Raw genomic sequence first — 69,849 nt, forward strand, 5'->3', positions numbered from 1 at the left:
TTCACAGATCAACAGTCTCAGCAGGAATTTCCAGGCTTCCCTCCTCCAGCTTCCAGGGGGATCCCGAGGCCTTCCCGGGCCAGCTATGTACCCTACACCTCAATCCTCCCGAGTGACTGAGCGGCTCACCCTATCTCTAAGGGAGCGCCCATCGTTCACCTCTGGCCGAGGGTGTCGTTGTGCCGCGTGTACTTATGGACATCCCTGTGCTCAAACAAACTTTACAAACTGTGACTAACGCAGAAGTCCAACAGCAGAAAACCACTCGTGTTCAGATCAGGGAGGCCGTTCATCCCAATCACCCCCCCGCTCCATGTCTAACTGTTATTGCCCACGTGAGCATTGAACTCCCCCAGAAGAACAATGGAGTCTCTGGTCAGAGCACTGCCCAGCACCCTTCCCAAAGACTCCAAGAAGGCCGGGTGCTCTCCCCTGCTGTTTGGGCCGTAGGATGAAATGTCCATGTCCCGAGAGCTAGTTCCTGTGTCCGGGGATCGGGTCGTCATCGACTGCCACCCAATCCACAATGCACCCATCCTCTATGGTCCCCTCAGCAGATGGTGAGTCCGCAGTAGGACCTCTGAAACTCAACCGCCCTCTGGTGGGACAACTGAGTATTACACAACATTTACACCCAGCTACATAAACCTAGCAATATCAAGTAAAACATACAAATATCGATATTGAATGGGTATTTCTCATAAAAAACTGATTTCCTTTCATCAATCAGAGTTCTGAACACCTTTAACTCATGGGCAATCAGCTTCAAATCTTTAATTAACAAACTGCTGGGCCTCCAACCTTCAACCATGAAAGTAATTTGTTTTTTGGGGGGGGGGTTTAGGGATTAGACAGATTAACCTTTGCGTCATACTGACAGGGGTCTAACACTTTTAATTCTGTTTGCAAAAATCCTCAGGAGAAAAGGTTTTACCAGTTCAGCAAAAAAGGATTTACAAACATACCTTCATAATTCAGTATCTCAAATTTATTTATCGCTCATTAAACCCTCTGGCAAAAGTTTTAAAATGTCATCACTGATCAACTGGTAGACCCCCCCCCCCCCACGAGTTAACTATTGTCGCCATAAACTCACTGGCTGTGCCCTGACCAAGTTGAGATGCAATGCCGGATACAAACGCTGTTCAGTGCGGATATATCCAGCCACAATAGCATTATGTTGCTGCCTCCAAGTTATCAAGTTCCACCGCACCAAAATAATCACTACTCAAATGTTTACCGAAGGAGCGGGCCCAGCAAAGTCCGCTTTTCTTTTATTTTTTTGGAAACAAGAGGATGCACGTCATGGGCTGACCCTAAAGATCAAACAAGAATAGTTTTTATTTGGCAAACTGACACTAAAGGCACTTTTATAGGCAATTACTGTGAACCAAGTACAACAGAGAAATGAAGCTCTTATCAAGAGATAGTGAACAAAGAGAAAAGAAAAGCAAGACAAAAAGGCACTGTTAAACAATTCTCATGGATTTTGATGCCTATTAATGAAATAAATGAAGTAATAAACATTTACCCTAACATCACTGAATTCCTGAACTTACAATATACCGGATACTACTAAACATGAGTCTAAAACTCCCCGAAAACACTCGAAAAAGGCACATTCAATTTCAAGAGGTAGCTGTTATAGATTTACTATTTGGCCTCTTAAATACTTCAGAATCTGCAGCATGGATAAAAACAGATATTGATTGAAATTTAATGTTTTTCAGTGCTTGGAAGCCCATTTTCAGTGGTTGATTAGAAAATAAAGATTACAGTAGTTTCAATAGGAACATTTTTAGTGAATCCACTAACTAAATAACGGGGCCGTTCTTCTGAGAAATCTGTGTTTGGACACTACATTGCAGTTGTTGAAGTGCTTTATGTAATGCTGAAAATAACATACTATTTTCATATAATTTAAAGATATTAAGAAGTGGTCATCTTAAAGCAAAAACAACATTCCATTCAAATAACAAAGCAAAAAAGCAAAACAACAATCGGTTTGGTAGCAAAGATAAAGTCAGACAACCGAACAAACTTTCACTGAACCTTGAAATTAACTTAAAAACATATCAGTACTCCCCCACAAAAAAAATATGCCAACACCTTCTGCAGGAAGAAAGGGGAGTGCAGAGAACCCAGCGGCACACACCTTTACTTAAAAAGAAAACTTCCTGTTCCGATTCATAGGTTCAAATCTCCGTCCGTCAGTAAGTCGGAGGCTGGTACTCTCCTGGCTGCTCCTGGCTCTGGGAGAAAGGAGACTGCTGGTAGCCTGCGGGGGTGCTGCTGGCATACTGGCCAGTCGGGTATGGGGTGGTCTGGTCGTTGGCAGGGTCTCTATACTCCTGGTCAAACGCGCTCACGCCTTGGCGATACCGTACAAGTGCAAAGTAGGACAGCAGCGCCTGCGGGGAGAAGTCCGAATTCAGCGAGTGGAGCTTTCACAGGAGCCGAGTTGACTTTGCTACCGAGACTCTCACCCAAGTGATGACCGAGAAGAAGGAAAACGCCAGGACAGCTCGGGCAGCGTCACTATGAACGGCTAATTCTTTTGACGTCTTGGACCACTGGTTGGTCAAGACGCAGAAGCAGACGAACCACAGGAAAGTCCATACCGCTGCGTCGTGTTGAAAAACGCCAAAGGCAGAGAAATTAGGATTACAACACTCATTTCAGTTCAACCTGCATCGTCCTGTTATTGACAGGTCGACAGTGAAACGCGCCTCTCACCTGAGAATACTAAATCTCCCGTGACGATGCATCTTCTCTCCTTGGCACTGCTAATCCTTGGGAAATAGGCATCCAGTATGAAGAAGACAGGACAAGCCAAGAAGGCCAGGATTCCGACTGCAATCCCGTAGCTGCATGCACTGTCCACGCCGTTGAACACGCACACCACCACCTGCGACGTCGGTGGATTAACATACCCTTCTGCGACGATGGTTGCAAACACAACAATGGCGAATAACTGCAGAGAAGGTAGATAGGTTTAATAGGGGGGGGGAAATAATGGGGGAAATGAATCACAGGGAAGGGTGATTCAAGTCACAGGAGAAGAAGAAAATCGCTCCATTAGACTTGAAATAACACAGAAGAGTTTCACAATGCACTGACTTATAAAACCAATTTACAAAATAAATTCCAGTCGTAATATATTTTTTCCAGCGCTGCGCCTGTTCAGGGATCAACAATGAAAACACACAAACCAATCCGATATCTTAAAAAACACAGCTTTGTTTTTGTTTGATTTCATATGTTTGTATTTGCATAGTGCTTCTGAGGACTTCTACCATCTATAAAATCAAGTTTTTGTTTCAAGCAGTCACCAGAGCGGCCTTCATCTAAACTGCTCTGTCATGTCAGGCGCCTGAAAACTGGGCAGAGCTCTAGAGAGCAACAGATGACGCTGCCGCCCCCCCCCCGTGGTATTTTCTTATCTAGTATTGCAAGCGATAAAAAGTGAACAGACTTAAATATCTTTTCTACACGTCAGACCGACACAACCAAGGAAAGTCGTGCCATAACTGGCACAAAGTGTAAAGCTGCTCACTGGTGTGGCGACACATCAAAGGACTAGCTAGCTGTAATTAGCTGGCATCAACCAGTGCTAAAGAAAACACCTTATTTTTTATCTGATGCAACATTAATTCAAGATATAATCCTGATCACGTGCAGCGTTGACACACCAGACAGCTGACGCATTTTTATTGCCCCCCCCCCCCCCCCTCCCCGATAGCTGACATCTGTTAACAGAACATCAAAAACAAAACTGGCTAGCTTTTGATGCTAACGTTTCCGTGTTGCCACTCACCCAACTCAGGCAGCGCAAAATAGTCTGAGGCTGTTTAAGAAAACTCTGGAAGTCAAAATCGCCACCAGCGAACGAGGCACCGTAAGCACCGCCCTGCATGTTGTTGTTGCTTTTCGTTGTTTCACCAAAAACAAACTGTTTCAATCGCTTTAAGATGTGACGGGAAAGCCTCGCTGTCAAGACTCAGGAAAAGTGTCTCTTGTCAGTTTCCTAAAAAGACCGCCCCTGCTGCGCGAGGCGTTCAAGGGACCCTGTAAAACTACGGAAACAGAGACGACAGGAAAAGTACGAACGTTTTCAATCGAAATTATAAAGCGAAAAAAATCTGAAAATACATTTTTAGGCGTTATTTTAGTTAGTTAGCACTTTGGAAAAATAAATAAAAAAAATCCCCAAAACAATATTTGGTGTTTATTGTAAGACACAGGGAATTGTTTTTTTTCTCTCTCATTACCGCCACATGGTGGATACATTAATGATGGCAGGGTTGATGTATACGGAATATGCTCAGTAATGCAAAGTTTTGTATTTAATACTGCTTGGCGCATGCCATTAATGAAGAACCAAATAATAAAACAAAATAACGCAAATAATGCATGTTGCTATAATCTATGTGAATGTATTTAACAAAAACGTACAGTGCCTGAAGTCCACGGACTGATAATCAACAAACCCTCTGATTCGACAAACAAAAACATTGTGCTCATGACGTCATAGGCTCACGGCCAATCCCTTCACAGTGCGCCATTTTCTCCCCCCGAGCGTCATAAACATGGCGGAGGTAGACGCGGAGCCTCGTCTCAGAAAGGTAGCTGCACGCATATTACTGCCTTGATAACGCTCGTTGAAAGCTGCTGTTTAATCCCCGCGTCCCTAAATAGCATTTATTTACTTTAGTAAAGCGACAACGTCTATTGATCCTGCTTCGCTGAATTACATTTGATTTAACATGTTTTCTTCTAGTTGTATTTAGGTCTGCAAGGAGTTTTTGTTGTTGTTCTTTTTTTCCCCTGATTTGTCTGTCAGATAATCTTGGGAGGATATCAATCGATTAACAGTATACGTCACTAAACGGACATGGTGATCATGTTGACGCTATCGTGGACACTTTCCTGGTTTTATAAACAAGTACAGCCGCACTACTAACTACTAATAATCGAAGTGCAACCAAAGCCAGTCTGCTTTCACCACATGATCACAGTTCTAACGTTCACTAATTATGTAATGTATAGAGGTGATCGATGAGTGGATGAGCCGGAACCTTCTGCAACTGTTCACGGAAAACTTAAATAATTTGAGGAAGAAAGCTCAGCTGATTCCATGACACTCAAATGTGCATTATAATATAGCCAAAATAAATATTAAAGGTTAAAAGAAAAACCTTTTAATGTGTGCATTTTAAGCAGGCTAATGTAAGTTAATCTAAATGAAATGTCCTTTAAAAAAAAAAAAGGATTTTCCAGCTGCAATTTATCCAGAATAATCCTTCAAGAGTCCTCAGATGCACCAAGCAGGAGCTCATTTACACTGATCTTCAGATCCAATTCTTTTTTTTATTACTTTATCCAGAAACAGTCAGGTCACGTGGGAAAGTTTTGCTTCGATCAGAAGCAAATTGAATATAAGTCTGAGCTCCTTTGATGCTCAACTGTGGAACAAGCTTGTACTTGAGATCTGCTTAAGCCGTCAGCTGATCTGAGAAAGAAGCAAAGCTCTGGAAAGTGTCGACGCACAATGACGATGTTCTCTGTTCTCCCCCCCTTTAAAGGAAACTGTAAGCAAGCTCTTGTCAAGTTCTTTCAAGGAGGACAAAACCAGATGTGAGTTGTGTGACATTGGTTACCCCCCCAGAGCAGTTTGGGTTTTGTTTGTGATTCTAAACCTACGTGTGTCGCTCTGTTACAGTAAGTGGAGACGCTGTGCTGCTCATGGCAGAAATGCTCAAGATATTTATCCAAGGTAAGGAGTTTTGTTCGATACAAACCCGTATACAGATTGCTCGATGAGGACGCTCTTCTTATTTTTTGCGCTGTTTTTCCAGAGGCTGCTGTGAGATCACTGAAACAAGCCGAGGCTGAGGACTGTGAACAAGTCGATATCGAGCACTTTGAAAAGATCTTACCACAGTTGGTATGTAGTTCAATAAATCAAGACCCATTAACTATGATAATGACGTGCAGGTGTCTTCCAGTATCAGTGCATTTCAGGGAATGACGGTCTCCATTCTTAACTTTTAAGGTTTCTTTCTGAGTCAGCGATTCTTTTTTTTTTTTTTTTTTACTTCTTGCACTTTTAGGCAGATAAAATCAGACACATTAAAATAAAAAGGAATATAATAACAAACAACAACGATCAGCTTAACAACAATAGTCATTAATAATAAGCCATGTTAGTGGCAGAACAATTAAAGAAAGAGAAGATAGACGCAATAAATGATTTAAGTGCAGGGGCCTCGGGGTGGGGGAGGGGGGCTCTCTACTGGTTGTGCACAAATTGCCTGTTGGACAAAGTTCCTCATAGAAGCACAAAGTTGAATTGAAGTGTCTTCCCCCCCCCCCTTCTCTTTTCTGATGCAGCTCTTGGACTTCTAACACCTTTTTTCCACAAGATGGAGCCACAGCATTGCTCGCCTGCCCAGACGTGCCTTGACCTTTCCACTTCTCCTTCAGTGTTGCCGATGTGTTGATCTTCTGTATAATTGCAATTTCATAAATAAATACTTCAACGTGTGATTTACAATACGATTCTTGCTCCGTATTTATTTCGATTTTACTTTGAGCAGAGAGAAGGAACGCTCTCCCCTTGCCCCCCTCGCCACCACCAGTAAGGCCCACCTGTGCTCCTCTTTGCAACAACAGGTGCTTCCAGCGTGCTCCCTGGCGCCCTTCATCAAAGCCTCCTGGAGCAGTTGGAAGCAATTAGAGTAATAAGGGGAGCAGCCAGTCCCTTAGATGATGACAAGTGCCAGGAAAAAAAAGGAGTACCCCCTCCGGCCACTTTGAAGTTCCCTTTTGCTGTCCTGCGATGTTTAGTTAGAGGTCGGGGGGGTGGGGGGGGGGGGAACTCTGGCACAGGGGGAAAGTTGAATGGGAGTGTGTGTGCATGAATGTGTGCGTGAGTTAGCAAAACATAGCCATAGACCACACGCATAGATATTCTGTTTGAAAGGAAACATAACAAAACACATTGGAACATGGTCCAAGAAGAGCAGGGTGTAATTCTGAAGGTAAATAAACAGAAGAGGCAAGTAGTAGAGGTGCTTTCTCTCCTTTCATCACAGCAGAGGGGGGGCTGGGGGGCTGGGCCTCCAAGGGAGAGGGCAATGTGGGCTTTTCTAACCTATGTGTCTGTGATGGTTTTCCACCCGTGGTGGAGTTGACCAAAGTGTCTTCACTGTGAGCCAGCGTAGCTGCACAACGCCTCGTGCTATTTATTTGCGTGACTGTCGGGTGACTCACTGTGTTTACAAACGTTGCTCACATTCAGCTGGAAGCAGCCAAGCCGAGGTTCAAGTCGAGGACTGGCCTTCAAGGACGCAGCACCTGGAATTTGACCGGACACTTTTTAAGTGAAGCTCAGACTAGCTTTGTGCTTCCCAGGAGTGAGAGCCACAGCAGGTCCTCGGGAGAAGATGCGTTTGACTGATGTTCAGTTTAGTAGCGCACGAGAATCAAAACCACACACACACACACACAAATAAGATTTTTGTGATGTAAATAATCTGCTGGGTTAATTCAAGTCACTTTTGCATCTAGTCCAGGTCCATCGAGTCACCAGCTGCTCACACATAAAACAAAGCAAAACGCGACATACATTTTAATTACCACATGTAACAACCAAATGGTCTCGCTAAAACAAAAATCTGATTGCATCCACAGTTAATTCCGCGATACAGAATCAGTAGAAGGTGCCATTTTTTGATTAAACCGCGATAATAAAGTGCCTTTACTGAGATTTGAAAGAGCTGAAATGGATCTTCTCAAGCTAAATCCTTACAGCTGAAAAAACAAAACAATTCCAGTTGGATCCCTCGCAGACATTTCCCACCAATATGACTTGTCTCTGGCAAAATAATGCACTACTGTACAACTTTTCTCCTTACGCATCTTAGTGGAACAAATTACATCTGAAGGCAATATTGTTAAACATACGAAAGCAGTTAGGACAAGAATGGGGAGGGGCGTTGAGAGTAATGAGTTAAAGCTTTTCTTGATCATACATTAAAGGCAAGGGAGTGTCGACAGTCAGTCCAGACGCTTTGGAGAAGCTCCGGAGTGAGAAGCTTTACCATGAGACAGACTGATCTGTCTCCAGCCTTTGTAGACGGCACTCTCTGCACGAGTCTGATAAGGTTGTGGGGTAACAGTAAACTTGGCCTGGGGCGGAGTCGTCTGCGTCCGTCTTGAGAGTTCTTTTGCGGTTATTGTCGGATGGTATCAGATTTCTCTCCATAATTCTCAGCTCACTTGTCTATGACGGTGTTTCTGTTAGAAAATGACACATATTCTCTCCTTTCTCCAACTTTCTGTCATCCCAAAGCTCCTTTTTTCTGAGGCCCCAAACTGGGGTCCCGTCTATGACAGGCTATCATAACACACCCATTTCCCTGGCTGCTGGCCTGTCGAATGAACGTTACAGCATCTAAGCAGGAAAAATGTTGAGAGTACATCAAGTACACTGTTGTTTGCATACTTAAAATCCCTTTTTTATCATTAATATGTACATAAAACACATGTTCTGTTCCATTTACATTTCTAACGCTGGGCTCCTGCTGCAAATTTGTATTGACATTTTTATTTTAAATCTGGATAAACCAATGTGTTGATTTGAAGTCTTGGAAAGACAAACACATTCCAGGCATCCAGACACTTCATTAATTCCATCAAAGAAGCAGATGACAGGAAAACATCTACAGGTGTCATCTGCCATTAGACCCAAATGCTGTTCTACTCATTTTACTTCCATTTCATTTACACTTGTCTCTGGGTACACACATTTGTGTCTGCTCTCAGATGTTTGTGTGCATGCGCTCGCATGCATGCTTGTGTTTGATCTAGGGCTGTGACACATTAGTGCTCAGGAGACAAGAGGCCCTTGTGGCCCCCTCATGGGCATGGAGCTATCTAACCATAGTGGAATGCTGCAAGGGACACAGCGGAGACTCAGTTCCACACGCAACTCACATGCTCAAGAGGTTACAAACACACAAACAGCCCCATGAAAAAAAGCACAGGCGGAACATGTTCGCAGGCATTTTGGTGCCCTTATGTTTCATGCAAAGCCTGCATGTGTTTGCAGAGAATTGAAATACGGAGACAGCATCTCTGGTGACTGTATACATGTATGCCATGCTGGTTTCCTGCAGGCCCCGGGCCTCTCTGAAGGGTCTGGGGGTCCTTGGGCTAATCTCGGTTAAGGAGCCGCGGAACCCATGCCGCGGGCGAATAGGACATACCTGGCAGTTTGAGCCACTTGTGCTCTCTGATGCGATCACTCCTAACTGGTTGTGGCTCTTGGCTGTAGATGGTCTGCTGCTGTGCTCTGGGTATCGGCCAGGGCTTTGGGAGCCACAGGGGGGGCGGAAAGGATTCTTCCGGAACCATTGATGTGGATGATAAGGTCAAAGCCCTTGGCATGCAGGGAAAGGGAGCAAGAGAGACGTACAATTAGAACAGCCCCTGGGCTATTTCTGGAGCCCTTTACTACAACCTTAACAACATTATCTTCCTTTTCCACCCATAGCCCCCTTTTGCTCTCCACCTCCATGCCCCGTGCGGTGGCTTGCACGGTCAGGGCATAGGCAACAACAACCGAGTAATCCCCTTACATAACACTGCACAAACTCAATGAAACAAGATCATTCAATTAATTTGGGGAGATTCTAAAAATAAAAAAGCAGCATGGTCAAATGACGTCTAAAAGGGTTTGTGTGTGGGGGGGCTTGGAAAGACCGGACCGAAGGTCAGCAGAGCAGTCTATTTTTAGGTCCCATCAAAGCAAATGTAAAAATAGTCCAGCACTAACCCTTCCAAAATCCATCAGTCATGCTTAGAGATGCTGCGAACCCGAAGGTCATGCAATCGGAATGATTAAACGTCTGATGTTTGATGATATTCAGAAAGAAGCAAGTAATGACTCAAATCTCTTTAGCTGGTGGCAGGTTGGCACAGGGTGAGTTGGGCCCATGTTAGTTGTTGTTGAACGGCTTCATCAGCACATGTGAGGCATTCAGTGACAGGTTAATCATATTCAAATCAATTATTCCATGCATATCATGCAGAAAAAAAAGAGTGAAAGCAGCAGATCTGTATGTATGTACAGTACATCAGTATTAGATTTGCATCAGACTGTCTCTCTCGTAGAATTCAAACTCCTCAGCGAGTGTAAGCGAGAGTTAAGGGGTCAAGCAAGTCCCTCTAAAGTTCCCAACACAAGTCCAGAGGCCGGCATATTGACGGTCCTCACAGTGGTCAAGGGCGCCGGAACTCTAAATTAGTTAACAGGACAGCTTTCATGTAGACAAGGGCTCATGGCGGCTTGCAGGAGAGGTCAGGATGTAAGGGCAGGAGGTCAGGATGCCGTGTTGGTCTTTGACTTTAACAGCTTCCTGTCGGCTGCGCTGTGTAAATCTGAGCCCTAATCCCTTGTGGTGCGGGTTCAAAGCAAAGAGACTCACGCTCAGGGGCAGGTATGGACTCACTCCACTTGTGCTAGATCACATGTCAGCCATTAATCTGTTAATACTGAGCCTGCTGATGTTGTGGCCAAACCCACAATAAACAAATACTTTTTTTTAGACACTGTAGAGGAACGGATGTTTGAACGGCGATGTCAGAGCGTCACAATGTTTGCAGGTCGGCTCGTTGGTCTATCCACGACGCAGCCAGGTCTCGCAAAATTAGAACTGGCTTGATGTGGACTTTCACACAAACATCTGTGGTTCCCAGAGGATGAATCCTCAGAGCTTCGGAGATGTCTGAGGTTTCCTCTGGCAAGAATTTCTTTTAAATTCTTTCCCCAAAATGAATAAGGTTTTTCTATTTCTTAAGCGGCTTTGGCAAACTGAAACTTAGGTGATACTTGTACTCTATTATAAATGAAATCCTGAAGTGCAACCTTTGAGATCCGTTCACCTCAGAACGGTTTCCCGCAGGAAGCGATCAGATCCTTGACAAGAATGCGCCATTTCAAAATATATAATGAGTTGCACTGATGCTCCAGCTCATTCTCAGCCTTCAGATGTCCGAGTGTGTGCGTGTGTGTTGCGGCTCTGTAGTAGAGGAATAAAGGAAAAACTCCAGGAACCACAGCAGGGTGCCACACTGCAGGTGTTTTTTCCCCCTATAAGAGCAAGACAAATGGCAGAGTGAGACTGAGAGTTTGTGATTGTCTGGCATAAAAGCAGGGTGACCTGGAGGGGTGATTTACCAGCCAGTGTTGACATGAGATTGGAAATAAACCATAGCTGGTGGAAAGATGCTGAGATGGAGGAGCGAGAGGAGGATGGAGTTAATGCACAGTCTCCCATGATACAACTGGGGACAACTGACCCTGAAATATGTCTCAAAATCAAATGGATGGAGTTTATAATAATCCAATAACAGTATGGAAGATGTCAGCAATAATAGAAAATTAGTTATGACCTTTGAAGTCTCTGACCTTTGTCCCATAAATAGTTTATCGGCTTCCTTTTCACTGTTTCAGCAACAACTCCATCTGACATAAAGGAGAGGGCAACACTTGTTTCTAGACATTAAATGCAAAGCACATCCACAAACAGAAAAAGAGCAGATCCACTCACACTAGACTATAATAATAATAATAATAATAATCATTATTATAATAATTATAAAAAGTAAACCCTCTATTACAAAACCACCAATACATTTGAAAAGGCTTCAAAGAGCTGCTGGTGCTCTGATGCTTATGTACATTAAACAAAGCAACGTCATGTTCTAAAACCAAATCCCTCATCCTCTGATGAAACACACTGGAGGAGAGAAAGATGTAACATGCAAAGAATACAGAGACGCTCCTTTGAATTTAACTTCCTGTAAAGAGGCTTTTATGGCGTCTGACAAAGGGACTGTTGGCTAAAGAGTTAATCTCCTTTTCTCTTTTACTTTTATCACCTTTCTTCTTCTTCTATATTATTCATTAAAGAGCAGACTTTAACTTTACCCCCTGCTGGTCAGCGTTCCAGTCAGGCCACTAATTGACCCAGGGGTGTGGGTGTTTGATTTAGCAAAAAAAATAAAAAAATAAAACTAAGCTTCTGTCATATGAAGGAATATGAGAATATCTCAGAGTGGAAGCAAGGCCGTTCACGACATGATCAGATGTCAGTGATGCTGTCGGATGTCACGCTGACACCTGAACGGAACCCCAGGAGGCACATCAATGGGAGGCTAATATCCTGCATCCTGATTCTGTCAAAAGGCAAAAACTATGATATGTCTGAGCGCCCAAATAGAAAAGGCCAGGTGTCTCCACAGGCCTATTCCATTTCCCCCCACCCAGCACTAATCCTGCTGACTAATAGCTCTACCCCAGCCACTGGAACCCAGATCACTCAGCTGTGGAAATGTGTGGGAGTGACTACTTCACTGGTTTACAATTTACTCCCTGACAGGAGAACACGGAGCGAAATTTTACAAAGAAGAAAACAAGCAATTTAGTGTGTAATTTCAGTGTTAACAACGGGGTGTGAGGTGTCCCAGATTAGCAACACTATAATTACATCAACACTTTATTCGTTTGAGCACATAACTATACAGTGAACCCCCTGTCCCCTCCCATTTGACGCCAAAACATTAAATAAAAGCTGAACTACAACAACAGCAGGAGCGACAGTTCGACTGAAATGTGTTTTCAATTAGAGTCTCTAAGGTGAGCTGCCAATTTCAATTTTCTGCACTGGAAAAAAATAATAATTAAAATTCATCAGTGAGGGGAAAGTTGGGCTTTATTGACTACTTTTTTTTCAAAATCTATTCATTATGGGAAGTGTATGAAAAATACAATATGTTGCCTCGCCAACCGACAAAGCCTCACACTGAAGAATAAATGCTGTTGAATATTAAAAGTTTATAATTGAAGAAATGAAACTGCATGATACAAAATAATTGCCAAAAAACATAAGAAACTTTGAGGAAGAAAATCGGTTCTCAAACAACGATGGCTTCTTTCCTTTCATGCGTGTTGAAGTAAATTCTCCGATGAATGAAACACTACGTCAGCAGTAATTCTCACACCACACAGATCTTCATTCACCGCTGAGGTCATGGGAAAATGTTCTTTTTTTGTGAGTGAATATCCTCAGACGGTGGGCTGCCGACCAAAGAGGAAGCACAGAAAGGACAGGGTGTGGCATGCACTCCGCCTTCAGGGTTGCAAATTTTCCTAACGGGGGCTTTATCTCCTTCTTTCATCTCCCTTAGTTGAAGAAATATTGCCACAATAGGAAAAGGAAGGTCAGACACTCTGCAACAACGTAAAACAAACCCCACAGATATCAGTGCAGTTTTATTCTTCGCTGCTCCTCAGGTGCTGAGAGGGGAAGCCGAGCTTGTCCATTCACAGCTGAGTAAACTACTTAAGTCTGTCTGAGACGGCTGCAGACATGACTTTTGAAACGGAGAAACCTCAAGATGTGGTAATGATGGAGACAGAAAAAACACAGCCATGCTCGGTTGCCAAACGTCCTTTTTGTTATTTCACTGTGTGTTTGAAGTCTTGAGAGAGTAAGTGAAATCTTATAGCAAACCTGTGTCTGTGTCAAAGCCGGACATGAAATTCTACAGGAACAAGACTCGGAGAGAAGGACACCGGGAGAAGCACACTACACAGCCTCAGAATACTGTCCTCTCAAAGGAGTCGGGTTTGACCTTGAAGCTGTGGTTCTGATTCCTTTATGCTACCTATAAATACCACCTAATCACCCTCCGATAAAGCTGCCGGGGCAGACATTTGTGTCGCTTCGCCACGATGAAGTCCGCATTGATGGCTCCCAGACTGTTTATACAGTTTCATTCGTCTGTGCTATGACCATTTCCAATTAGAGCCATTTGCGCGGTTTACATAGTGGAGCCCCTCCAGCGTGTGGAGCTCATGCTCTCGTTACCCTCCGCTTCTTCCGTGGCTCCATACGAGCAAATAAATAACAAGTGAAGATGTATGTCCAGAGGACTCCAAAGACGAGTGGGCCCACGGGGGCTGCGGGCTCTAAACAGTCTGATGACTGTATATGTGGAGAGAGTTAAACAAGTGACGCAGAGCGTTTGACTTTGATCTGCTAATTTGAGTGAAAGCACCCTGGCAGCGGAACAGCTGTGATCCGTTTCACCACATTTCCTGAATTTTCCACCTTGCACACAACAAAACTGTCCAAGATGTGAAAATGCAGCAGGTGAGGTTATTTGTTCGACTTTCTTCCCCCCCCCCCCCAGTTACAATGTTTATTGAATCGCAAACAAAATCATGAAAATGTCTCTCACTTGGCCGCAAGACCTTTAAACTGCTAAGTCTGACTGTGTTGCCACATGGGCGTCCCAGACATGCGGTGGACACAGCGCTGAGGGATCATCGCCTTTTATGTCAATACGGTGAACTTTGGAACAGTTTTGTACACATGCAGCAGTTAAAGAGCGACGCGGTCAAACATTAGAGGTGTGGTACGGGCTCTGCTCAACTCATCTCTGGCGTCAGGTGGTTTCCTGGAGGATGTCTTCCACTGGATATGAGATGTGATGTACTGTGGGGTCATCTTCAGTACTGCGCGTATCAAGTATTGTGAAGTATTAGTCAGCCAGTTTAGCACCTGGACTCTTTTATTATGCATGTGATGGATATGTCCACAGACAAGTGGCTTGTGGACGTGTTCCTGAGCTCATGCAGTGATTCACCACAGAATCGTGTCTGACTGTAGGACAGCGTTGTCTGTGGTTTTAAGTTGCGTTTATCCCTTACAAAGATATCTTCAGACAGATTCTCCGAACCTTTTAATGATGTTGTACACTCTATACTGATACAGATACAAGCGGTCGAAATGAGTTTCCTCTGCAGGGTGGCTTGGCGCTCACCTTTAGTGACAGGGTGAGGGGAAGGGAGGAAGTCGGAGTAGAGCCGCTGCTCCTCCTCATCGAGTGGACTCGGCTGAGGTGGCTGGGACATCTATTTCAGATGCCTCCCTGAGAACATGCTGGCCTGGGAACGCCTCGGGATTGCCCTGGAAGAGCTGGAGTGGTAGAAGATGGATAGATGGATAGATGGATGGATGTTATACTGTTTATGACGAAATCCCAAAATTCTTCATTATTTCTTGTTGAGAAACATTATTCTTAAAATGCTGTTCCTAATGCAAGTGTTCCAAATTCCTCATCTATTTTCTTCAACTTTCTTGCTTTGCACATTCCAAATGTGTCTAACATTTACACAGGGTGACATAGTTTATTCAGCTTTCGTCCACTGACAAAAGAAAACTTTGAATTACTGTTGAGCTGTCATTTTTTATCTACAATTCCTTTGAGCCCCTCAAAGGCATTAATACCTGCACCTTGGTGATGCCTTTAATTGCCTTTTAGCATTAAGCTGGCTGAGCAATAAAGCCAAGGCCGTGGGGATGTTGTCAGGTTTAATGAGGTCCACGCTGAAAGAGGGCCGCTGTGTCGGCACCACCAAAGGCTGCTCCCTGAATTCATCTTCAGTGGAGCAGAGTGGTCCTGCAGGGATTTGATGGGCTGAGGGGGCACAGACTGTCTCTCCCCCCACTCTGTTGGGGGGGGGGGGGGCTGCAGTGGCATCAGTATCCCTTGCTGTGCATTGCTAGGGGTGCAGAACGCAGCGTGGACGAGGTTACAACGGAGATATCATAGAGCAAAGTGTCACAGAACAGAGTGGTGCTGAGCGAAATTTGTCTGGCTGGCTATAAAGAGTAAATCATGAGGCTGACAGTGTCATCAATGTTTGGACATGCATGGCCACATATAGACAAATGGAGTCAATGACATGCAGCACAAAGGGGAACAGTCGAAAAAGTAAAAGCAAGGACAACTGTGAACTCCTGGCCCACATTTAAGAGGGGTACAGGGTTCACAGTTTCACATGGAGTCCTCCGCCTCCAAACCCCATTCCAGTTACTTTGATTCTTTATTTACCCCTGCCCCCCTCCAGCCCCGACCGCACCATCCTTAAATCCAGCTGATGGAGGCTCTTTTGTCCAGCGGCACCCGGGCAACAACATCAAAGGGTTGATGGGTGTAAATGCAGAGTCCCCGAAAAACAAAACAAAACAGAAAAATAAAGAAGTCCCGGAGGGGATGGTAGAAAATCACAGCAGTACCCCGGAGAGGGAAGAAGGGGGGGGGGGGGGGCTGCTACATAGTGGAGGGAGGGAGGAAAGAAATACAGAAAGAATGAAAGAAAGAAAAGCTTGCTTGCTCAGTAGCAGTCACCTGCCAGACATTAATCATCATTAACTGAATACAAATAGGTATGGGTTGGCTCATTCTTGGTTTAATGGCGTCAATAAACAAATGAAAAGAAAATGACATTACACTTTGTATGAGACCATTATGACACTTTCTTTGTGCTGGCTCATCAAAGCCCGTTAAGAGCCCGTGAAAGACCTTCCATTGCTGCTCGTGACCACTTCCTCATTCAGCGACGGATGAATCGGAGGCTTGATGGATTGTTGTCATGCTATTGGGCTGAATGCTTTGCTTTGATCTCACTGGATGCCCTTGAAACTTGAACAGCGGCTGATATGCTAACAACCATGCAAGTCTGGTTATCCTTGTTCTGTCCTCCACCTTCTGCCCTGCCAGTCAGAGCTCGGAGGGGAATGGGACGATGGGAATGAGGGGGGGGGGGGGGGGGGGGGGGGTAATGGGAGATAAAAGCCTTTCATCTCTGCGCCCCCACCCTCCCATATGGGAGTCCTGTTGTGGCGACATGCCTTGTCTCATACCCACAAAGTACCCACGCTGACTCTAGAGCCTAGGCACCATGTCTCCAGCCAGCGCCAAGCAAACCCTCTATTCAGGAAAAATGGAGGAAACACAACTACATCGAGCCGACAGCTTGTAATTAAAAGTCCTCAGCCTCAAAGAGCACAACATCTCCATTTTTAATGGTAGGCTTCCATCTGGGGCATTGGTTTAATACTAACTCTGCATCCCATCAGATAGTGATGTGGACAGAGGAGGAAGAGAGACATTAGGACTACAAAGAACACATGTGTCCCATCCGGGATTAGAGGTTCACTCTTCCCTCAGTAGCCTAATTGCTGGATCGGTTGGATCAAAATCACTTCATTGAGATCAAGGCCACTCTCTTCTTGTCTCTTCTCCGCTGCACAGTAATTCAACAAAAGCAGCAACAAACCGGCGGGAGTTCAGAGGACGTGGAGATGATGATGAATGTAGTTCATGTTTAGCGAGCATGTTGTGTGATTTAGGGAGGCCCACATCAAATATTGTGGCTTAAGCAAACCACTGGTTGAAAAACAAGATACTTCTTTCTGTGCTGAGTGGTGTAGACGGGAGATGCTGTTGTTCAGAGGCAGGGCCGGCCCAAAGTCACCCGCCCGTCTGTCTCTTGAGACGAAAAGAGAAATGAGAGGCATCATAGGTTCGCAGATGACTTGGACATTGTTCTGCTTAAATGTCATTTAAACTTGGAGATATAAATATGTCTGGTGAATATAAGTTTAAAACTAGAGAAGCACCCTGAGAGCACAGACCTCTGCCAAGCAGCTCATTCCCCTTCTTAATTGGATTTACACCGTCCAAATGGTGATCTGGATCATCATCAAAAGGTTCTTAATTGTTCTTGGTGTCTTTATACACCGACCATGAAAAGTAAAAGTGAATCGGAATTTATGTGTGTTTTTGACTGATTTTTACATCTGCAAATGTGGTTTTCAGTGTTTGATATTATTCTTTTTTTCTGAACTCATTCTGGATCCGATCGGGATGAAATTTGGCAGTGAGATAGAGCTCCCCCCCACCCTACATGACTGTGTCAAATTCCATAAACATCGGTCAATAAGAAAACCGAGATATTGAGGAACAAAATCTTAAGCTCCATTGACTGCAATGTTAACGAAGTCCAGGATCTCTTCTGGATCATCGCCAAAATGTAGTCATCTGTTCCTGGTAACATTTAATCAGATCCGTCTGTAACTGTTTGAGTTATGCTGCTAAAAGACAAACAAACACACAAGCATAACCTCCTCGGCGGAGGTAATAAATTGCTCTATTGCGGCTGTGGTCAGGCGTCAGGTGAATTAAAATAAGGAGTGTATGAACAGTCGAGCTGCTGTGGGACGACTCACACACTGACACATGCGACCCACTAAAATGCTAAATATTGACACTTGTTCAACATATTAGCTGCAATTTTTTTTCGCCGTGCTACTGATGGCGGTTGAGCTAATTGTATTTTCTTCCACTAATGTAGATTTTTATCCAGCGTTAGCAAGTGGCAGGTTTTAAACCTCAACTCGGGGTGAGAGACATTTAACAGAGATGTGTTGAAGTTATAACATTTCTACAAAGCCTCTTATGTGCTCTGTCATATATTGTTGGGAAACTGGATGGAAAAATATGAATAATTACGACAGAGGTCTCTGGAAAGAAGAACGGCAGTATTGTGGCCACATGCCTGAGCTTGTTTGCTTACGCATGCCTTTTTGACTTTAGGAATCTCATTATTTACACCCCCATGTAACAGTCAAAATTATTAACATGTTGCCGCACTTCACATTTTTTGGATTGGAATAAGAGAAAGTGTGCGTGTCGACCAACATCATTTGGCGTCATTGCAGATTAACAGAGAGACGCACGACCACAACGCTTCCTTTTTCCTATTAATCTCTGTCTCTATGTTACACACACACACACACACACACACACACACACACAGAGAGAGAGAGAGATAGACAGAGAGATAGAGGAAGATGTTTGCTTCTAAAAAAGCCTAATCATGGAAATATCCTCCTTTAGACAATAAACTTTCAACTCCACTTCATCTCTCTCCCTGCCAGTGCCACATCAAACAAATCCTAAGGTCATCAAGGATCGCAGAAAGGATTTGGATAACGATGAGACTTTAATAAAAAAAAAAAGGTTTGGGCTGGAGAAAGAGTGATGGTAAAACAAGCAGAGGGTAGCTGTTGGGAACAGAAGAAAGGATGGGGCTGAGAGAGAGCGAGAGAGAGGTGCAAAGACTAGGTCTTGTAACGGCAGACTCCTGATTACTTTGCTGCACAAATAAACAGACCCTCTGCGTGCTCTCAGGAGTCCAGCTGTGGTGCAGGAGAGGAAAGCTGAGGTTGAGCAATGCGACTGCTGCTATAGCTGTGCTTCCTCACATTTCCATCAATGCAATGACAGGGGGAACGGCCGGGGTAACATTTCATTTTAGAAGCTTGTTGGTGCCATTTCCAGCACTTACACTTACTACGATGAAATGCTGTCAGCGTGTGAATTAATAAGTGCCAATCTGAGAGAGGAGCTTTTTAGGTTGAAGAGAGGGATGATGATGATGATGATGATGATAATGATGATGGTGATGATGATAATGATGGTCAGGGGGGGTCAGATGCCCTTGAGTCACATCTGTAATCGTCTTTCCTTCACCTCCAACCGATTAAACATTCTGGTCCTCTCTTTTCTCTGTGTCCTGCAGCTATCAGGGCCCACATCAAGGCATGTCCGTGCTAAATTAATCCCCCCCCATCCATTAAGGAGCCATCATCAGATAAACAAGACAAACAAGTCCAATTCCTGGCACGACTGATGAAAGGGCAAAATTTTAACCCCGTGGCCAATTTCAAGTACCGGTAGGCAGAAAAATCAAACACAGATGAGGTCACATGGAAATAGGAGAGGCTAATCCACTGTCCCTTTATGGGCACAGAAAACAAAGGGACAGTGGAGAGGGTGGCTCTAAGGAAACTGGGAGGCACACATTCTGGAAGTTATATTCTTGCATCTTAATGCAATTGAGTTATTGCAGCCATAACCTTATGGTGAAAGCCAAATCCCTGCCAGAACTTTCAACCAACAGCAGGTGCACCTGTTCACCACCTCACGTCAAGAAAGACCAGAGGCATTATAGCAACTAACTGAGGATCTGTCGGCAGCTTTCAAAGCTGTCAGTGGAACAAGCTTTTTTTCCCCCTCCAAAGTTCCAATGTCATCTTTCACTTACAAATCGCCCCTTTATTGACTCCAAATTTAAAGGTTAAATGAAACGAGCTGTCTTTTCAAGTATGCACAGACCAATACGCTCAATGTAATTTCTATAGTCCCTGATGTCCTGACAGTGTGCTTTGCAATGACTGTAAGATGGATCTGTTGAAGTTGTGAAACTTGAACCATTAAAAATTTCTTTTTTATAATAATAAAAAGTGTTATTCCTCTTGATTTTGAGTTAGGACAGAGAAATTGCCCTGGTTTGCTCATGTGATCAGTTCATTTGCATTCATAGCAAAATAAAATTCCATGTTTCTTCCTCCAAAGGGGCCATATTCAATTGTGATCAAAAGATTATCCAAGAGTAATCAAATGCCCCCCCGCCCCCGCCCCCCCATCCATGGGACCACCCACAGAGAGTAGAGACACACGAGACTGGCCACATGCTCTGCTTTTCACCAAGACCTCCATGGTATGACTAGTACAGGAAGGAGAGAGAGCGAAGAAAGATGGAAACGTTTGTCCCAGATCTTTTTAAAGATGTGGCCACTTCTTCAGATCTACATTACAGTTTGATCAGATCATGATCTGGATTGCTGTCTTATTTACGTAACAGGAAACGGTATAGCTTAAAGCACGTGGCAGCGTCACGCTGAAACACTGCCAGTGTGATGGTTCCAATCTGTAATATGAGATACAAAACCCACGACGGTCCAGAGACAGAGAAAGATGGAAGACTATGGGATTGACACCTCTGAAGACGCTCAAGTGTGTTGTGTCAAGAGTCGGCAATGTTGTTTCTCCTTATGCCTGTCTGTGGAGATAAATGATAAGGAGTCCTCGGTCCTGGCTAATTAAAGGACCACAAGTCATCCATGGAGATTTAATGGGTTCAAAGAAACCTGGGTGCTGTAATTTAAAAGTACTGATTTCTGTTATTAATTATACATCTTAAGTTCCTTTGAAGAACGCTGTGCACTACTATCCTTCATTGGAAGCCATGATGTCTGGCGCACATACATACACACACCAAAACCTATAAGCAAGCAAAGAGGTTTCAGTTCATTGCTTCCAATGAATCAGAGCTTCCAGGAAAATCAGCGGGCTCCGTCTAAACGTATCGTAGCAAAAAAAAAAAAAAACGGCAGCGTCTGACATCACTGTATTATTGTCATTCAAATAGCCATCTTGGACGCAGAGCAATGGGATTGTGATTGAACTCAGGGAGCTGCCCCGGAGCTGTACTTTGAGGAAGGAACCACGGAACCACAGATAATGCTTAGCAGTCCAATAGTCTCAACTGCTGTCACCAGATTTTCACTTTGTAAAATACTTGGAAAAAGGATCATCTTTCCGGTTTCGTCTCGCACGGACTGCACTGACACCAAACTGTGGATGTTTGAAGAACGTGAGATGTCGCTGGTGATTATAGCAAAGACATTGATGTGAATGTCTAGGATCTGGTCAATAAAGAAGATGAAGGCATTTCCATTTAACACAAGGAACTTGATTCACTTGGGCTGGCAACTGTCTGACAAGATAAATAACGCATTGTCTCATCAAGAGGAGACATGAAGACCCCCCCCACCCCGACAGACAGACATTGTCCTTGTTGTCGGGGTCATCCAGAGACGAACTGGGAAGCACTTATGCCCAGAAAAAGTCATAGTGTCAATAAGACAATAAAAATGAAACCACCTCTGTTCACTGGGTGAAGACTGAGAGGGCCCGAGACAGAAGTTCAAACACTGCAGAGTCTCTTCTTCATCTACTTTCCACTGGTGTCAAGACATTTCAGGGGACAGGGGACAGCCAAATCCCCCTTTCATCCTTTACCACAAACAAACATAGACATATAAAACCATCCATGTTGAAAAGTGGAAATAGTCCTTTTAATTCCAGACAACCCAGTGCGCAGAACTTAATTACAGAATGGGGGCAACCCAGCCCTTTTGAAAATTACACTTACAGTAAGACCTTTGAAGCCAATACATCCTGTATCCTATTTTTTCTTCTTCTTCTTTTGTTCAATGTTTTGTCTCTTTCGTCTTGTAAAGCATACCATTGACTACTGTGGTTTTCTTTCTTCTCTCGTCTGGCTCCGTCTCTGTCAGGCATTCGCTCATCAAAGGCCTATCTTTTGGATGCACAGTAGAGGACAAAAGATTTCAAATCCTAATTAGTGTCTCGATTTTCATCCTGGCTTATTCTAAGATAATATATATATATATATATATATAAAGACTCCACAAATATAACCATGCTACAACTAAAGATAAAGTCTAGTCTTCTCGGGGTGGTGCTGCATTCTAGCGGCCTTTCTGTGTGGCCTTGACATTGACTCGGCTATTAATGGTCATCTGTCAGACAGCGTTTGGTGTGAATGAAGACTGTGAGAAAGAATTTTATAGCATTTTCACCATACTCATGCGGCTACAATCGGTGCCGAGGATTGGCCAGGTGCGTCTTTACAACCCTGTCCCAATTCTCCGCCTGCCAACACAAATAACACAATCATCTATCAGCTATTTAATCAACGCAAACATGTGGAAAATAATCACACGGCTCAACTTCAAACGTGGAGTGTGATCCCATGAGATAATGCCCAGATATGGAAAACAGACGTTTCCATTTTGTTTGACAAGAACTCTGTTAATTCCTTTCTGGTGACCGTTGAGCGTCTGACTCAATTTAAAGATTTTCTCCACATTAGCTCATTAGTATGGGCCCCGTAAAGGTAAATCTTTAGGAGGGAGGCCTGGCCCGTAACGTCTACCTGAAGTCATTTGCAGTAAACTGCAAGAAAGTGAAAGAGGAGTGTTGGGTGGGGGGGGGGGGTCACGTTTCCCCCTCGTTCTTCTTCCAGGCAGTTGCAGGTGATGCTCTGCCAGGTCTAAGCCACGGTGTTGGGTTCAACAATAAATCAGCTTGGTCTCCTAGGATCAAACACTCATCGTTTTTCCCTGCACTTTCATGTGATCTCATAAAAGACCGACTCTGATGGACTGAGCCTGCCTGCCAAGCGAACTAGGCCTCCCATGCTGGCACCTCAGTGTGTGTGTGTGTGGCTGTGCTGGTTTGCTTCTATGATCAGAGCTAGGAGGACAACAAACCATGGCTGAACAACAGAATGAAGGGCATCGCTATCAGGACAAAAGCACAAAGCATCTAAGTAAGCACACAGGTGGAGCTGAGCCAGGTGCATGCACAGTACTATCATACAGAATAATCCTGATCATTACTTGGACAGCGAACAGACCGTTATAATATTTTTTAACAGAACTGTGGGGAAAAAAAGCAAAGAGGCTGCTTTATGTTTAGCATTTGGAAAAACATATCAAAAGACTGTCAAAAATAAATACATTTATATATAGGTGGCAGGAAGAAGCGATGAAGGGTCTTTTTTGAAAGACTATTAAAATATTTGAAACCACCACAACACAATGAAAGACAAACATAAAAGTCAATAGACTGTTGTTTGATCTTCTTAAGTTGTTCGACTCTCTTTCACGCAACTCTGGCCTGTTTGCACTCTGGTCCTCATTATCCTCCTCTGCCCTTGAAATCATTTAGAATCTATAAGGGTCTGCGGTGAGAATGGAGATTTTCTGCCATATAGCCAAATAGCATTGCAGTAGTTACTCTGACGCACAATATTTATCACTCGTATCATCTCCAATTAAATCCCATATACGGTATCTTATTTGAGATCTTGCATTGGTTTGAATGAAATATTTGAAATATTTAACAGATGTTATGTCATCAACTCCTCCTCCGGAGGTTTATGGAGGACTTTGAAATAGTCAGGGTGCTCTGCCACTGGTGCTTTTCACTGAAGGAAGAATTTACATCTTATTTATTGTGTATTTCAGGAAAAATTTCTACAAATAAAATGTAATAATCTTCTCAGCTCTGAATATATGGTGGTCAAACATAAAGAACAGATAGAGCAAAGTCCTTTGGCACCGATCCTGGATGCCTCCATTACCGACTAGCAGGACATAATGAGCTAGAAAATCACTCAGAAAGCGCAGACCTCCGCCAAGCAGCTCATTCGCCTCCTAACTGGATTTACATGGTGATCTGGATCAACATCAGAAGGTTCTAAATTGTTTTCTTCATACGCCAACCATGAAAAGTAAAAGGGAATCAGACTTTTATGTGTATTTTTAACTGATTTTTGAATCCGTAAATTGAGTTTTCAATGTTAAAATTAAATATTTAAAAGATGTCTTATTATAACTGGTAATCTTACTCTGTACATCGATTTCTCATCTTGTTTGTTTTTCTTTCTTGTGTGTGTGTATAGAGCCTCAAAGAGACGAAGTCACTTGTGCCCATGGCGTCTGCTGGAGCTCGTGACAGTGCCTGTTTAACTCTGCTACCAGAGCGCCGTTCCACAAGGCCCCATCACGCAACCCACAGATGTCCCACAAGACAGTCAGGCTTGCTCTGCAACCAAGAAGTAGTAACAATCCCCATACCCCGCCGGCCCCCCGAGCCCACACACACACACTGACATACAGCGTTGGGTTGACTGAGCTGAATCCTCCCCATGACTTTAAATGTGGCTCCAACCGTGGTCAAAAATATGACTCTAATAGAATCTTTATTCAGATATGGGTTTTGTGTGTGCTGGTTTTTAGATATCTGTAAGTGGTATTTCCCAGAAAGTATTTCAAAACGTGACTGTAAATCTGGAATTTTGTAATTGGCCTTGAAAGACGGAGAAAATAATTTACAATCCTGTTGAAAGCTGAAGTTTTGAAATAGTAATTTCGGTTAGACGACATGTATAAAAAGATGCCTTTGATCATCGTCCCATCCAGCTACGTTCTTTGCCCCATACGGGTTCAAGTCAAGGTGGCAGCAGGCTAAAGAAAGGTATTCCAGATTTACCCCGGCAACATTTTCCAGCTCATTCTAGGGCATCACACGATGTTCCCATTTCTAGCAAGTGTTGGGTCTACCCCAGCAGTGGAAAATAAAATTGTACAAATACTTCATAACTGTACTTAACGTTTTTAATGAAATTCTGTAATTTATTTTTCTGACAACATTTAATTTTTTAAATCTTGCATTTTAACAAAAATATATATACTTGTTTTTATCACTGCTTTTATATAGATTATTTTAACATTGTTGCATGATTTCCCGACAGGAGTTCAACCTAAATTGATGGGACAATAACACAGAAAAGATGTGGGTTTCATATAAGCCGGTCATAAAACATGTGAGAAGATGAAAAAGACAAGAAACACACAAGAAACCCACAAGACAGCAGTGTGTTTGTTTGTTTGAGCCCCGCTTTGTCCAGCCTGATGGTTAAAGTCCCCACCACTAAACGATCACTCACGGTCTCACCTCCAATCCCGAGCAAGGACACCCACACACACACGCACACACACACACACACCCACACACACAAACAAACACAAGCACACACACAACTATGGACTGTTTAATTTGCCTTTCCACAAAGTCGGTTATGTTATTGGCTCGGCTTGCTTGTCTGTTCTGTTTGTTAATAGGACTGAACTAAAGAATTACGGTGGCCGGGACGTGCATCTTTATTGAACATTGAGGCGATTACCGGCGATTACCGGTTTCACAAATTTCCTGAGCTACAAAGCAATTCGTGCACAAATATCTAATCCTTGAATTGAAACACAATACAGTCAAGCTATTTGGGCTGAAAAACAAAGCTGTGCCAATTACTTACTTCTTATTCCCTGTATCTCTGAGCTATACAGGATAAAAGCTCCAATGAAGGGATTTTGCTTGTGAATAATCTTCCTTTTTTTTCTTTGATAAAGGACATTTGTCACAAATAGGTTAGGGAGCCTGCCCCAGCTACCATTGGGTGTGAGGTGGCACGCACCCTGGACAAGTCACCAGTTCATCATAGGGCAGACATAAAAAGAACACAAACATCCATCTTCTTGCAGATGCGACGATCGCAATTGTCTCCACAACCATTTTCATTGAAATTCAAAGCTCCATGGAATTCTTAATCATGAATTATTTTTTTCTTAAAGTTAAAATCATACTTCCTCATTCCTAAAAATTCCTAAAAATTCAATAACACATTGCCGAAGCCAACTATGGAATGCACACTTTTCGTGCTTCTACAAAGCGGTCATGTCCACAACATCATGCTCGGTTATGTTTAGTTTTTGTCTTGTGTCTATGTGTTTCTCCCACTTCCTGTTTTATTTTGGCACTCATCTATCCTCCCTCCTTTCAGACCCTGACTTCCTCCCTTTGCGTGATTGTCAATCCCGCCCCGATTGATTCCACCTGTGTTCCCCAACCTGGTGTATAAATTGTTTCTGTCTCCCTTTGCCCTGTGCCAGTTTGTCTTGAGTATTTTGACCGAGCGACTCAGCGCCAACCCAGCCCAGCCCAGCCCAGGCCATGCCATGTTAAGTGAGACAGAAATTCCGTTGTATGTCTGTCCAACGTTTTTGGGGTGTTCATGGACCATCCTTGTTAACTCTGATCGTATAGACAAAGGTAACTCCATTAGCAACCTTTGGCTGTGGCATAAAAAAAAAACTACTGGCTGCCAATTTAGCCTTGAGAGCTTCTAGAGCAGTGGCCGTAACATTTGAGTAACAATAGACAAATAAAAACACTTTTTTCAAGAGAAAACAGTGACTTGATTTGTTGGAGGTAGAGGTGAAATACATTTTGCCATCTTTACATCAACAGTTGCTTTCGAGCCCTGCCTGAGGCGGACTCGGGCTCTGACTTCAAAGCCTGCTAAGGAAATATATAAATACGAGACCATTAGCCTGCTTGTTTTCTTTAGTTAGCATTTCAAACACACCACGGAGTGTATCGTGTTTTCGGTGTCCTCTCTTTTACTTGAATGTTGATGCTGTTTTTCTGATGGCTCCTGGGGTAAACTGTAATGCCACAGCTGGAAGGTCATACGGGGCCCTTATAAAATGGTTGCACAAACACACTGGAGTCAGGCGCAGAACGCAGCCACCTTTGGCCTGCGCGGACGTCCCTGCCAGCTTCCCACTAGGATCTAATTTGCATTTGGCCCTCAGGGCAGTGGAACCTCAACCATAGGCTTCAATGTCAGCAATGGAACATACACAAGGACAGAGGTGAGAGAACTGTAAAATTACATGAAAAAGTACACATATACATATATGAAATATATCATTATATAGGACTTACCATTCCTATGTATGGTGGGGGTGGGGGGGAGTAGAGTGAAAGCCATTTCTATTTGACACACTAAGAAGTTTAGAAACAGAGCCACTTGACACAGTGAACTTGGGATTCAAGGGTGATGCTTTATGTAGACAGATTACCACTTCATTAAACAAACCAAGGCCTCAAAGAGTAACAGGCCCTTGGACACGCAAACCGCAGAGCGAGCGAGCAACCCGGGTCCTCTAGCCACATGAGACAGCAGCAGGCTGTCTGTCCCAGAGGTTATTACAACTCCAAACATTTATTGGAAGGAAATCAAAAAGTGTGTGTCTTTTTTGTCTTTCATTCTTACTCCTGCCCACAAAATTACATTTGAGCAATAAAAATGTTTATGTGTTAGGCGTATAAATGCTTGGGAATAGCACTTTGCAGCTATTTTTGAACCTACTCAGAGCTGAAATAACACCATAAAAAAAGACACGTGAATCAGTAAAAATAATGCTCAGAAGGAAAATAAAGCCGTCCTCTGTTTCAAGTAGCTATTACAAAAAAACGCACAAACAGTTGTCAGGAGAACAATTCCAAGTTAGTCTGGGTGGCGCGAGTGGGACTGGAATAGTCTGCGTATGGATTTGTAAAGCACTGAGCTTCAGCAGACTTCAGCAGCATGAAGGCATGCCTGACAAAATCCAGTGAGGGAAGATGCGACATTATGGTTTGGACAGCTGACTCGACGTATCATCACGTATTCATCGGTAAAGGCAGCAGCTGCTTTAAGTCTAAGCCGGAGAGAGTTGTGGGAAAAACAACATTTTGGGTTGTAAATGTTTTACCAGGTAAGTTAATTGAGAACTAATTCTCATTTAAAATAAAGACATGCATGATTTTGGAGGCGGGAGGAAGCCGGAGAACCCAAAACCCACGCAGACACCATGCAAACTACTTACTGGAAGGCCCCAATTTGGATTTTAACCTGTGACCTTCTTGCTGTGAGGCAACAGTGCTATGACTGTGACACCGTGCTGCTCTAAATATGCATTAGCTAAAGCTATGCTAAGCTAAGATACCCAACCAATGACAGATTTCCTAAAATGTCAAAAATGCATTGAGGCCAAGGTTGAAATACACTCTAGAAATTCAAATCTTTTGGAAATGTTTGCTCTGAAGCAGTTTTTATTTCGGTCCAAGCAGTTTGGACACTAATGACAGATTTCATGAGATTCAATCACAGACAACCCCCCCCCCCCCAAAAAAAAACAGATCAGCAGTGACATAGTGACAAGACTGCGGAGGAAAAACAGACCCATTCTCACATCAAAGGGCCAAGTGGATGCTTTTAAAAATCACACCGGCAATAAACTACAACAGAAGTTCATCACTTTTCCACAACATGAAAGGGATTTTCAAAGTTACATCCCCTCAAGTAGTTCTGTCTGCCCCGACTCTACCCCTAAACAAAGTTCCTATCAGAGGAGGGCTGGAGCACGGTGCTGAGGCTGTTTAGATGGGAGCCATTACCATGGGAGCGGTCAAATTATTTACATTTCAAAGACAGAGGATAATACACTGATATTTGATGCAAGGAAAGAACAGAGCACTGGACAATATCACTTTTTTCTTCTCTTTGAACAAAGGCCTTTTGTATTTTTTAATCTTCACTTTTTGTACACCAAGAGTTAAATGCGATACATTCATCAAAGTACTCATACACACAATGACAATAGGAAGAACAGTACCAATCAGACAAAAAAGACAGGAAGACCTGAAATACTGGCCAAGCTTCTATTAAACACCAAGCAGGTCGAGGAGGTGTCAGTCGATAGCTGTGACATAAGGTGGATCAGAATCCTGAGCAGTTGCAGCTCCCTCCTGAGGTGGCTGTTGGAAACAACAGAGACTGTGATTCATCTTAAAATGTCTATTAATTTCAAGATTCAGGCTCAGCTGTTGATGAGGAAGTTAAAGACAAACGTGTTCAGACACTATTCTGTCTGTTGTAGAACTGTGTGAGTGTGTGTGTTTATGGATTAAAGAGTTAACGTTCTTTAATCCTGATCAGCCATTATATTGTAAATAAGAAGTGCTGTTATTTTGTACAAATTTTAGTTTACTTTTTGGATTTTTAATGTTGACATGCAAACTTATCACTGAACAATTTTGCATTTTCCAAATCTCATACTACCTGCTGCAAATCATTCCATTCCTTGATACAAAGTGAATCCTGCTCAGGGGGGGGGGGGTAAATGAGTAGCAATAATGCCAGAGACCAACAGTCTGAGCAACTGTCATTCTTTTTTTTGCATTCATTTTTACCCAAACGCATTCCACTGCTTCCTTTTGATTCCGTTTCTTCATATGTGGCACTCAAGAGAAATTAGAGGTAAAGATGACAAAGGCATTCTGCAAATTACAAGGCTTTATGTTTACTATTCTGAGCTTGCACACAACATTCTGTCCAGCAGCATGCTAGTTGCTTTTTGGCTTTTATTTTTCTTCAAAACAAAAAAGGAAAAAAAAAAAATACCACAGCCGACTGCAAATACAGAATGAAAAAAGAAGGGCCATAATTACAGTGGAGGATGAAGAGAGAGTGAGTCCCCATCAGGAACTCTCATCTACTCATCTTCATTTGTCCCTCACATGAGAAACGCTGGTCTTATTTCGTGCAAAATGTCAACATTCATTCCTGTAATGAGTGTATATGCCAGTGTCAGACACGCTGAAGACTTGAGTCCACTCACGCATGATGATAATAGCTTTACAACGCCAGTCTCAAGAGAGTGAATCAGCTAAGAGTGGGTTTGGATCAAGAGCCAAATGCAGCGTCAATATTGACAATTGCTTGCATTTTTATGCATGTGAGAATTAATATTATCCATGAATTTTTGTGATTTCTTTTTTTTTTTAAGTCTGCCATCTGGACACAGATGAAAATGGGCTGTCACATTTACTAAATACTTACTTCAAAGATAAAAGAACATCTGCAGACAAAGCGGCATCTGCAGGATTGAAAAAAATCCACTGCATCACAAAGCAGCCACCCATCATTGATGTGCGTGTTGAAATGATGAGCACAACATTCCCATTTTCTGCTCTTCTTTGGTTCCCGTTTTGTAAATTTATTTCAACAAGTAGCTCCCGCTAGGAAGGTAAGTATTCGGAGCTTTTTTTTGTCTCTATTTGTTCAACAATGTTTCACTTTAGATGCTATTGAGCTTGGACTGGCTTGCAGCCTTTGCTCAGACAAAACTCAAGTACAATCAGATGACGCTGACTTATGTGCAAGTTCAGATGAGAAAAGATTAAGCTATTAAGTGTGGCTTAATGGGCAAATTGGAAATGCAAAAAAGTTTATTCATTAAGGGACATTAATATTATGGGGAAATGTTACGGGGCACACTGTGGAATTATGACACTAAACAAAATGATATTCCACATTTCCATCCTTCAGCCCCTTTGTCAGCCCACTACTGTGTCTCATCTTTTTAGAGAGGCATTTTGTGTGTGTAGTTTACATGTTTAAATGCTGATCATGCATCTTCCCTCTTTTACATGCAGAATGGCAGCTTGTGATATGTAAGCATGCACGAGAGCACTCTTTATGCCGCAGTTGATTTATTTGGTCCGAAGAAAGAAAAGAAATGCATAGAGAATGGTCTTTGTTGCTGCTGCTGTTGTCATTGTGTGGAAAGAGCTTTCGTGCTAAGCTAAAAGCATTATGTTTAATGGACAGAAATGTGAAAGTTATCCATTTTCCTGTTTGGTTTCTAACACATGCTTTCTTCAATCATCACTGGGAGGAAGACTTCAGATGCAGGTTTGATTAGCAGTGTCCTGAAACTCTTTTTCAGGGTTTGTGAGGTTTGAATATCATTATGTCACAGCCTTGATCCGGAAGTTGAACCCATTTCAGTGACCTCTGCCATATGGTGGCTTGTCCGTTTATGTGTGCGAGAGCAGACCCATGCACACACACACATGCTAAGATGCCTGACCGTCCATTGCATTTCCCCTCAGGCTAAACCTCCTGCTCTCAAGTGGATATCAAAGGACTGCATTTACAGTTATCTCTGCTTGGCTGCACCACGGAAGTAATCACTGCAGGTCAGGGGTCGGCGCTCTGGCCCAGGACAGAAACACAACTGACTGACATCGACTTCAAAGGGAAGTGATCCTCTGACAGACTGTTGTTTTAGCCGGGAACTCTGGATATCATAATCAGGAGGGTGGAAATGGACACTAAGGAGAGAAAGAAGGGAGACCTATGTCTCAGAGAAGTAGAAGAGAGAGAAAGATTACCTCTGAATAATTAGAGCCAACAAGATCAAAGAAGTTTGGTCTGCTTAACATCTCTAACGCAGCATCAACAACAACAACAACAACAACCCAAAAAAAGGCATAATTTTATTCCATCGTGTTGTTATTCCTCCGGTCTGGGAAACTTAAAACCATGTCAAACATAATGGAAAACATTTGCGGTCTTCTTGTTATTAACCAAGAACAGCTTTGAAGTCTTTATTTGTTTTAGAAGAAGAGAGGGAAGGGGCAATATAGCATGCAAGCGATCATTAGGGGTGAGCACTCGAAAAATAAGAGGAATGAATGATTTGAAGGCAAACCATGCTTGTCCATTCTACATAATCAATTACGCATCATTATCAGCCCTTTCAAGAGGGCTGAGCTCAAAGATCAGAGGAAGCGATCAAAGTGACAGCATTTTGTTTGGGGCCTAACCTCGGCTCCTGAATCCTGCTCTCCTGCTAGCGCACTGATGCTGCGGCGGAGCGCTGAAGAAACGATGCAGTGTTTTTGACCACATGTAAATAATGTTGTAAAAAAGATTAACTGATATCATGCTTTGCGCTATCTGTCATATTTATATGCAATCTGTGCTTTGTTATTCCTCGGCATTGCAAAAATGTAAATGCTAGAGGAATGTTGCAAATTGGAAATTCAAGAAATCTGGAAAACTGTCTTCAATAACAGTCTGTCAGGAGAACAAAAAAATAACTGCTCTGTTATTCCGGATTTTCCATTTAAATGTTGATTTTCCCCATGCAAGGAAAACTTGCAAATACTTTCAACCACTCTGGTAGCAATTTGGCTATTTTTACCATAACAATTAAAATTGCTATTAAGCAAATGAAGAAGGAAATTGACATTTTTCTGGCGACTCATCAACGATGTACCCCACCTCTCACCCATAGTCAGCTGGGACAGGCCCCAGCGCAGCCCTTGACCTGTATTTGATGAAGATGAAGAATGAATGAAAATTGTTATTTTCAAGTGACTCTACAATAATGAGATACACGGCTACAGGAAGACCGTTACTCTAAAGGTCTGTGAAGTTGGAAAATAAATTGGCTTTTGGGTGAGTTCATTTTGACTCATAGCTGCGTAAGAAGGTCCAAAGCAGCATTCCTTCTATCAAAGGCATGAACCACACAAACCATCTTTGAGTCAATGTGTTCAACGGGACACTTCAAATGCACAGCAACAGCATGAAAAGGAGCCTCTTCAGCTTGGTGGGTGTGAAAACAGGTGGGTGGGGGGGGGCGCAAGAGGGAGTCTTTCATGGACATCCTGTGAAGAGGGAAGGGCAACGGGTGGAGCAGCACCACACGGAGCATAAGACGTCAGCATTTCATGGTGGTCAGCCAGCGGGTGCAGGAGGTCAGAGAAACGGTGAACTACTCTGCACCAGGCCGCTCCATCCAGGTCTTATCACTGCATCCTTGTTGGCTTCCAGTTTCCTCGCAGATGGGGGGGGGGCGTCAACACATCGACTGATGCTTAGGTGGTCGCTGGTCTCCGGCTTCCTCATTACTAACTCACAGATTATTTTCTATTTAGTGGCCTTAGTTTACTCTGAGCTGGAATGGTGCATTATGGGACAGATCTATTTCCACCATTCTTTATAAAGCTTTAACAGGAACTCAAAATTCCTTTTGCGTTTTAATACCGTGTGTCTAAGGTCACGTTTAAAGCACTCAAGAGAGAAGATATTTGATATGAAGACCAATGACTGGTCTAGTTTTTCTGTAACAATTTATGCTAATATGCGTTCATTCACAAACTTTCTAACAACAACGTTTATGAAAAAATCAAGGCCATTTGAACGGCCTTTAAACTGACGTCACATGCGCCACACTCTCCAGGACAAAAGGGCAGAACGACAATATTATGGCGTCCGCTGAGTTCCTACCCCAAGATAAAACATTTCAGTGAGAGTGGGCTTAACCTACATCTACAACAGCTGGTGCCGGGGCGCCCTGTGGAGAACAGAAGGAACGTTTAAAGATCTTGACCTACTGGAACAATAAAACGCAATCATCAAACGCTCTCCTGAGACGGACTGCTGACCCACAGACCCGAGTGTCTGCTTGAGATGATTCATATTAAACTGTATGCATGTGTCTCTGCATATGTTTAATGTGTGCCATGGATGCAGGAAGGAGTGCATAAAAAAAGAACTGATGCTTTTTCATGCGCCTCATTGACAACACATTGAGGTTGCAATGTTATGATTCTATAACTTGTCCCGGCTGATAATGCAATGTTGATGTTGATGCAATGTATTATGACCACGTTGCATCATATCCATTGGTGCACCGAGTTAGCTGCAGCCTTAACCCACTTATACCGACCCAAAATTCGGCAGCACCCTGGAGGTAGACTGGCCCCTCTCCAGCCACCAGTTCACTCGCCATGTTTTTTTGTCTGGACCGGGACTTGACCTGGTGACCCTCCAGTTCCCAACCGACAGAGCCACTGCCACCCTGTTCAGGGCGACATTCCATTTCTCAAGGAATTTTAAATTATAATTTTTTTTATTACATTAGCATTAAACAATATAAGTTTTGTTCTTCAAACATGTAGCAAAACATTACCCTTCTTCACCAGTTCACCAAAATTGCCTCTTTAAGGCATCGCAAGTTAAAGAACAATCAAATTTCACTATTTCGTGGCAGAGACAAGGTACGTTCACACCAACGATCATTGACAGTTCATATTTTGTGAGTGGAGTCAATCTTCTCACCTTACGCTCAGCAAAAACGTAAATTAGCGTGGCCTTCTTTATTGGATATTAAGGTAATGGCAGAATTGATCACAGATTAATATTATGGTGGCATTGGCTAGATGACTAGAAACATCTCTTGACACGTGATGCTAGACAGAGACCTTGTAGTGACTGTACTGAGAAAAAGATCAGAGGGGTTGAAGGGTAAAGAGACTCCAAGGTCAAGGCGAGACCTCCCTCCCTTTGATGGCAAAGGGAGGGAGCGCTGCTATTTACCATCTCTGGAAATACACCAGGTGGCAGTTTTTAGTGCGATGTAAAATAGAAGCTCTGAACATTAAAGTAGATCAGAAACGGCGATGGTGGTGAACATCGCGATGCACATTTCTGATCTCTTGTTTTCCAAACTAATTTCTGTTCCCAAAACCCGAGCAAGTATGGATTGGAAACACGACAAAGGCTGTTGCAGGGTAGAGATGCCAACTGCTTCCTCTTGCTTATCATCTCGGCCCCTTGTCACAGTCCACATGTTAATCTTTACAAGGCATTCAAGGAATTGGCGTTGACAGCCTTGATTTGAGGTCAGGAAGGGGTCAGGGGTCAAGCACTTCCTGCTGACATGAAAGCACATCCAAAGCGCACCTTTCTCTTGGTATCTGTCATCCACCCCCCCGACCATCTGCACCTACATAATCTGAGGCTCATCGGGCCCAAACAAAAGCCATGTGTTAATTACCTTTGAAGGTGTAATGACTTCAGGGCCACAGCCGATCTTCATCTGGTTTCAAAGTGAGGGCTGGAGAGCAGGTTACGCTTCAGACACATCCTCTCCCCTATACCTGCCTGCCATGTACGCTTTCATTTCGAAGGGGATGGCCTTTCCTTTTGGTTTCCCCAAATCAAACCCCGTCCTGCATCAAACCCGGAGGAACGCCACCACTTCGCGCTCGCCATTGCAGGACTCTTAAATAAATAACGGAGAAAGTTCTGACACGTGGGAATTAGGCCGACACCTGTCCACCAGATGTGAACGCATTCATTTAGTTGGAATTTCATCTGATGTTTTGCCTGACTTGTATTTGTAGTCGTCATTTTATGGCTATTACTAAGACGGTAGCATTGGCTAAACTTTTCCTTTATTTAGAGGCTCCCTTTTTATTTGCAGACCTACGGCGACGAGAGGAATGCGGACTTGCTCATCGTTTACCTATATATAGTTCAAAATTATTGCCTTACTCACTCTGTTTTGGGGAGCATCCAGCACCCCCCCCCCCAATTCTGGTGAACAATTAACAGATCAGAACCAGATGGGCGTGGCAGGTGCTCACAACAATCTGTTCATTAGTCATCACAAAAAATGAGATTTTTTTATGCATTCTTGATGAGTAAAGCCTGAGTAACACTTTCTTCTTCCCACAAATGACCACCTTCCTGCCACAGGAGAAAGGGAAGCGGGTGCCGCATAGTCCCAAATGGATATCTTACCTTGTTCTGAATAAATGTTTCCACTGGCCGACCACGGGTCACCTCAAAAACTAAGAGGGGATCTTTGTGGGAAGACAACCCAGATTTCTATGGCTTAGAGGGGGGAGATTTGCAGGACACAGTACTGCACCTCGGTTAAACTGCCTTCGCAGTCCGTGTTTCTAATTAGATCACATGATTATAATTATACACAGTGCTGTTTGTAAGAGGATATGCGCTGTATGCGTCTGAATACATCAAAGAGCATTGCAGACTTAGAAGCCACATGAATTATGTACTGTCTATCCCACTTCAGCCTGTTGAAGATATGGAGTCATTCTCTACATCCTCTGCTCAGAATAAACAAACACTCTAATCCTTTGAAAAAAAAAAAAAATCTTTTTTAATATCTCTCATTTTCCAGTCGGAGATTGTCGGTGGCACCGCAGACACCTCTTGATCCTCGAGGCCTCTGCAGAAGGCTGTATGATGTGGGGAAGGAGCGCTGGTCCTGCGCTGGCCCAACAGGTAAAGGCGGATGGCGTTCCTGTGAGGCCAACGGCACGCAGGGAAGAGTGCCGCAAAGCTGCCAGCCAAGAGAAGCTGGTTATAAATATCCAGCTCGCACGCTTCCTCCGAAAGCAAACACTTCATGTTTGGCCTTGTAATTTATTTATCATTGCTCTCAACCACAAGGGAAAATAAAGGCAGGGGAAATTTTCAATTGAAAGATTGCACTGTGTTATAATTATTCTTATGAATGCGAATTCACGAACATAATTAGCATAATTAAGCACACTGTCTTCAAGAATCTTCACAGGAAGCAAACATAACTTGTTTTCATTCATTTGCAGAGCATCATTTGACAAGATCTAAAGTTAATTCCTCAAAACAGTAGATGTTAGTCTAATGTTAGCTTTGAATTCAGAACACTGAATGTATGCCACATGGGCTTTATGTGTGTGTGTGTGTGTCAGATGAGACTTCTATTTCAAGACTAAAGGGTGTAAAAGCAGGGATGATGATTTCAGATTCCTGGGAGAAAATTCCCAGGCCTGGAAGAGTCCATGGAAAGTAATCAAGTGATGTCATTGTGATGAAAGGCATCTTGTCAAACAGTTGGCAAGTATGGGTGCTCTTTGGCGAGGGCGACAAGCCCACTGTACACCAAAATATGACATCAAAGCAGGTACCAAGCCAGACCAAGAAGCTGGCACGGCTCATTGTCTTCTCTGATTACAGTAGCCTCATCTCCTTGCATGGAGGATAAAAGAAAAGGGTTGCTTGGCGTTTAAAGAGCGTCTGGGAAATAATGAGACAGACACTCCGTGCTGATGGAATCCCAGCGGTTTATCTCAGTTTGAGGGAACCAGTACCAAGAATTACGACAGAAAACCTGATTCACATTGCAGTGCGGCCACCTTCGCAGCGTCATACGTGTTATTCTTTATGACATCCAAGCAAAACAAAAATATGTAAAACAATTTTTAATAATAAGAGTAATCCTCCACTGTTCCTGTGTATCTTCTTTGAGGTCTCCTACCGCAAAAAACTGTTTCAAACGCAGCTCTCACGTAATTGAATAATGACCGTGTTTGACTGCAGGGTTGTGGATTTAAAAAATATATTTTCCCAAAAGAGACTAGACCCAGGTTAAAGGACAGAAAATGAATAATGTGTTGTGGCTCCACTGGCATAACCTGTAATAAAGGCTTTGCCCATGTCCTTTGGCAAATCTGTGGCATAAATAAACACTTCTGAGACAAAAGAGTCAGATTCTCCTTCTGTCTAGGTGGAAATGGGAATATGTCCGGGGGGGTGGGGGGTGGGGGGGGCTGGTAATAATAGCAGGTTTTCAAATGGTAATTGGTCTCCTCTGTCTACCTGGCAGTGGACATGACACAGGGTGATTCAAGCATTAGGTATGAATGGAAAACTCCTGGAAGGAAGGCTGTAAACTCCTGCACTGGTATCTCAAAGCCGGATCCACCTCCTGTACAGCAAAACATGCAGCCAGACACGGGGGGGGGGGGGGGGGGGGGGGGGTATGTACGTGCCTCCAGCCTGATGGCTGAGTCGTCGTGTTCCCAGGTATGAAAGGTGTGACTAAACTGTTTACGGGCATGAGCAGCTATTTTGTGAATATCATTCCGATGAACAGTTGACCTGCCAGTTGAACTTTCTGATTACCCTTTCGGTGCCAGAGAGACCCCTAATAAGAGTCGTCCTATCTTGAAAGAGTTCATTTTATCAAACAGGGCATCATCTGCAACTAATAGACTTGCCTCTTCTTACGAAATGAGAGCCTGCTCGACAGATGTCTCGTGCCTCTCGTTCTCTCCCACTCCCCATTTGCATCCACATCTTAGATGACACTTCTTGATTTGAGCCGAGATCAAGGTTGTTTACGGATTCTCTGGATAATATCGGGAACATGTGGGTCGAGGGACATGAAAGGAACTCGGCAAGTGTGTTAACACTTCAAACCTCTGTACATGTTTGTTTTGGGTTTAAACAATAGCTTCAACATGAAATTAAGGGGGGGGGGGGGGGGGGGCTGCTTCCGGAGGCTTCTCTCAAGGTGACACAGAACAGAAGCTAAAGCTTAAGGTGTTTTTTTTTTCCAGTCGTGGGTAGCCTGGGCTGTCAAAGCTTAAAACATTACAGTCAAATTAGATTCATGTACAATATTTCAACAGCAGAGAGAAATATTACCAAAATATACACAAAGCCTGAGCTTTCAACACCTTATCCATTCATTTGTATCACCTGAGTCCGTATTCCATGTAGTTCCACTTCCCCTTTCCGTCCTGGCTCTTTTTTGATAGCTTTGCACAATTAAAAACCTTGTGGATATAATACTAAATGTCTCAGGCTTTGTCATGACCTTCATGGGAGCTTAGCATTGCGATTGAGTCCCACAATATCAAGGCCCTTATGCTGGTGCTGTGAAGTTTGCACGCGCTGTGTCGGAGAGGGTGGCAAATAAAATAAAATAAAAAAACTTCTCTATGATATATAAAAGTTTTATAGATGGCGATCCCTCCTTTGTTCTTCCAATGAGGACCTCCACCTGTTTCTGATGATGTGAGCCAAAGCCTGTCCCTTTCATGAGGCTGATCCCTCCTGATCTCTTTGATGTAACCTGACCTAACAGTTCCAAATAGCAGGATTTGATGATCATGAATGGAACCCTTGACAACAGCATGTGCAAATCAAAACTAACAGGCACGGGGCGGGGGGAGATGGACGATGGGGATGCGTGAGCAGAGCTGGCATGCTGCGCAGACAGTGAGCGCTCACAAAGCTATGATGTGTCTAAATGCCATGAAGCAACGGTCACATGATCGGTGCTGCCAGCGCAGACTTAAGCAGTAAAACCTGTGGATCTGTGAGGGCACATGCAACTGATCGGAGATGAAAGACAGGCTTTAACTTTCACAGGAGGCCTGGAGTGGAGGTGGGGGGGGGGCTGCAGGGGCTACGGTGGGGCACTTATGAGGGACAGCCATCAGAACAGCTGGGTCATTTTCAAGTGACCTAAATCTAGGATTAATCCGTTTGGACTTGCACGGTTAAATTTGTGTCTATGCCGCACACAGACGACGGGAGGCAAAGGAAGAGGGAGAGAGAATTCCCAGTGAGAGCCAGAAAGGCTTAGTGACCGGAGTTCAAACAAGGTGTACAGTAGAGAACAAACCACCGTGCACCAACAGTAGCGAGGCACACCAGCACTCCCAGCTCTGTCTCATCCTGTTAGGTGAATTTTAACAGAACATTCCGATAACTTGATGTTTCGGCATCAGCAGCTCATGCATGGGTCAGAGGACGTCTTGAAGCATTGCTGAGGCATCTCTTCACAGCGGTGTGTGTGTGTCAGAGGCCGCCGTCCATCTGAGAGTGATTTAAGGGTTACATTTTTGGGGATGACGTGTGATAAAACAAGGCGGTGCGGGTCAATGTGGCGAGGCTTGGTCTGTGACGGAGCCTCTCCTCCTGGGCCCTACCACATGTTTCAATCTATATGAGCATTTGTTTGAAGTTCCCAATGAATACCATCAGCCCTGCTGGTGACTTCAAATCCATCTTACCTGGTTCAGATGAACATCCTTCAGCCAAACTGACTCACCACAGAGAAAAATATTGCTTTTTCTTTTTTACAGTTGTGTTCTGGGCACATGTCAGCCTCCTGTCGAAAACATCCAAATGTGTTCATTCTGGTTAGAATACAAATATGGTGAATTATTATTATAATGATTCTACATCACTGGGGGAAAACTGGGAAATCTTGAATTGATCATGTGTGCACTAATTTGACAAGTCACAGTGCCAATAAAGGTGAAAGGTGCCAAACTGATGACAGCTTCTTTCAATGTTCTCATAAAATCGATATATCTGAAATATAAAATTCCCATTAACTTGGCCTTGAGTCACAAGAGTGTGTTGCTTTCACTTAAACAATTAGCCTATTAAAAAGGTGAACATATAAAGGTGTCTATTTTTGTATTGCAAAAACTGACAGCTATTCTTGAATGTCCAACACCTGAGCGATGAATTCCAACGTGAATCTGTTTGACACAGCAAGAAGAGCTTCATCAAAGGCAAAACACCAGCGTGGAGCGTTAGCTTGACGATTAATCACTTTGCGTTTGCAGGCTACACTTAGACTTAAATGTGTCCTTAAATGAGAGGTTGTTTGAGGGAAGCCTATACCTCGACCGTAACAAAGCATGCCTGTGTTAAAAAGCTGCTTTCCCATCAGGATGCTCTGCTTGACTTGAAATATACAGTAGACCAAGAAAGAGACTGAGGAGGGAAGGAGGGAGGCGAGACTCGGGGGGGGGGGGGGGGGGGGGAGAAAGAGTGATGGTTACTTTGATCTCTGGAGGCCCTGTCTGGATTTTCTTTTCTTTTTTTTTAAGTGTCCAAGTCTGCTTTTTAAAACCTAAAGAAAACAGAAGGAACTCAACAGAATGGTGGGTGAATCTCAAAAAGAGCTATTCTTTTTTTTTTTTTTAGGTTTCATCATTTTATGTGGCATAAACATAAATTAACTCTTTTCTTCTGCTGCTTCGAATAATAGCAATTATTATTCAGATGATAATAATAATAATAATTTTCCCGTATCTACAGGCACATTCACTTTAGGTTCAAACTATTTCAAATATAATATTAGTTGTTTTTTTTCCTACTAGAGTTTCAGACAAGTGTAACAAGATGCGTATTCTCACTTCATAAATTTGTGGTGGAATGGGAAATGGGCATTTCAAGGCCAATAAAAGCCACCACATCAAATAAAACTCCGTGGATCAAAAGAACCAAGGAATGGACATTTCTCCCCCCCCCCCCCCCTCTATAAATTAAGGCGGGGAGTGGGAGGTGCGGTGTTTTTCTGCCACGCTTGATCATTGCCCCGAGTCCTGCCCCCGCGTACGCGATTGGCTGGACGGACACGCACGGGGGGAAAGTTTGAATAAAATACAAGCGCATGGCACGGATGTTGTCGTTCGAGCTTGTGCGCTTGGACCAGCAGCGCTTCAGTTGCGGCCTCTATTGATTATTGGTATACATTCATACAAATGCAAAGAATTCAGGCGGACGACTGTGATACACATTTAAGGGCCTTTAATATAGTTGGCGTCTGTGCGTTTCTGGGAGCGAGTGACAACTGAGGTTGGCGTTTCTTGCGTAATTGTAATTGTAATTCCTCCGCTCCGTCAGCCTTTTAGCGTTTCCCACGGCGAGGCGTCGCGTTCGGAGGAAAGGACATCTAACGAGCGGATAGCATGACAGCGATCAGAATGGTTCCATCACTGCTGCTGCTGGCGCTGATGCAGTCCGGCGCTCTTTGCGCGCGGAGGTACCGCGGCGGCCGCAACTCGCAGTCGCGACGCGCACCAAATCCTCCGGCGCACAGAGGGGAGCGGGGAGACACCACGGAGAGCTTCCCTCTGGATTTCACCGCAGTGGAGGAGAACATGGATAACTTCATGACGCAAGTGAAGAACCTCGCGCAGTCCCTCTACCCATGCTCAGCGCAGAAGCTCGATCACGACATGAAGCTGAACTTTTTGGAGAATTCATCCGCCACCTGCAACGACGGCAGTGCAGCGGGGTATGTATACCAACCGAGAACAGGCTGCACGTGTACAGTGCGATATGTTGGGATTCATGATCGGATCGCTGTACCAGGAGAGGAGTAGCGCATCCCGAAGCAGGCACGAACTGTGCGCGCTCAGCCCGGCCCGTCAACCTGCTGCCCTGCATGTGTAGCCCACGTGTGTAGCCAGAAGGCAGGTGGAGAGAGCGCGCAAAATACCATAGTTTCTGGTTTGGAGCAAATGCATTGCATCACATATTTCGATCCCATTAGACATGTTTAAAATGCAGGAAAAGTGATATTTCTAAAAGAGAAGCGCTGCGCCGGCGCGCAATGACGTTCTGGATCAGTTGGGCAGCTGCTTTGAGTCAACGAGGCGTGACATTTGCCACATGCGGGCTGCATTTCAAATTCTTTGTGTCAAATTAGAATGCAGATTTTTTTTTAATTTCGTGTTGGAAGTGTCGATGCCAGTTTTCAGCCCCCTTCCCATAGCCGGCAGGCGCACCACTGAATTTACACCGTTTATCATGCATATGATCTCTCCAGCAAAATAAGACTTACAATCACTCCTCGTGTAGTTTGTAGTTTGTTTCTGGCATGATTACCTGCGGTTCATTATCAGATAAACGACGGATCTCTATATTTGTTTGCAATGATCCAATGACGATCAGGAGAAATAAATTTAGGAGCGATCAAGTCTGTCAACATAAATATGATAATCTATTAAAATAATTTTAATATCTATCTCTTCTATTCTACAATGCGTAGACTATAGACTGTTGCCATTTAGAGTTATTTTGGCTGCAGAGGGGGTCAAATTGTGCGAACAGATTTGTGTAGAATAAGTTGCAGCAGGTGGGGATAAATCAAAAGAGGCAGCTGTGACTAGATGCCCTAAAAACGCATGGCTGGACCAGTGGGGTTGATGGTCGTCTATACCATTAGCAATATGTTTTCCTATACATGTCTCTTTATGGATTTTCTATCCCGTCTAATTCCTGTTAAACCCTAAAGTGCTGTCTGTTCGTGCCGTAAGGCTCTTAGCTGCTCAGAGACGCAGCATGATGGGGACATGTTGTTGGCAGATGGCCGTGTTCACTGCTGACAGAGACTGTTGTCGTTTGAGATGCTAATCCATGAGTTTCTAATTTTCCCAAAGAGGTGTTGCTACACTTCCAGATTAACAGAGATGCGATGTGCACGGTTCGTGCACCCGGCCCTGGCTGTGGCTCGCAGTAATGACACAAAGTCATGAACTGCAGCCAAAGTGTGATTCACTCACTGTCTATAGCAAACAGATCAGAGCTTCAGAAAAGTCTGCTTTCTTTAAACTCCCTGAAATACTTTTGGCAATCTGTTTTAGTTTTATAGTTAAGGGGATAGATAGTGATTGATTAATTGATTAATTGATCGCTTCATCACAGAAGCACATTTGGAGCACTTTGCTTCAGTAGCTTAAACATGGGAGACATTTCATTATTAGACTTATCTGTGATTTATTTTTTTCTTAATGCAATAGAAAATTACTTTCCTGTTGCGAAATAATATCAATGCATCTGACAAGAGGAGGAGAATCATGATAGCATTGCCCTCTTCTGGGCTGACATCATACAGCACACATCAAGAAAGCATTCACTTTTGTTTATTTCCTATAGTCCAGGCTGCATCAGGGGCTTTACCTTGGCTATAAGTGGGTTCTGTGTGTGCCACAGAAAGTCTTCTTTCTTCATAGCCCTGCCGTGTCATTCCTGTGCCTGATTTGACTGTGTTTGGTGAAGACACCGCTGAAGAACCATGACCTCAGACTCAAGAGACTATGACGCCACATTAAACTTAGACAAATACCCTCTACTGTCATTTACAGTGCAAAAACAGGATAGGGGACAAGATGTTTATCTCATTTACTCAACACACAACCTGATTGTTCTCTGCCACGCACTGACTGAATTTATCTTGCTGGAATTTCATTTTTTTTTGCTGTTTTCTGTTACCTTTTAGAGATCAGTTATCAACAAAGAAACAGGTCGCTCCTTGTTCAAATGAAAGTGATGGTGCCATATGAGTTCATATTTCACGCTTGGATGCCATCATGTAATGATGGAAGTATTTACCTCATCCTCCTGAAGAACATCATATCAAAACTGTGGAGTGTCGTTGAATGTTTTGTGTTGTTGTTCAGGTATAAAATAAGCCCCGAAGGATTTAGAATCACATTCTTCTATCCTATAGTAGTTTCTTTGTTTTATCTGCATGCAAGTTGTTTAATTTATATTCATTGGTCTCTTGTAGGTACTATCTGAAAGAATCTCGAGGCAGCAGACGGTGGTTGATATTCTTAGAAGGTCAGTATTAACGCCTGATTTAGCTCTTTGTTTTTTTCTCCACTTTCTTACACAAATTAAAAATCATAGATAACTTCAATTTGTGTTAATGCCATCAATCTATGTTCCAGGTGGCTGGTACTGCTTCAACAAAGAGAACTGTGACAGTCGCTATGAGACCATGAGGAGACTGATGAGCTCATCCAAATGGCCCAAAACTAAAACAGGTCTGCGCTTCTTTATAATTGAAAAATAAGACTACTCCATTTGTAGTTTAAAAAACAACAACAACAGCATCCAAAGTGAATCCAATGCAATGTATCCATAACTAAGAGAATCTGATGTATATCTGTGCTGTTATTGCAATCCAATAACTTGCTGTAATGTAGCTGCAGTGTAGGGTTACCTGGCGCCCGCTGCTGTAGGAAGTGAGACGCCTCCCTCTCTCACTGCAGTGTAATAACTGTAATCCACATAGTAATGATAATGATGAGGAAGAGGAGGATGTGTCTGGGAGTGCCGGCTCGGCTAATGATACACGTTGCGCTGTTTCTGCAGGCACGGGGATCCTGTCTCCTCTGCCGGAGGAAAACCCTCACTGGTGGAATGCCAACATGGTGTAAGTGAAATAGTATTTTCACGTTAATCTGCACCTCAGTTTGTATTATACTTGCAACTTTAACTTTTGGCTGTTGGCTGTGCAGGTTCATTCCATACTGTTCGAGTGACGTGTGGAGCGGCGCTACAGCCAAAACAGAGCAGAGTAAGACACAAGTGAATCATCATAACGTAAAAAAAGAAAAAACTGCAGCCACCTTTTAGGTAATGTGTTATTCTACAGTTCTGTTGTTCTTGCATTGTGCGTAGGTGGGTATGCCTTCATGGGCTCATTGATTATTAAAGAGGTGGTGAAGGACCTGCTGAACAAAGGTCTGACCAATGCCAAAGTTCTTCTGCTTGCAGGAAGCAGGTATGCTCACAGTTGAGTTTTCAAATTAAATATCAACATTTCACTTTCCTGCACGTACATTGAGCAAATGTCATGCTTCTGGATATACAGCGCGGGTGGTACTGGGGTCCTCCTGAACGTGGACCATGTGGCAGAGCTGCTGGCAGGACTGGGACACACTGGGATTCAAGTGCGTGGCTTGTCTGATTCCGGCTGGTTCCTGGACAACAAGCAGTACCACTGCACAGACTGCGTAGACACTGTTAGCTGTGCCCCTACTGAGACCATTAAACGGGGCATTAAGTATGGGAGTCAATGAATTTTATAAGATATTTTTGGAGAGGGACCTCAGAGGTGCTAAAAATCAGTCCTTCTCAACTGCCCCATTAGGTACTGGGGAGGAGTCGTGCCGGAGAGGTGCAGGCAAACCCATGAAGGAGAGGAGTGGAACTGTTTCTTTGGATATAGAGTCTTCCCCTCAATAAAAAGTGAGTCTGAGATCTCGTAATCTTCTATGTAAAATGTGCACTCTTAATACATACAGTGTCAAAACATGTGTGTGATGCTCTAATCTCCAATCCGTTCTTCCTATGCAGGTCCTGTGTTTGTGGTCCAGTGGCTTTTTGATGAGGCCCAGTTGACAGTGGACAACATCCAGCTTACAGGCCAGCCTGTGCAAGAGGGCCAGTGGCGTTACATCCAAAACCTGGGCATTGAACTGAGGAACACACTCAAAGATGTTCCGTAAGGCCAAATCTCTGTTTTACAGACCGGCAATTGAAGCAGGATTGTATTGTGAACTCAGCTTGATTTTGATTTTATGTCTTTTTTTTTAGAGCCATGTTTGCTCCAGCGTGCCTATCCCACGAAATTATAACCAGAACGTGAGTATATTATGCAGTTTGTCATTAAAGTCTTGTCTGCCTAGTTGTGAGTTGACAGCGCCCTCGTGTGTTGTGTTGTAGTTACTGGACCGACGTGCAGGTTAAAGGGACTTCCTTGCCCCGAGCGCTGCACTGCTGGGACAGAAGTCTCCATGACAACAGAAACAACAAGGCTCCACCCAAAGGCTGCCCTGTGCATCTGATTGACAGCTGCCCCTGGCCACACTGCAATCCCACCTGCCCCACCGTCCGAGACCAATTCACAGGGCAAGAGATGAACGTCATTCAGTTCCTCATGCACATGGGATTTGACGTGCAGAAGATGGCACAGCAGCAGGGCATGGATCCCGGCAAACTACTGGGCATGCTCAGCAGCGGTAGCTAAAGTGAGACAGTCCATGCACACACAGTCTCCAAGCTAAGCCTGAGCAGGGCTGGCTGGTCGCCCTGGCCAGTGTCCAATGCCTGATACCTCCAAAGTACCTATTCACCTTCACAACCCATTCTACCTGTTTCTGATTTCCCACCATCCCTTTCCTTACAACAGTGGTGACAGGTAGCGGTGCAAAAGATCCCCACAATAAGCCACCTCTCTTTGCTACTACATTTAAATTATCCTTTGTTCCGTAATAGAAAAAAAAAATAATAATAATGAATGTAATCCAATTTTAAGGATGATCATTGATGTTTTGTTGTATGATTTTCATATAGATTTTATTAAGTCATGACAAGGATGTTATAGTTCTCACTGCAGACTATATACATTTGTTCAAACAACAAAAGCTGACATTTTTATAGCGAGGAAAGCACTGGATCAGTAAAGAAATTTTATATTTATCTCTAAAGCAATTGTAATTAGTGACACCAGTACACCTCGAATCAAGCCGTGGTATGACACCAGATTAGATCAATGCACTCAGGCCACTGAAACGAAAGCTTCCATCATAAATATTAGATGTCATTAAATAGTCAAAAAGAGCAAAATATGTCTATTTTAATTACTGGCTGTTATCGTTGTGGGTTCATATAAAATCCCATAACAATAATTCCAGCCTGACATTCGTGAGATTTTGTATATTTTCAGTTTTGACATCTTACCTGCTGCCTGAACCGAACTGTGGTGTTTATGTGATCCCGCAAACACTTTAAGGTCAATCTATTTAAGGCCTCTTCATCCACTACAGTGCCATTGTATCTAGTGTATACCTCTTTCTCACAAGAGGAGAGTTTAAAGGGTACAGATTCCTGTTCAATAACCTCAGTAACTCAGCAATCCTCTGATCAATGCAATGAACATTTTAAGGGAGATTGTGTGATGTATATTATTTTTTATAGGTTCCTTTAAGTGTTCACTAATGTAATTCCCTTCTTATATTTCATAATAGAGATCAGGTTTTAATATAATGACCATGTTTGTATGTAATGATGTCTTTATAAATTATGTTTTAAAGGACCTCTATTTCACATCACATCAGAGAAGGAAAGTTATTACTAATTGTAATTTTGTTCTGTAACATATTTTTAACAGAAGAAAAAGAAACTCAAGCTACAATGGTAATTTTACATATTTATTTTGTATGTAAATCATATTTATAAGTGCTATTTTCACAGAGAAGTGATTCTTTGTAAATTGTAAATACATTTCTGTTTTTTTTCTCTCGTTGCGTACTTTCCATGCTTTTTGTATAAGAGCTAAAAGAAAACACTGCATTACATATATTACCTGGTAAATATTGCTGTACAGTTTTGTTATTATCATTACATTCATTAATTCATTCATCTTCTGAACCGCTTTGTCCGTTACCGAGTCGCAGGTCGTGCGAAAGGCGGGGTACACCCTGGACAAGCCGCCAGTTCATCGCAGGCCCACACATAGACAGACAATCATTCACGCACACACTCAAACCTATGGACAGCTTAGTGTAACCAATTCCCCTATTTTTTTTAGTGGTGGGAGGAAGCCGGGGAGACACAGAGACGGGGGGGGGAGAACATGCAAAATCCTCACAGAACGGCTCCAAGTCGGATTCGAACCTGTGACCTTGTTGCTGTGAGGCAACAGCTAGGGAGTACCCCGCCTTTTGCCCATAGTCAGCTGGGATAGACTCCAAGCAGACCCGTGACCCAAAAGGCAGATAAGCAGCTGAAGACGACATAATTGTGATCTTCTTGTCTACAAGGAAATGGATGGATGGTTATTAATAATAGTTGTATTATGATAGGTATCATTTCTATTTGCACGACTCCCATCCTCTTTACAGCCACAGCGTCTTTCAAACGGAGGTAGGTCGACAGCTCCCTACCTATTTATATATGAGACATTGTGTGCAACACACAGACAGTGAAGGATTTACCGAACGCCTCATATTTTAGCAGCTTTTGTTAAACTTCAATTCATATAGCCAATCCCTTAAAATAGTAAAATATTTCCATTGAGAAATACAGTAGTTCTTTTAAATAGATGGCCCATTACTTAAATTCAATTGAATTACATTATTGTCTGTTTTTTCATAACCAAACAACAACAACACAATCATACAATAATTGTGGCTAGAGCTAATTACCTTTAATAAGTGTAAAAACGTGTTCTGTGTTTTCAAAAAAGGTTGGCTTTTGTGCAGTCCAGAACATCCAAAATTAATTTTGATCTTAACTAAGAATAAGCAAGAGGTGCACAAGTATTGATGATAATTCTGGAAACAGATAAGAAGACATACCTCTCCACGTGAAACAGGTAAATAATGTTTTATAATAAATATAAAAAAAGATGCACAATGTTTGAGTTATGTTCTGGAAACTCTTCTTTGAAATCCAAAAGACAATTCAAACAAAAATTGTCTAAGTAGTCAAAGGCACTACTTCAGTACAGTACTTCAGTGCAGTACTTCAGTACAGATCTTGTGTAGAGATAGTTTTGTGGAAGCATATGTAGTAATTTTGTGTTGAAGGTCTGGAAATGAAGTTCAGTGTCTCCCTTAATTCCATACAAACCTGTAGCCAATTGGTTTTTACCATAAATACTTCCACATACGTCCATAAAATCCTTTGAAAATTGCAGCAGCACTTTTTTTAATGCTAAACTGTCCACATTTGTCAAACTAAAAAAAATGTTGCATTTTCATTTTGACTAGAAGTTTTGAAGTTTTAGAGGCGACAAATCACATTTGTGTTCTCCTGGAATATAGGTTAAAACAGTTCTGCAATGATTTGGAATTGCATTACATTGAAAAATCACTTTCAATAGAGATATCATCTTTTATATTGGACAAATTTTTCTTTCTCCATAAAACCTGCCACTTATATTACCCGCAATGAAACTCAATTTCTAACAGCTGTAGGAGATTAGCTAATGCTAATGCTACTCCAGACTCATTTTCCTTCCAAACTAACTCGTGTGACTGTGACATCACCTGAGGCAACCAAACAGATTTGATGCAGCGCCCTCTGGAGCCACAGGAGAAAGAACTTGAAAAAAAGAATGTGATTTTTTTAATATCACAGGTATTTTCAGTACCGACTAATCAATTTCCCCATCCATGTGGCAGGCTTGACTTGAATCTGTCATCACTGATGCATAATCATCCCTCTGGATCTGCATGTTATTTCTGTCTCTGATGGGAGTCGTCAAGACTCCCTCCCTGTCATTAAACAGCACATAAGTGCCAGTTTCTTTTTGAGGGAGCTCTGACTCAGGCTCTCTGGGTGCTCTCTAGAAATACGACCCCCATGCTGTCTGCCACATGTAGCTTCCCACCCCTCTGCGGAATATATGCCCTCTATTTATAGAGCAGGCCAGGCCTGTAACCCTGGGCCCTGCACAAACGCTCATTTCAACAGCCAACCCTAGCAATCCAGTGGGCGCTCTCTGTACACACACTGGAGTGAGAGAGTGTGCGTTTGAGATGAAGAGGGAGACCAAATCCAAGAGGCAACAGGAGACGGCCGCAGCAAGGCAAAGAGCAAGAGGCAGAGCCAACAGCCTGAATGATTTTTAAGGGCGCTTAAGGGCCTACAGTGAAGAAATGACAAGGATTGAGTCAGGGAGCGATGGATCTTGACTGACAGGATACCAAATTAGCCCACCTGTTCAGCAAAACGAGGGCTCTTGAAGGAAGTTCATTCTCGGGATAGGACTTGTGGAGGACCTCACTTCACTTTGAGCCGTCAATCAGCTGATCGAAGACAGAGAGCAAGAGAAAAACAAGATTGTTGAGGACATACACGACTGCTCAAAGTAAGCTCACGATGAAATTGCTTGTTTCTCAAGAAAAATATAAAAAGGGCTAATAGCAGTTTCATGTTATTTTGACAAAGTAGCCTCTTTAATACATTGACTACAGACACGTCCAGTCAAGTAGAGGCATTACTTTAAAAACAACATTTAAAAAAATCTCCAATCAAGAAGATATATTTCAAGATCTAAAAAGCCGTGGCACCGAACGAGTGTTTATATGTAACTCGCCCTTAAACGCACCACTGTAATTACAAAGCAGGCTTAGGGGAAAAAATTACAGAGGTTTGAAGTTAAGGGCTTTCTATAAAAGGAAACCAAGGAAAGGGTGAGGTTTGCGGTGAGAGAAGGACATCAGGACTGAGAACAGGACGTCAAGAAGCTCCCTGAAAAATACAGACAACATAAAACATGGATCCCCATGGAGAACACTACCTCAACAAAGAAGCTGTACTGTCACCTTTGGGTGCAGCTCGGATATGCCAGATGCTCCTTGGTTGCACCATAATGGCCCTTGTGTCCCACAGCGCCGGCTACAGCGCTACATATGGAACATTCTGCATGTTTGTGTGGTGCTTCTGCTTTGCCGTCACACTGGTTGTGTTCACCTTGGACATCACGCGGCTGCACAAGTGCATGCCCTTATCCTGGGACAACTTCACCGTGGCCTTTGCCATGCTGGCAACGCTCATGTACATCACTGCCTCTGTGGTGTACCCTGTTTACTTCCTCCAAACAGAGTGCCCCGATGAGGATTGCGAAGTCCAAATGTACCGTATCGCTGTGACCGTCTGCTCCAGCGTTTGCTGCTTCCCTTACGGCGCAGAGGTGTTCCTGACTCGAGCCAAGCCGGGGGCTGTGGTGGGGTATATGGCCACAGTGTCCGGCCTACTCAAGGTGGTCCAGGGTTTTGTGGCCTGCATTATTTTTGGGGCCCTGGCAAACGACAGTGAGTACAACATCTACATTGCCACGCAGTATTGTGTGGTTGTGTACAGCCTGTGCTTCTCTGTCACTGTGATAGTGGTCGTACTGACAGTTTCAGGGAGGACATCTGCCCTTCGGTTCCCCTTTGACCGCTTTGTGGTTGTCTACACCTTCTTTGCTGTGATCCTCTACCTCAGCACTGCATTGATCTGGCCAATCTTCAGCTTTGACAAAAAGTATGGAACCGCGACTCGTCCCGAGGACTGTCCACGTGGAGAGTGTCCCTGGGACAGCAAGTTGGTGGTCACAGTATTCACCAATGTCAACTTGGTCCTTTATTTTGTCGATCTTGTCTACTCCCAGAGGATTCGATTTGTCAACCGCTCTGTTGCCTAAAAATAAACACCTGAAGCCACAATCAACATGCCCTTTACAGACCAGCCTCAATGAAGTACTTGCCATGGAAACATATAGGATGTGTAACTTTTTTTATTATCAGTATTGTTTGATTGAATACATTTTGTAGGCAGCAGGTGTACGGTGTAAATCCAATTAGGAGGGGAATGCTTTTCTAGCTTGCATTAAAATGCTATAAACACTAAATTTGGTCGAAAATATTATATCTCATTGAGATGCACTGAAGCTTTTGGTTGATGCTCTTTCACAGACATTTTGCTGCTTCCAATATATAACAACAATGAACATATAAGGCTTTTTTCCTTTTATACTGAATATCGAAAATATCTGAGTCATGAAATTTTGAAGGTGAAATTTTACAGGAATGATGGTATTAAATGAGTTATTTTGATAAGCACAATCTTCTTTTGGTATGTTTTTGACATGTTCCATGTTAAATAAAAATATTTTAAAAAATAATGTTTTGTCATTTTTTTATATAACTGTATTCCTTGCTATGTATGAGTTTGAATTTCTATGTAAAACTTTACTCATGAACTTTAGGGAGTGGGATCAGCACTTATTGCACAGGAAATCAAAAATATAATCTGTGTAACTAACAGTGGTAAACTTTGAAACAAAAGTCTTTTTGCTTTCCAACAGCTGGAGGAGAGTGTGCCTTCAGTAAAATGAAGCTAATGAAAGACTACCTGTGGTCCACCATTTCGCAGGGCAGGCTAACAATTTAGACATTTGAGAGGGAGCTTGTTCAAAGACTCTATTTCGGTGACATTATTAATGACTCTGCAATCAAGAACACACTTTGATTTTGTAGAGTGTAGTCCTGATAGTGAATTGTTAATTTGATGACTTTAAAGAAGAGAAAAGGCTGAAATATGGACTGCTAAACTAAAGCGAGAATTAGATTCGGAGGGCATTATATTACCCAGCAGATGATTGCAGTCTTTATGAATAGTCAGCTGTTTGTGATCAGTAAAATTTGTGTTCAATTTAATTGAAATTGGTTGTGAAGTTCTTGTAATGTTTTTATATACTTCAGTTTTTGTCATTAAGAGTAATTTTCACATTTCTGTTGAGTGGCTATTTGATTTGAATTACCGGTAATGGGGATGACGTGAAGGATTTTTCGCCGTGTGTTGGGGGGGGAGGACTCATAGATAATTGATTAATAATGATGATGAAATATTGCATCACTGAATACAATTAGGTATCACGTTTTTGATGTTATTTTCATGATGTCCCTTTATTTTGGCTTAATTTAAATTATCATTAAATTATAAGGCATTTTTTCCACAATGCATAAAACAAAATAATAGTGTGCCTTATAATTTATTGAGAAGGAAATGGGGATGCAATGTTTCACATTGATAGAGAAATCAATAAAACAGTTTTTAATTTTGATTTATGAATGTAATACTTGGTTAAAATAATAATAAGGACATTTCTGAAATCGAACTCATGATTTCAGAAATGAGAACCAAAAAGGTATTTTCCCATTTCAGAGAAAAATCAGGGTAAATAAGGTCTACAATATATTTGGTCAGTTTACTCCAAAGTAACTTTGTATGCGGCTCTGATTAACTTTCCAGGGCAAAATATATTTCCTGATGCAAATAATAATAATAATAATAATAATAATAATAATAATAATAATAATATAATAATAAAAAAGCAACTTCCTGGTGCAACAGGATTTCCGGGTTTCAGGAACCCGCCCTAAACCTATTACGTATTTCACTTTGATTGCTCGGTTTAGAGAAACGCTTTTTGCGCTGCGTATAAACGCGCAAGCACATTGGCTTCCTCGCTTGTCAATCAAATGACCCTCGGCAGACACCGTAGGCAACCGGGACACGTTGACGGCGTTGCGGGCGGTTCTCGAGTTAGGAGGTAAAACATGTTCTCTGCGTTTATATCTTCTTGTGCAGCTGCGGCAAAACGCTCAGAAACGTTGTTTGCTTCGGGTTTTCTGTAACTTTAGAACCTCTGTCAGGGTTTAACACACTTAACATGTTTAGTTTAGTTTACTGTAAGACGTCAACAGATCAAGGTAAACTAGTGAGTGCTGATGTTCAGAGGAAGTGTTGCAATCTGGGGATCACGAATCCGTATTTTATAGATTAAAATCTATATTTAGAGTCACTGTGTGCTATTGGCACAGCTGCCAGTATGTATCTGAGATTAACGCACATGCGAATGACAAAAATATGTTTTTCTGAGAGACCGATCTGGATCCGCCTTTATTGGAAAATTATATTGTTTGTAACGAATACACTGCTGATGCTATGTCAGCAGTGTATTCCCCTAATATTAAATTTATTTTATTTTATTTTCCACGAGACAGATGCCAGTAAAGCAGCAGCATCCTGTCAGCATCATAGTGATGATGCCCTGGGTGCAGTAACATAACAGATAGACACAGCCTATCTGGGGGGCATCCCTGGAGTAATGAAGCCACGGGGCACGTGTGTGTGTGTGTGTGTGTGTGTGTGTGTGTGTGTAGCTACGCTTTTTATTGCCTGTCTTTGATTATGGATAAACTGTTGTGTGATTTTCTACTATGGACACACAGGTAGAATGAGTGTCGGTTTCATCGGAGCAGGCCAACTGGCCCATGCCCTCGTGAGAGGCTTCACAGCTGCCGGTGAGTTTGGAATATCTTATCGTGGAGGCAAGATTTGTGTTTGACTTTTGATGTTGATGCATGTTAACTGCAATCAGGCTCAGCTTCTAATTTCCCTGTTCAAGGTGTGATTGCCACTCAGAGAATTACAGCCAGTTCCCCAGACACAGATCTTCCGACTGTACACGGACTGCGGGTGGGTAAATGATCAGGAATATCCATACTTATTATCTTCAACGATTTTTTTTGTTTGTTGCTATACAAGGTTTATCATATTGCTTTGCTTGTGTGTATTGCGTTCCCGTGTATCCATCTGGATACAGAAGCACTAAAATGTGTCATTTTCACAGAAATTGGGAGTCAATCTCACCACCAGCAACAAAGAGACGGTGACCAGAAGCGATGTCCTCTTCCTGGCGGTGAAACCACACATCATTCCCTTCGTACTGGATGAGATTGGACCGGATATTGAAGACCGTCACCTCATTGTGTCCTGTGCTGCTGGTGTCACCATCAGCTCTATAGAGAAGGCGAGTCGGTGTCATTCATTCATTCATTCATTCATTTTCTTGAAGACAAGACTGTCATTGTCTCGTCTACAGCCGCTTATCTGAAATACGGGTCACGGACGTTGCTTGCAGCCTAGCCCAGATCACTATGTGTGAGAGAGTACACCCTGGACGAGTCGCCAGTTCATCGCAGGACCGCACATAGACAAAACCACGCTTGCGCCTATTGGCAATTTTGGTAGCTGGAGAAACCTATGCAGACACAGGGAGGACCCCGGACAGCGCTATCGACTGCGCCACCGCGCTTCCAGTCATTGTCATAGCTGTGTTTATATTAATGGGGCTATTTTAGGACATTGAACACAACAAATATTTCTTTGCCCCTCGTATTGACATTATTTCAGGCAGAGAGCTTGACGCAACCACAAATGATTTGGATATGGTGTGCAGCAGGTGGATGAATTAATTGCTTGTCTATTAATCTACAGGAACCGACATGACCCCTTTAATTTTATGCATTTAGAGATAATCTGAAACGAGTTGTAGTACCTGGTATTTATTAATAATCATGTTTTTTCTCATTAGTCGGCCGTAGAAGGCGGCAGCGCGGCTTTGCTTCTACGTATACTTGCGCTGTGAACTCTATACCCTCAGGCAAAGCAGTCACATGTTGAAGCAGGACACTGGTTCGCTGCTTCAGGCAAACTTTTCTTTCCTGTCATTTCTGGACAGTTGATTCAGTACGTTGCTTTTGCTTGCAGAAGCTCCAGCAGTATCGCACTACCCCAAAGGTGATGCGTTGCATGACCAACACTCCTGTGGTGGTGCGTGAAGGGGCCACCGTCTACGCCACCGGCACCCATGCAGAAGTAGAGGATGGAAAGCTTTTGGAGCAGCTTATGTCCAGTGTCGGGTTCTGCACTGAGGTGGAAGAGGACTTAATCGATGCTGTCACTGGCCTCAGTGGGAGTGGCCCAGCTTATGTGAGTCTTTGTTATGATGCCGAGTGTGTTTAGGAGTTTTTACCTTTTTTATTGTAGCAAAGGTTGTGAATTCCAATTGTACTTGTGACCTTGCAGGCGTTTACAGCTGTAGATGCCCTTGCTGATGGTGGGGTGAAAATGGGCCTGCCCAGGAGACTGGCTGTACGCCTTGGAGCCCAAGCCCTGCTGGTATTACCTTTTTATCTACGTACAGCACTTAGAGGTGCCTTTTTATTTTACCTGCACATTTACCAGCTTCAGTCTGTCTTGGTTAGTTTAAGACAAACTAAATATACATTTTCATTAGCAAAGAAACTACTTGGCTCTGATAGTACTGTTTTTTGCCTAATGTTGATTTTGCCTTGTGTTTCCATAAAAGGGGGCTGCTCGCATGCTGTTGGACTCGGACATCCACCCCGGGCAGCTCAAAGACAACGTCTGCTCACCAGGGGGCGCTACAATCCATGCCCTTCATGTAATGGAGAGCGGTGGCTTCCGCAGCCTCCTCATTAACGCTGTAGAAGCATCCTGTGTTCGGACTAGGTGAGTTTATGAGACAACCAATCATATATCCTTCACGCAAAATACGCTAGTTTATTGTCAAAATAGGTCCTTAGAAGTTTATAATCCAAACAGTAGATGGCGCTGTATTCAAACAGAACGGGGGCCGATGGTTTATACTTCAATGGTTACTAATTACCGACTATTATGATTGTACTGTATTATAAATTGCAATACTGTGCTACATATAATTGTGGTTTGCTTTTAAAAGGGAACTTCAGTTTTTGGCAGACCAAGAGAAGATCTCCCCTGCTGCCATCAAGAAAACCACCCTGGACCAAGTGTTGCAGCAGCCAGGAGTGACTCCCGAAGCTGTTGGCGTTAAGCCTCATGCAATCAGCATGTTCATCAACAGTAAACCAAGGCGCAAGAAGTGATCAATGTTTAGGATGTGTTATTGGACAGCACGTTTCACTGTTACCTGCATCACCAGTCTAGATGAGATTATATGCTGTAACCGAGAGCGCGCTCAGGATACGAACCTCCACCGAGGTGGCTCAGTTTCCCCATCGCGTTATTGCATCTTAAAGTAATAAGGTCACGAACATTTGACCCTCATTGCATGACTTATTGACCATCAGAGCCTACCGCTAGAATATTAATCACATTATTATTTGCAGTTTCATAAATATTCAATAAACGCGTTCGCAAGCTTCAATGAGAGCGAATCAAAGTACTTTTGAAAGATGTCAAATTTGACGCCTAAATGCATCAGGGCAGTTTAGGATAAAGTTATAATAATTATATTACAATGATTAGAATTTGTTACCTCACAGCATCAACTTTTCCACAAAGCCTCGTTTGAACAGCGATATACTTTTTCACGTGCCTGGAAACATCTGCCGATGCTTAAATGGTTCTTTAAATGACATTTGCTGGCTAGAGATGTCACACCTGAGCACAAGATCCTCTTTCACAATGTTCAAAACAGTGAAGATGAATTGACACCCATACTTAAACCCACATCAAAAAGTAGTTGCCTCTTCCTTGGGCCAATCTGTAGTGCAGACCGCCGTTCGATCAATCCCACTAACAGTCAAAATCATGCCAACAAACAAAAGCTTTACCTCAGTAACCAAATAAATGAATGAGTGTCCATAAGCTTTGTTGGCGGGCGTAACAACTGCTGTTCAAACATAAAATAAGCTTTATGTAAAAAGCTAAATCATTGTTTGTAATAAAATATCTTAAGTATATTGATATTTTGTATTTGTAGTTGATTGCATCCCCATTTCCTGTGTTTCCTGTCACTTCTCCTTATGTTGAACTTTTCTTTTTTTTTCTGGGGGGGGGGGGGGGGGGGATAGATGCTGCAAAGAACGGCATCTGTGACAGAAATGTCAACATAACGGGGATTAAATGTAAAAAAGCCAGAAAGTGGGAGAAGATGTGCCACAATTATACTCCCAGTCTCCCCATCCCCAGTCAAGAACTGCAGGATTATTCCAAAAACTTACTGCACACAAAGAAAAACACAAAAGAACAATGGACTGAGAATCCCCTTGAACTTTTTTTTTGGTGCATGTGCGCATTTGATTTGTTAAACCTGTATTATACCGGTAATGTGAAAGCTTTCATCTTATTCTGTCATGTTTTTTTGTTTCCAAAATGAAGTTTCATTGCATTATGAAACCAAATTATAGCGTGATAGCTTTTAACGTTATAACAAGGAAAAACAATGATTTTTAAAATTAAAATGTCTTGCCGTAGTGTGAAAAATACGATTTTATAATGAATAGAATTGCAGCATCATAATGCCCTGGATGATATTTCTGCTATTGGCATAATAGCTGCTGCAAGAAAGAGCTCTTAGCTGATATACATTATAATAATTACCGGTAGATTATCTGTGATTGATAGATTGATATATGTCTGAGTTTAACGTAGCTTGCAATGTTATTTTTCTATCAAGGGCAAAAAAAATAAAAAATCAGATCACTGTTGGCAGTGAGTTGTTTATGTCTGCGCCATGGTATTATCGTTCAATTATTATTTCCAACTTTAACAACAACAACAACAAATGTTTTTGTGTGCAAAATAAATGTAAGGATGCTTAAAACAAACCTTGCTGTGAAAACGCTTTTAATATTAGACAAACAGCACTTGTTTCCAATATTATCTGCAGTATTAGCAGATTTAGGGTTTAAATATTTGCGAGCAAAGAAAAACCCTTCATGAATGAAGCCACGTGACAAATCACGATGACGTCAGTCTCCGATACGAGAGAACCAAATCAACAAGAAGGGAATTTCTCAGCGCGGTCGCACTTCTGACAGCGAAGCCGACATTCCAGCGTCTCCGACGTTTACGCGTTACTTTGGCGGTGAAACAAGAGTAGATTAACACCGACAACTTCAGACAAGGTGGGTCCGGAAAGCAAACGGAGTTATGTTGCGCTGACTGCGCATGCATTCGGAGCGTTACCGCGTTACCGCGTTACCGCGTTCAGCCGTTCGGCGTGGCCGCTGTTGGCGCAGCGCTTCTCGCTGCTTTGTCAACTCCATGCGCTTCTTGCTGCTCAAACCTGCTGCTTCATCACCTCGTTGCGAGGAGGACGAGGAGGACGAGGAGGAGGAGGAGGAGGAAGAGCAGCGAGCCGAGCCGACGCGGCTTCCAGAGAGAGCAGGTTGGCTTTTCAATCTTGTGTCTGATGATGGAACGGAGGCGACATGTGGATCATGTCGCTGCTTTTATTTGTGTGTGTCTCATTTGTCGGTTACTGAAATGGTGTTTCTCCTGAAGTGACAATTCATTTAACCGCTGGTTGAATTGTAACAATGGCAGAGAGAGAGAGAGAGAGAGAGAGAGAGACACGCCGTCCTCTCGCCTTTCGACAACAACAGGACCGGCGGGCTGAGTCTTATTGATCGCGCTGAATCATCACAATTGTGCATTTTAATTTAGACGTTCTCGGAATATGGCACCGCCGGGACAAAGGTCTCCTCTGCTCGGGTGGATGAGGGGCGATGGTGTTCATCACCTCGCCGCCTCGCAAGTAGAATCGATGAATCGAAATGGTGCTGATCTATCGCGGATGAATCAACCCGCCTGGTCGACGTTCGGCTGAGAACGCGCGTTTTGTCGGCGCGCTGTCACGGCGCGCATCAACAAACAGGCTGCGGGCGCGTTTAGACTAAAGTGCTTCAGTGTCAGATCCATTAAAAAAAAAAAAAAAAATGCATGGTTAGCAATAAATGATGACCCTGCTTGTTTCTAATGGAGCCTGTTTAAATTGGGTCATGTGTAATTATGGTATACGGTGCAGGAAGTTTATAATAGCTCCTATGCAGGTAGTCATTGTTATTTAATTGCATGATAAACACCAAAAGAGTTGACATTCTTTAATGCTGCGTGCAGCACTTTGTTTCTTTTAGATTTCATCTTACATGATGAAATGTGCTGCCTGTTAGAGTGCAGGGCTTATTATGGAGGGCAGGGAATGAATTATCCATGGAGAAATCTCTCAGCAATTTTAAAAGTCACCTTGGAAACTGTTGCGCATCTATAGGCAGGGCTAAACGGCTAGAAGTTGCTCAGATATTTAACTTATTTCATCATCTCTGTTCATGCAAGGGGGGGGGGGGGGGGGGGCATTGAAGTGTGTTTAGCAGACAGGCCGGCTCTGCTTTGCAATAAAGTGTAATGCCCATCTCTGCAGGTATAACCAGAACAGACGGGGGGCCCGTATTCAGAGAGCCTGATGAGGCAGGGAGGTGGAGGTGTTGGAGGATATGTGATGATCAGCCCCCCCCCCCCCCCCCCACACACACACACACCTCAGCATGACCAACACAGGGTGCCTTGGGGAGTAGTCATGTCTATTCAGGACATTTAATAGCCTCGAGAAAGGAACACAAACATGGGATTTGTCCACAAAAGTGCTGTTTAAGCTGCACAGGGAAATAAGAATGCCTGGAAGGAAAGGAGAAAAAAAAAGATCAATATAGTTTTTTTTTACCCCCCCTCTCCGATTTGCAGTCGGGAGGGGAATGCTGGTGATGAAACCTCTTGCAAGTGTGGTGCGGATTATGATTGCTTAGCGTTGCGATATGCCCGCTCCACTTCTCAAAGTGTTACTTTCATCTATTCTAGACGGAGTAGCAGAGCGGTGTTTGATGAATTTCTGCTTGGAACGTGAGTTAGACTCGGCACGTTCATTGCCGCTCTTTGTGTGTTCATAATTTCGATTAGCCAATATCAGAGAGAACACGGCCAGCATTAACATGGGGCCGCCGCCACGCACTACCAGCTGTTTTTTTCATGTAACCTACTTTTATGTCGGCCGATTAATGTTTGAGGCGCGTCAGTGTTGGACTGTTGCTAAAAACAAGGGATTTACCGAAGTTTGTATCACAATGAAACCAGTGAATGACAGGAAAGACACCTACAGTGTCCGTGCATATCGGACAGTGTGGCGTGGTGACCTCCTGGTTCCTGTGCAGGATTTTTAAGAGGTTCAAGATAGACATCATAATAAGATAAGCAGGGTTCTGTGTAACTCGCATTAGAAAGCAGCTCGGGCACAGATTTCAGGTCTATACGTGTAGTAAATACTTAAAATGTACAAAAGAGAAAAATAAAGAAAAACTCCCTGATAATCTCTATTAATGTGCAAAACATTTAGTTATTTATTTCTAGTTGTTTACTATATCTGTATGTATTTGTTCATTTATTAGTGTAATTTTGACTGTTAGATAATTTAACAGGTTTTTTTTTCTATCTCTACATTCTTTGATTTGTGTTTGATATGTAATAAGCCATGACTCTAATCTTTAGTTATATATATATATAATGTGCACATTGCAAATGGTCAGTTGAAGGAATGTTGAGTTATTATTGGTTGGTGCTGTTATTGTTTTTTTTAAGTGTTTGGCTTCCATCGAACGTCATTGTGTAGACAGACGGCATCACTCACTGGAGCTGAGCACTGGCAGTGCTATTAATAGAAATTAGCATCTTTGTTTCAGGTGATAACTGACTTCACTTGAATCCGAACACCTGACAAAGAAAGTAAGACAAAAAAAAAACAGAGTTTGTCTGATAGCTTTATCACGGGGTTCATGCCAATCGAAGAGGGGGGGGGGAATTATTCCGGTACGGTGTTGCATTCAGTGGCGTTAAATGAGTTGAACGACTGTAATTTTTAGTCTTTTGTTTTTGCATATGCAATAGATGTTAGGCCAAATGCAGTATGCATTTAGAAATGTATGCAACCAGCGTAGTAATCCTCCTGGATATGTGGCTGATGTGTGGGTTGCCTGCAACCCTTACTTCCTCTGCCAGTGCAAAGGCCAAAGTATCAAGAGCTATTCTCTTCCTGTTTAATCAAGTCCTCCAGGCAGAAGCTGTGGAAGGCCAACGGAGTGAAGCCTCTCATCCTGTCTTTCTGCGTGTACTAAGGGAGCAGCTGTAAGCGTGAAGCGCTCAGAAATATATTCTGTACGTATAGGAAATATTTTGTGAGAGCAAAATAGTCTAGCTGGAGTCCCTGTTAAATAAGCTTCATATTATCAGTGACTTCAGAAAATGCAGAATCCCTCGAGGGCAGTGATTCATGCTTTCACTTAAAACCACATGAGCTGGATGCAGATTCCAGACATGAAATGAATGGTATAGCCTACAACGTTTCCACTGCCAGCATTTATTTTGGTACGTCTTGTGGTGTCTAGTTCTATGTTATGGTAAATCATCAGTGTGTAAATCCATGTATGTATCAAAGAAATATGTTTTATTAAATGTGGAACACTGCATGCGCACCAGGAAACTAAACTACAGAATATCTGCAGATATTTTGGCTTTCTCTGCTTTCCTTTACGGGTTGTTTGCCCCACGCCTTCAAGTATGATAAATGTCTCGGGGATTAAAAAAAATAACAAAAAATATTTTCACTATCATAAAGAAGAGAATCACGACATGTTTGATTAGCTCACACCATCCAGAGAGACGAGTCTAATTTAAAATGTCAATCCGTCTCTTCCCTCTCGCCTGGTCAGGAATATTTACTCTCCTGAAGTCAATTAGCTCTCAATTTACAGGACAGTTTTTCTATATGTTAATGCCGATGAGAATAAACACTAAAATTATAATGTCATGTTAATGTTTTGCTGGCCATTCATCATTTGGAGTTTCACCCACAGGCTGTGAAATGTCATCTAAATGAAGGCATCACAATATTTGTTTTACGGGAATATCCGGGGAGACGGTTGTTACTTTTGATTTATTATTATTTTACATGAAATGGAGCTCTTTATCCATCATTGGTTAGACTGCAGTATGTAAAAATCACGAAGAGAGTGGCCCAGGTTTAGGTGCTAATCGGTAAAGTGGCAGACCAATCACGTCTCTTCAGTCTTCAGCAGATCGGTATTTATGGTCTTTGATATATCTTGTTTTCAGGGCACTGATTTAATCCAGTGTGTGCCAGTTAAATATTCTTTATTCTTATTATATTAGGGCAAAGGCACAGACTGCTGGAAAAAAACCCAAAAACCTTTTAACCTTCAATTATAGGCAGGCAGAAGATTTTGGCTAAGTCCCTTTTCTGCATTTCGCCGCACCTCCAGTGGTCAGAAGTATTGACTTAGTATTTCCCCTCTACTACAAGCGTATCACATTTCCCTCTGAGAGCTGCTGAATGATTTTCCCTCTCCCTCCTTTTTGTCACTCTTATTTCACGCTCTGAATACTTAGTAGTTAATAGCCCCCCCCCCCCACTCTTCCCGTTGTACTTTCCTCTCCCACCGACACACCACAGTCTCTTCTCCGTGTCCAAGTTCTACGTCAGTCTTCCGGTAACTCTTCCAGAGCTATTAGAGGAGTCAGATTTATTTATTTTTATTATTATTTTTGCTGTTAAATGTTGCCGAACACATGCAAGCGTGCTTGATGCTCCTAATTGGCTTCACTCAGCTGAAGGGAGGGAAGATTAGATCTGAATATCGAGGCTATTTTTTCTGGTCTGGCATGCTGAACTGAGAATTGGCTGTTTCTGGTGGCGATGCTGGCCAACCTCAGACGCGTCTCCACCCGACGACAAATGAGCACAAAGTGTAAATGAACGAGGCAAAAGCACGAGAGCATCTCTTTAGATTTTTCAATATCTTTGGGGTCGCAATTGTACTTTTTCCCTCCTGAAAACCGTCTGTGACGACGGAGCGAGAGGCTCATAAATAATTGATCGGGGAGTCTGTAAAGATGATCACAGTGACTTGACATTCAGCTCTCTTCTTTTATGTTCTATTAATTATCTAATCGTTTTCAGAAACAATGGATTGAGAATAATGCCGGCCGGCGCCCGAGGTCCATTTTGGCCGCAGCTCCCGTGTCTTCATCAGTCGTCTGGTCATGGCAGGACATCTCAAATCTATGAGCAAAATTAGCCACACTTTCTGTCTCTCTTTCGGCGAGCGATGCATTAATGTTCACAGAACTGGGGTAGCCGTTGTCGGATGCTGCCTGTGCTTTCCTGAAAAGAGTCTTTCATCAGCATGCTCCTCCAATGTTTCGTTTTATTCGCTTCGTTAGCACGCTGCCAGCGCCGAGTGCCTGGATGCCTCTTCCCAAGAATTGGCCACGACAGGTTGAATTTCTATGCGCTTGTGTGGTTTTGGTAATCCGTCTCGCTGTGTGGTAGATGTGCGTGTGATTATTTAGGTGATGTCGTGTTGGTGCCCTGTTTAGTCCTCCCCAGCCATGTTTAGTATTCAGAGAGCAGGTCCTGTTGTAATCTGGATTCTGAGGCAGGTTGCTGGGTTGTTGTTTGCTCTCATGGCCTTGATAATCTTGTTACACTGCTGTCAAGTGGAGCTGGCTCTCCCTGCAGTCCTGAACCACCATGCATGCCACCTCCAGTACCAGAAATCTACCCCCCCCCCCCCCCCCCCCCACACACACACACACACACGCACGCACCAGCCCACCGCCATTTTGAGGCAGCCTTTGATGGAAGAGCATTGGATGTATCCTTGAAGAATCACCTCCTGAGCATCTTTATTCAGCCCCCCCCCCCACCCCACCTTAGGCAGCAAACGACAGTGATAAATATTCATCAGCAGACGCAAAGCATGGATGCTATAGCCCCCCCCCCCCCCCTCAACAAACGGTGTCCATCCTTGGCAGCCCCTCTCTAGAGATCCTGTGCAGGGGAGGGGGGGGGGGGGGGAGCATGAAAGCATGACATGGGCTCAAGGCCCGACCCATCATTTCACATCAGCATTTCTGCCACCAGTGCGTTCCCTTCCAGTCTCAGCCGAAGCCAACGCCAGCTTCGCCGGCTGCCCTCTGTGGACGGAGATGAACAAAGACGTCTTTTGATTGGTGGCTCGCTCGCTCGCGTCCTCTTAGTTCATCTTCACAACTTCCTAATTGGCAGCTTGGTTTTGGTCCTTGCTGAGATCAGTATATATATATGTTCTTCTCAAGCTGCTCCAAATGTGTCGAGCCTGCATTTTTCACAAGGCTTTTTTTTTTCTCTCTCTCTCTCTCTCTCTTCTTATGTCACCCTCTTTTTACCTCTCTTTCTCCGGCGGTCTCTCTCTCTCTCAGCATCCCCTCCTTCCATTTCTCTGGGTGACCACACTCAGCGATTTCTGTTTTCCTGTGGGTGTGATGTCTCTCCTCCACAAGCAATCAGCTCTGATTTGTCAGCGTTCTTCCAGGCGATTCATATAAATTCAGCAAGCGCCTACAAAAGACGTCCATGTCCCCGTTGCTTGCTCTCCCATACCCCTACAAGCCCGTGTGCTCCGAGCGGAAAGCGTTTCACCTCCTGCTCCTTTCGCTCGGCGCGAACAAAGGCCTGTCATTAATAGTCGGCGATAAACGCGTTTGCACGGGGATACGTCTGTGTCTCTGTCGTCCTCGTGTGCAACAGTTCTGGGGGTAAACCTCGCAAATATAGAGGTAGTCTTTCGAAAGTCTTTGCAGCGATCCCCCAGTCAGTTCCTTTTTGAGTGTGTTTATCTATTTCTTTTCCCTCCCAGTGTTCTTTGCTCGGGCGAGCCTCTTTGTCTCAGAGGTATGACATGCCTGGTAGCGGAGGGGAGCAGCTGTGCATCGGACCCTGTCAGTGTTTGAGCTGCCATTCCCCGTCATCGCTAGCCGTCTGTCGGCAGCAGCCTGTGCTGCAGGGGTTGCAGCCCGGGTCTAATCCGTACACAGTGTCATATGGCGAGCTTCCAGCCATGCCTGCTATTTTACCCTGCACAGCTGTGTGACCATTTAAATACGCCTCTATCAATCTGGACGATGTTCCATCACTCTGCATTTTCAAGATTCCAACTCTTTATTGAACAATATTGGGTCTAGGCTGCTGGAAAATTATCAGCTTGTATTAAAATTTGGAAGAAACAGTCTTTTTCTTTTTTTTTTATGCTCTCATCCCAGTCGCTATTAGTGGAGTAGTTTCCTGTCTATTTGTCCATTATCTGTGCATCATCAGGCAGACCATTATCCCATTATGTTTTGCATCTGTGGTCCAAATGCTTACTGGAAATGAGTCACCACAAAAAAGTAGGTGTTACTATCAGTCAGCTATTCATAGCCGGCGCAATAGGAATGAAAGTATCACATTTAAAATGTCTTCCACAGAAAGGAAATGGCCTTTTTTTTTTAACGTAGCATCTGCACCACGTTTTACGAGGAGCTCCCCGAGGAGCCCCCGAAGACTTTTTGAAGTAAAAGCATCTAGAATGCGCGTCACAACTCTGATGGTGTCGCATTCAGGTCATTTTTAACAAGTGTCTGTCTCTCCCTGTTTGGCTCAGGTGATCGGGCCACCTCGTAGCACCCTTTCGTTGCCATGGAAATATCCTGGCCAGCTTTGTGCACTTCACAACTATGTCTCATCCCCCCCCCCCCCCTTCCCTTCCCTCTCTGAGCATCTCTGCACACATCAGACGTGATTACCAGCTTAGTGGGCGTGTAAGCTGTAAACACATACACACATTTGACTGTAGTTCTTTTTTTTTGTGATTTTTTGTGTTTTCAGTTCTGATGCTTAAAACTTGTAAGAGCCCACATGCATTTTTTTTTTTATGTGCTCAGCACAAAGGCCGCTGGGCAGTGTAAATCAGCTTACAGAGGCAATGTGCTGGCTGGGCTCACCGTGGTGGGTGCCTATGTCGCTGACACAGCATTTAGCATGTGCACCCAGAGTCACTGTGTGTGTGTGTGTGTGTGTGTGTCCAATGCTTATCCTGAGACGGAGCTCACTTGGCGAAAGGCACCGAGCCCTCTGCCTGTCCTGACACCAGTAGATCAGGTTTCCTTCCTTCACAGCGTCTCTGGATGACATGACACCGACTACCGCCCCGTTCCTCCGAGTTAGGAGCTGAAGTTCTGCCGTAGTTACAGAATATCCCTCTTCCAGTGATTTATTGGATTATATCTGCACACCAGCCAAATCTAGAGAGGCGTGACCGTCTAGACTGGGAGCGCTGAGGGAGCAGACAAAGGCCTGTCCTCTATCCCTCCTGTGAATGTGATTTAGCAGAGGTTGTACGTACAGCAGAAAGACTTTCAAGCTTTTTCTAGTCCGTCCACGTCCTCTGCCGCTTCTGCTCTAAGAGGCTCCAATTAATGAAAGTGACTTGATGATGTTTTCCAAGAAAATCATTTTGAATTGCAACCAGCCAACTAAATGTCATCCTCCTTGTGACTCGCCGAGCCACAGTTTGAATGCAATGTAGGATTTCAAGGGAGGGGCCGGATGTTGGAGAGGAGATGCATCCATCCCATCACAGTGACGGGTGCAGGGAATAGTCCAGGTGCACGACATGGCATCAATTATAAGGAAGTGCTTAGTCCTTGACCCACTTTGCGCCTCCATGTATGCCGTCGCGTCTTTGCCAGAAGATGGCACAGAAGAACCCATTCTCTAAGCCTGTGTCTGGTTGCGTTGTTCTAAATACTGACATCACATTTTCAATCCACAGAGAAGCCCAGCAGCGCAGCTGGCATGACGACCACAAACAAGGGAAACAAGGCCTTGAAGGTAATTGGCAAGTACGACTCAAACAATGATTATTACTATTCTTTTTTTTTTTTTTTTTTTATCCTATTGATCAGCAATAACTGATCCCCATTCTCAGGTGAAGCGGGAGCCGGGAGAAAATGGCACCAGCCTGACGGATGACGAGCTGGTGACGATGACGGTTCGGGAGCTGAACCAGCATCTCCGAGGCCTGACGAAGGAGGAGATCCTCCAGCTGAAGCAGCGGCGGCGCACCCTGAAGAACCGCGGCTACGCCGCCAGCTGCCGCGTGAAGCGCGTCACCCAGAAAGAGGAGCTGGAGAAGCAGAAGGCTCTGCTGCAACAGGAAGTGGACAAGCTCGCCACAGAGAATGCCAGCATGAAGGTAGAGCTGGACGCCCTCCGTTCAAAGTACGAGGCTCTACAGAGCTTCGCCAGGACTGTGGCCCGCAGCCCCGTCACCTCAGCCAGAGGACCTATGGCCTCCGTCATTGGGCCCCTCATCCCCGGTAAAGTAGGGGCCACCAGCGTCATCACCATCGTCAAATCTAAAACGGCGGCCAGGTCGTAGTAGCTGAACAGAGCGAGAGGAAGATTCCCCAAGACTAAATAGCAGTCAGTGCATTGTAACACGGCGCCGGAATGGCTGTGCAAGTTCTCCGTTTTTAAACTTCTTCACTAACACAAGCATGAAGTTGGACTCTGCAGTCTGCACCTGTCTAAAGATCCGTCGTGCTTTACGGCGACGCAGCCGCGGGTCCGTCTTCATGTGTTGTGACGTCTCGGCCATCTTTTAAACGGCAGATTGTGGTTGCAAATGTTCAAAAAGTACCGAGTTGACATCAAATTCCGGCTGTTGGTAAATTATTGTGAGAAGGTTCAGCATGCGATGGGCGTATTTCAAACTAAGCATTTGTCGTCTCCCAACCCGTAAATCAACAAAATTCCTTTTCCGTTCCAGCATAAGCTGAAATAGGAGCCAGCATAGAGTATTTCTCCCCCCATGCGTCCCTTTGCTTGTTATTATGCACTGACTTAAATCGAAATGAACAGTCACAAACTTGTGGATGCTACAGATGTCTTCGGAAACAAGCTTTGTAAACCCGAAACTAGTAAATTGGTCGAATTTGGGATTTTGTCGATCCAACTGTCAGGAACATAAGCACGAAATAATGCTCCAAAATCTAGCGTTGATTTCTGTTTATGGGCCTGTGGCAGGCTTTAATCAACTTGTCGTTATCAATATGACTGGTAGATGCAATAATTTATGTATGCACTGAAAATACAAAGACATCTCGCATATTTGTGGTTAAATGGAGATGTTTAAAAACGTTCCGCAGTTCTTAGTGATGTTGTTGGAGAGAGGAGTGCCATTCCAGTATGTCAAGATTCTTCTACAAGATCCGAAAACCTGAATGTTATGACAGTAATAGCCTCGTGTGTTGTTTTTTTTGTTGTTTGTTTGTTTGGGGGGAGTAAAATCCACAAACATTTCGAAACCTAATTTTTGCTCGTGCAAATGATGTGTTCGAGTTGTTTTGTTCAAATTATATATATATATTGCATTTTGTTTTGTAATTAGTTGTTGACAGGACAGTCAGATATTTCCAAATGAAAATCTTTAAACAAGCTTTACTGTTTTAAATTGTTAAGGTGTAGAAATATTTGTCTAATGTTGAGTTCTTTGGTTTTTGTTACTCGCTAGATGACCTTCCATTGTTTCTAGAAATACAGATACAGAAAACGTAAAGAAAAAAAAAAAATCCTGTGATCTCTTTTTTGCAAATGTACCAAAAGTGGCTTACTTATTAAAGTCTGATAGCTTTTTTTTCTAGTGACTAGGCGCGTACTGTGGGGTAGCGCGTGATGTGATGTGTAAGTGGCAGTGTCGTTCACTGTATAGATGTCAATGCTGTGCTATTTAAAACAAATCTGTAGAGCTAAACTAGGTGGCGTAAACAAGGTCGGTTGTCTTTGTGCGTATCGGCATCTGTGATATCCTCCACTTCCTTGGTGTTAGTCGCGAATCATGTTCTCATTCGGAGTTTACGACATCTTGAGCCATGTTGAAATAGGATTGGGTGAAATGACATCGGTGGAGTTTAACCCTGAATACTTTACCCGGCACGGTACAGTGGTCCTGTCTTTGTGGAATATCATGTCCTCTGAGTACGTCCTCTGTGTGAGCGGCTTGATTGAAAGGAGGAGGAAGATTTCATCATCAAATTCTTTCCACAAAGCAGGAAATGAGATTTGAAAATATATATATATATAATTTCATAATATTTGCTTTTTGACACGACTAAATTACTTATAATGATGCTAATTTTATAATTTTCTTTTAGATTGTGTTTTTTTTTCTCAACGTTATAATGAAAATAGTGTTTTTGTAGAACTTAAAAAGCATCCTACAGACGGTGTAAATTTACCCACCGAACTTCGGGAATTTTTCGATTAAAAGCGGGAGGGTTTGTATGCACTTAAGCTCTCGCTTGTTTTGCTCAGGACAAAACAGGTCACTCTAAAAATGAACAAACTGTTCTAGATAAGAAGAATAGCGACAGCGATGGCAGCTCGGTTCACTCCCCCACCCCACCCCCCTTCTTTATAATAAGCATGTCATAAAGGGCTTCAATCCACAAAGAGACGCGGCACGAACACACAGAATTACAATCAACAGCCGCTGCCAGCAGCG

At 43.3% G+C, this 69,849-nt stretch overlaps 6 protein-coding genes across 7 annotated transcripts; 5 read left to right on the top strand and 1 right to left on the bottom strand.

Annotated features, from left to right (window-relative positions):
• Nucleotides 1-1,235: 1,235 nt before the first annotated feature.
• On the bottom strand, nt 1,236-4,086 carry LOC137905370 (synaptogyrin-2-like). The gene is made up of 4 exons (XM_068749600.1): nt 3,818-4,086; nt 2,737-2,974; nt 2,487-2,623; nt 1,236-2,411 (listed from the first exon to the last, which is right to left on the bottom strand). Exons 1-4 carry the CDS (start codon nt 3,914-3,916, stop codon nt 2,211-2,213), a joined length of 675 nt encoding a protein of 224 aa, XP_068605701.1. The 5' UTR covers nt 3,917-4,086; the 3' UTR covers nt 1,236-2,210.
• Nucleotides 4,087-4,585: 499 nt separating this feature from the next.
• On the top strand, nt 4,586-6,558 carry cenpx (centromere protein X). Of its 2 annotated transcripts, none has more exons than XM_068749604.1 (5): nt 4,586-4,625; nt 5,586-5,637; nt 5,723-5,776; nt 5,859-5,947; nt 6,394-6,558. In XM_068749604.1, exons 1-5 carry the CDS (start codon nt 4,590-4,592, stop codon nt 6,406-6,408), a joined length of 246 nt encoding a protein of 81 aa, XP_068605705.1. In that variant the 5' UTR covers nt 4,586-4,589; the 3' UTR covers nt 6,409-6,558. The 2 variants fall into 2 exon arrangements, with proteins under 2 accessions (XP_068605705.1, XP_068605702.1); XM_068749601.1 differs by lacking the exon at nt 4,586-4,625 and adding an exon at nt 4,880-4,945.
• Nucleotides 6,559-41,460: 34,902 nt separating this feature from the next.
• Nucleotides 41,461-46,316, top strand: notum1a (notum, palmitoleoyl-protein carboxylesterase a). Its single transcript, XM_068750147.1, has 11 exons — nt 41,461-41,789; nt 44,067-44,119; nt 44,230-44,325; nt 44,657-44,717; nt 44,803-44,861; nt 44,966-45,068; nt 45,159-45,350; nt 45,438-45,535; nt 45,644-45,791; nt 45,884-45,931; nt 46,013-46,316. Exons 1-11 carry the CDS (start codon nt 41,461-41,463, stop codon nt 46,314-46,316), a joined length of 1,491 nt encoding a protein of 496 aa, XP_068606248.1.
• A 4,257-nt stretch (nt 46,317-50,573) lies between these two features.
• LOC137905941 (myeloid-associated differentiation marker-like protein 2) lies at nt 50,574-51,923 on the top strand. Its single transcript, XM_068750225.1, has one exon. The coding sequence runs from the start codon at nt 50,574-50,576 to the stop codon at nt 51,483-51,485; it is 912 nt and encodes a 303-aa protein (XP_068606326.1). The 3' UTR covers nt 51,486-51,923.
• A 2,159-nt stretch (nt 51,924-54,082) lies between these two features.
• On the top strand, nt 54,083-58,115 carry LOC137905506 (pyrroline-5-carboxylate reductase 1, mitochondrial-like). The gene is made up of 7 exons (XM_068749751.1): nt 54,083-54,150; nt 54,255-54,325; nt 54,480-54,659; nt 55,400-55,621; nt 55,718-55,810; nt 56,001-56,164; nt 56,394-58,115. Exons 1-7 carry the CDS (start codon nt 54,084-54,086, stop codon nt 56,557-56,559), a joined length of 963 nt encoding a protein of 320 aa, XP_068605852.1. The 5' UTR covers nt 54,083; the 3' UTR covers nt 56,560-58,115.
• Nucleotides 58,116-67,139: 9,024 nt separating this feature from the next.
• On the top strand, nt 67,140-67,725 carry LOC137905825 (transcription factor MafG). The gene is made up of 2 exons (XM_068750089.1): nt 67,140-67,175; nt 67,273-67,725. Exons 1-2 carry the CDS (start codon nt 67,140-67,142, stop codon nt 67,723-67,725), a joined length of 489 nt encoding a protein of 162 aa, XP_068606190.1.
• The last annotated feature ends 2,124 nt before the right edge of the window (nt 67,726-69,849 follow it).

This window comes from Brachionichthys hirsutus, chromosome 16 (genome assembly GCF_040956055.1).
Source record: "Brachionichthys hirsutus isolate HB-005 chromosome 16, CSIRO-AGI_Bhir_v1, whole genome shotgun sequence".
Taxonomy (NCBI): Eukaryota; Metazoa; Chordata; class Actinopteri; order Lophiiformes; family Brachionichthyidae; genus Brachionichthys; species Brachionichthys hirsutus.

Excerpts from the sequence above, each read along its gene's own strand:
- notum1a (XM_068750147.1), top strand. The coding sequence starts at position 41,461 with ATGACAGCGATCAGAATGGTTCCATCACTGCTGCTGCTGGCGCTGATG. Across the intron at positions 44,120-44,229 it reads GTGGTTGATATTCTTAGAAG|GTGGCTGGTACTGCTTCAAC; the intron begins GTCAGTATTAAC and ends TCTATGTTCCAG. Across the intron at positions 44,326-44,656 it reads ATGGCCCAAAACTAAAACAG|GCACGGGGATCCTGTCTCCT; the intron begins GTCTGCGCTTCT and ends CTGTTTCTGCAG.
- LOC137905941 (XM_068750225.1), top strand. The coding sequence starts at position 50,574 with ATGGATCCCCATGGAGAACACTACCTCAACAAAGAAGCTGTACTGTCA.
- LOC137905370 (XM_068749600.1), bottom strand. The coding sequence starts at position 3,916 with ATGCAGGGCGGTGCTTACGGTGCCTCGTTCGCTGGTGGCGATTTTGAC. Across the intron at positions 2,975-3,817 it reads TTTTGCGCTGCCTGAGTTGG|TTATTCGCCATTGTTGTGTT; the intron begins GTGAGTGGCAAC and ends CCTTCTCTGCAG. Across the intron at positions 2,412-2,486 it reads TCTTCTCGGTCATCACTTGG|GCGCTGCTGTCCTACTTTGC; the intron begins GTGAGAGTCTCG and ends TTCTCCCCGCAG.
- LOC137905506 (XM_068749751.1), top strand. The coding sequence starts at position 54,084 with ATGAGTGTCGGTTTCATCGGAGCAGGCCAACTGGCCCATGCCCTCGTG. Across the intron at positions 54,660-55,399 it reads CCATCAGCTCTATAGAGAAG|AAGCTCCAGCAGTATCGCAC; the intron begins GCGAGTCGGTGT and ends TTTTGCTTGCAG. Across the intron at positions 56,165-56,393 it reads GCATCCTGTGTTCGGACTAG|GGAACTTCAGTTTTTGGCAG; the intron begins GTGAGTTTATGA and ends TGCTTTTAAAAG.
- cenpx (XM_068749601.1), top strand. The coding sequence starts at position 4,895 with ATGGTGATCATGTTGACGCTATCGTGGACACTTTCCTGGTTTTATAAA. Across the intron at positions 4,946-5,585 it reads TTTCCTGGTTTTATAAACAA|GAAACTGTAAGCAAGCTCTT; the intron begins GTACAGCCGCAC and ends CCCCCTTTAAAG. Across the intron at positions 5,777-5,858 it reads GCTCAAGATATTTATCCAAG|AGGCTGCTGTGAGATCACTG; the intron begins GTAAGGAGTTTT and ends CTGTTTTTCCAG.
- LOC137905825 (XM_068750089.1), top strand. The coding sequence starts at position 67,140 with ATGACGACCACAAACAAGGGAAACAAGGCCTTGAAG. Across the intron at positions 67,176-67,272 it reads AGGGAAACAAGGCCTTGAAG|GTGAAGCGGGAGCCGGGAGA; the intron begins GTAATTGGCAAG and ends CCCCATTCTCAG.